Raw genomic sequence first — 70,982 nt, 5'->3', positions numbered from 1 at the left:
GGGAGTTTGTGCCAGCCCGTGCTGGCTCACACATTCTGGTCCAGCATTAAGCTGTACAAGACACCAGCAGGGTCTGCACTGCAACAAGAAAGTTGATGGGGAAATATCCACTGCTCTGTAGTGTTAAAATGGAAGCACTGTACCTTATTACCCTCTTTGCACACAGATCTTCATGCAGGCTCCGTCGCTGCCTTTCTGCATTAACAAAAAACAAACCAGGTTAGACTTGAGCAAACAACTGAGACAGTGTGTCTGTGGCACCAGGTCACTGCACAACAACCAAACTGCTCCAGTGAATCCACACACAAAATCAGCCAAAGCTGAGGGCAGCAACACCTTGGACACAAACGAGCCCTGGACTCAGAGAGCTCACAAATCCTACACAACTGAAAAGCAGCTCAGAGCCAAGGCTTGTAAAGACTCTTTCCTCTCCATCAGGAGAGATGCAGACACGTTTGAAGAGAGCCCATTCCTACCCCAGTGCAGTCTGAAGAGCTCTGGGCTAACAGAGAGTCACAGAAGAGCTGAGGCTGCAGGGGAGGGCTGGAGGCACCTGCCCCTGCCCCTGCATGGAGCAGCTCAGCCACAGCAGGTGGCCCAGGGCCTGTCCAGGCAGCCTGAGCATCTCCAGGCACAGGAACTCAGCCGTGGCTCTGGGCAGCCTCTCCAGGACCTGATCACCCTCAGCATTCAAACAGGTTTTTCTCAGGTCTGAACAGTATTTCCCGTAGTTCCCCAAAATATTATTGGGCAAAACTACAAGTGTATCCTCAAAGGGCTTCCAGCAGAAATGGAGGGGCTGGAGATGGAAAATGGAACCAGTCAGAACCTCAGCAGACACGAGCTGTGTCTTCTGCCACAGTCACTGAGCTGTGCCAGCCCCTCTGGTCAGACCACACCAGTAACACTGATTTGTTCTATTTTAGCCTGTCATGGCATTTCCAGCCAAACCAGGGGGTATGAACTGAACCTGCCAGTTCTTTCTGCTTTAACTGAGCAGTTCTACTGAAAGCCACAACACCGCTGCATTTTGAAGATGAAGCTGGTACACTGCTTTGCCAAAGCCCAGCATTTCACAAGCATCTCAGCTTGGCATTGCCCCTCAGCACACAGAAACAGTAAAAAGATTATTTCTCAGTGAGTTACTGAGACTGCACATACGGGGATCCTGTGAGGTGTCTTGTAACAGAGACATTAAATTACATCTCAAATTAAAAACCAAAGACAACGGCCACGGAAACATTTTCCTTCACTCAGCAGCAGCACTGACTTCAGCTGGAATTCCAGGAGCATTGGAAGGCAACGGCTGTCACTAAAAACAGCTCATCTGTCCCATCACTCCAGCAAGCCACATCCCGCGGGGGTCCCGCCCCTGGCCCGGCCTCTCCCCACAGCGCGGGGCGGACACGCCGCGGGCCCGTCCCTCCCTCCCTCCGTCCCCCCGCGGGTGTGCGGTGCCTCCCGTCCCCCGCACGGCCACCCCCGGCTGTCCCCGGCCCGCCCCACAGACCCGGGGCCGCGGGACCTCGTCATTCGCGCCCCGTCCCGCCGGCGATGGCCCCGCAGCCGCCGCTCCGCCCTCGCCCGTCACGGAGGCGCCGCTTCGCCCCCGCCCGGCGCCGGCACCGCCCGCACCCGCAGCAAAGATGGCGGCGGGGCGGAGCCGCCCCCGCCCACGGGCGGCCCCGGGGAGCGGCCCTTCCCTGCCCGGCCCTGGAGCCGCGCCCGGCTCGGGAAAGGCGGCGGAGCTGCTCAACGTGGGCGGAACGTTCTGTGCCAGCCCCGGGGTGGCAGCGGGGCCGGGGCAGGGACTGTCCCCTGCACTCGGCACTGGAGGGGCTGTGCAGGGCCAGGAGTGGGACTCGATGATCCTGATGGATCCCTTAAAATTCTGCACGTTCTGTGGTTCCGTGAGTTTTCCAACACCTTGACATCACTTACAGCTTGTTCCCTGCTTCATTAAATCCCCCTTCTTGTCGGGAAGGCCCGAAAGCACACAGGACCAAACACCAAGGAACGCTTTCCTAAGGAAACCTTCACACGTTCCGTGTCCCAGCGAGAGGCGGCCTGAGAGGCCGGACTACATTTCCCATGGGGCTTTGCGGGGCGCGGCCGAAAGGCGTCACCCGCGGGGCCGCGGGAAGGCGCCCCCGGCATGGCGGCGCTGCGGGCGGCGGGGCGGCGGAGGCCGGGGCTCGGCCCCGCGGGGCTCAGGGCGCTCTGGGGCGGCCGCAGGTACCCGCAGGGCACGGGCTGGGCTGGGGGCGGCTTCTCCCCTTCTCCGCATGCCGGGCCTTCGCCGGGCCGTGACCCTCTGGAGGTCACTCAGCCCGACACCTCCTGAGCGAGTCCCTCAGGATTTGTCCGGGCGGGTTTTGCGTGTCCACAGGGAAGAGACTCCACAGGTTCTCTGGGCAACCAGCGCCCCCCGAGGTGCTCTGCTGGCGGGCGGGTGCAGTGTGCAGGGCTGGGGCCTTTGGAGGGGATACTGCTTTTGTTAGGAGTGGCAAACGAGGGATTTCACGGGAATGAAAAATAATTCCTCTGTAACATTTTCCGTGGGACCGTGCATGGGTTGTTGACTAGATTGTGGCATAAAAGGAGGTAATTGTTTTAACTTAAAACTAGTAATGAGGTTTTTTCTACACTGTGGGCACTGATTTTCTTCTGTTACGGTGGTTATTTTCTGTTATGCTTTTTATTCACAGCAAATTAGAACATGGAGCTGTGACAGTAATTAATCTCTTTTAAATGCTCTTTTTCCTCAGAGCAGTGAACTAAGGTGGGTGGGCGATTGCTCTGCAGAGGCTCCAGTGGGGAGCAGCACTTGGGGAAAGCCTGTGCACTCCTGGGTACACACCTGATGGTGCACGGGATGTGGGAATGTCTGGATTGAGTCCGGCTTAAAACACCACGAGTACAAGAATGTTCTGACCCTGTCCTGAGTAGGCCAGAGGCTGAACCTGTTTGTGTTGTGGTGGCAGCAGGAAGGAGGAAAGAGAAGTGGAAGCAGAGCCAGCAGCTGCTGAGCAGGAGGAGAGGAGCGAGCCCAGCCTGATCTGCCCCCGGCCCCCCAGCCGGAGTTACCTCCCTCCCCAGGACCTGCAGAGCCGCCTCGAGTCCCACGTCAGGGAGGTCTTTGGGCCCTCTGTTCCCCAGGACTGGCAGCAGACTCCGCTGGAGGAGAAGAGGCTGAAGCACGGGCTGCTGGCCCGGCTGGCAGCAGAGCTGGGACACGCCGTGCCCAACTCCCGACTGCACCGGCTGCGCCGCGCCGGGGACGTGCTGCGTTTCTACGGCCGCGCCGTGAGCGACGGGACCGGGATCCATGAACTCGTGCCCAAAGAGCTGCCCCCGAACCTGAAAATCATCTGGCAGCAATGAGTCCCCCCATGGAGCATCCCCTGCCTGGCCTGTGCTGCAGGGCAGCAGCAGAGCCCTCTGGCTGGGAATTTCACTAATAAAGGTTTGTTGGAAAGAGGGAGACTGACTCAACCGATGTTGATCAATCAGGCTCAATTTTATTTGTTTTCTCGCTTACATTTATATTCTAAATAATTAGTTCATACATATTGCAAAAGCCAAGCTCCTGATTGGTAGTGACTACACAATAGCTTACTTCATGCTATATCAGCATATTGCAACAGTTGTATCGCCTTGTAATGTTCAGTTCCTCTTTTCTCATGATCTCAGTTTCTCTCCCTCATCCTCATGCTGGCCTTGTCCTAGCTTCTAGTTACAATATTAGTCTAAGAGCTATTGTGTCCTTTATCCTCTAACCATTCTTCAGCCATTTTCTCCACAGTTCCCCCTTTTTCTTTAATGGTTGCAAGCACTTGGGACTGATGACGAAAAAAGCAAGCAAACACCAATCTCACACATAGAATGACAATTAAAATCATTTGAAAGGCTGTGAGACACTGGCTAATGACAGACAAAAAAGCATTAGTCCTGGTTGCATTTGCCCAAGTAACCCACACATTAGCATTTTCCCATATTGGAGGCATTGCATTTACCCCTCTTTTTAGATTTATGCCCCATCCTAGCAAAACGAGCACAAAGATCATCCCAGTCATTTTCTGGAATTGCCCACCTTTTGGGGACACTTACTGTTTTACCACAGCAAGTAGCACAAATCTTTGAGCGTGCAGCAGCAAGCAAGTGTACAGCGTGATGCTTTATCTCCCAGCGTACTCTGGCTATTATTCTTTGTTCCGGAGATTCAAACAACTGGCTTGCCAAGTGGGCGGGAAGCCCTGTATCTTTTTCTAGTGCAGTAACGGGTGTCTCCCTGCGGTACCGGTCAAAGCACAAGTAACAAATTCGATCAAACAATACCACTTGGTTAACCCACACCCTACGACCACATCCAGCACAGTCCAACAACAACCAAGAGGTACACTTCCAATCTTTACAAATTAAGCAATGTTCTGTTGTAGTTGTTCTATCAAAGGTAGATGAAAGGACCCACTGCAGTTCTCCAATCCCTCCAGGGGATGTAATTTGATCTATAGCTTGGTCTACTCACTCATTTATTTGCCTTTTGAGGCTATCTAATATCGGTCTCAGCGTTATTAATATCTTCGTTTTAATTCTCTCGTAGTCCTGCGACTGCTCATTCAGAAATTTTGCCATAATATGGCCTGGCATTTCTTGCTGGGATCCACTGTGAGCCTGTGGGGGTAGAAACACACAGATAACCACGCCCCCAGAACAGCACTTTTGCTGGTTCCAGCCAAATGCCTGTTTTAGGATCTTTGTATTTAACCCATACATCAGTTTGATGTTCCTTATCAGGGCCTTTAGCATGTCTTACGGCTGCTGGCTCCTTTAAATCTCCAAACACACACAAATGATTTATTACAAATAACACAGTGGTCAATCTCTGCTGTAAATCTGTCACTGTCTCCTGTTTCTTTAAATATGCTTTAAGCATTCCATGTGTGCGCTCTACCACAGCCTGCCCAGTGGGTGAGTGAGGAATGCCTGTTTTATGTTCCACCCCCCAAGTTTGCAGGAAGGTTGTGACACGAGAGCTAGTGTATGAAGGGCCGTTATCAGTTTTTATTGTCTTCAGCACTCCCATGACTGCAAAGCAGGCAGTAAGATGTCGAAGTACATGACTGGCCCATTCTCCTGCCTGAGCTGTAGCCCATACATACTTGCTATATGTGTCCACTGTAACATGCACATATTTTAGTCTACCAAATGATGGAATATGAGTAACATCCATTTGCCATATTTCATTTGGTCCCTGTCCCCGGGGGTTGACTCCCACTCCTATACCGACCCCTCCATTCTGGTAACTACAAATAGGACAAGCTCTTACTATATCAGTAGCTTCTGTTGAGGTTATCTTAAATGCTCGCACCAACCCCTTGGCATTCTGATGGAATATAGCGTGTGACTCCCTAGCTTGGTTCTGGGTGGGCAGGGGTGGTGTTCCTGCTACTGCAGCCAGCTTATCAGCTCTATCATTTCTTTTGCCTAACCCAATGTCCCACTTATGACTGTGAATGTGAATAACTGCCTAGGGGTGTGTTCTTGTCTGAATTGCCAATCTTAATTGAATGAGAAGGTTCCCTAATCTTTTGTTATCTATTTGTCTTATTTCTGAACCCTCAATTCTCTGCACTATCCCAGCAACATATAACGAATCTGTAACAATGTTCACCGGTTCTGACAAATTTGTCATGACCCATACAACAGCTGACAATTCCAAAGTTTGTAAAGAATCCCCCTCTTCAGCAGGCAATATAACTTCTCGCCACTAATTTCCCTGCTGCCATGTAATAGCAGCTTTTTGTGACCTTTTCTCAGCATCTGTGAAAACTGTGATTGCTTCTGGGATGGGCTGTTCACTCCACAGAGGTTTGCTCAGCCACTGTTGTTCTCCCACCCATCGCAAGGGTGGGGGCCACTTTACCGTTGTCACAACTGTGGCCCCTCCTCCCAGCAGAGCAAGGCCCACCTCCTCATGATTTTCAATGTACCATTGCAGTATATCTCGAGCTATTGGCAACAGAATAGTGCCTGGTTCATTCCCCATAACCTGTCGTGCACGCTGTCTACCTTTATAGATAAGGACTGCCAACATTTCTGATTTTTGAAAAACAGTTTTACATTGTTGCATGGGTGGCTGTAACCATTCTAATATCCGAATGTTTCTCCTCTCCCCTATTTTCTCCCTTTTTCTTTAATTGCTGAACAAGGACTCCAAGGAGATGGCGTTTCTCGAGCCGTATAGCCAAATCAATAGGCAGGAGAGGGTCACAGTGAGAAGTACTGCCTTGCTGAATGATTTCAGCAAACCAAGAGCAATATTCCCATTGTGCTGTTGTCTCATTTTGCCAATGAGAAACGTAACTTTTCCACGCTTCCCTCGCACATTCTTGTTTTCCAATTAAACAAGTGCGAAATGGATTGGAAGGCATGGCAGGTGATAAACACAAATTATCCTGACCAAATTGATTAACCCAAGTGACCCACATGTTTTGCCTTTCGTCTGTTTTTGGTAGCTCTGTGAGCCCAGCGGCGACAACATATATCCCAATCAGCAGGATCCACCTAATGCATATGGTGGATGCATATGGTATCCCCACCCCATATTTGCAGGTTGTCTGCAAAATGCGAGTAGCCTTTTGTGCCAACAGGCGACACACCTCTCTTTCTATTAAAAATACCAATTCCAGCCTATCTCTTTGACTTAAATCTTGAACAAGGTTTACTGCTTCTGGCACAGTACTGCACCCTGTATAATTTTTTATGGCAGTCTGCCAATTATAACAATGCCAATAAAAGGAGCAGCGTGGGCACCATGGCTGTGCAAGCTGCTGTTGAAAAACCCACCACTGTCTGCAACAAGCCCCACAATATATTTTTACCCAAGCCCCACAGTTAGGCTTGTCGCAGTGCAGACAGTTAGAACTCTTAATTAATCGTAGTCGGGTGCTTTGTAGTTCATGCAACAATGTTAGTACATCAGTTCTATTTTCTGTTACTAGAGGATTAGGCCACTGGCTGGAGCTGAGCTATCACAGGTTGAAGGATCAGGAGCAGGCGATGCTGCTCTCATTCTGCTGGACTGCTGGGTGCTGTCATTCCCTGCTTGCGTCCAGCGGCTGGGGATCCACACAGGACCTGTGGGTGTAAGCACACACATGTGACCTCAACCAATATATTGTACTTCAGCAGGCCCAGTGTTAAGAATGCTGATCCTCCTGTAGAGCCAAAACCATAGTATCCTCTTTGTGTTTCCGAGCGATGTTCCGAGCCAAGGTTGAAAATGGTAACAATTGAGCTATCCGGGTGCCAGCTGGAGTGAGCATTGGAGGATACAGTGTCCGTGCTAAAATACAAATCTCGCCTGTAAAATCAGCATCAATAAATCCCACAGTAATGTCCAATCCTTTTTAAAAAGTAGAAGATCATCCCAAAAGTAAAGCAGGAACCAACAGTCCCTGATAGGTTACTGGTCCCTTTACTCCAGTGGGAATTGGCACAGGGCAATTGTCCTTAATAGATATGTCCACTGTGGCTGCCAAGTCCAGGCCGAGGCTTCCGGAGGTGGCCGGGGTGCAGGTCGCTGGCTGCTGTACAACTGCTATTTATGTCCTGGCACAGCGGCTGGATGGCGCGCTGGTCTTGCCGTTTCCCGATTTCCTCCGACAGGCACCTGTGTTATGGGTATCAGAGCGACACTTCTGACACCATACTCCACTTGCAGGACACTCTCGGCGAAAGTGACCTATTGCTCCACAGCGGTAGCACTGTCCTCGGTCTCCTCTGCCCTGCTTCAGCTGACTTGCTGTAACAGCAGCTTGGAGTGGGGCAAGAGCAGCAAAAATTTGAGCCTGACTACTCTCTGCCTGTTTCTGAAATGTTTCACCTAGCCCTTTAATAGCCTCGACAATAAATGCCTGAGGCCCAGAGGGTACAGATGCTGCTTTCTCTAGAGCCTCTTCTACAGACCAATTAGCTCCCAAGGTGTTAACTAGGTTTTTTGTAGCTTGATTACCATTTTGGAGTATACACTGTTTTAACATAGCTCCTTGCATATAGAGTGGTACTCTAGCCTTTTCTATTCCGTCTACTAGTCGATCTACAAATTTGCCTAATGGTTCTTCCCTACCCTGTTTTATTCCCATATATACAGGGGTTCCATGTGGATCTTTTACCTTATCCATAGCAGCTCTGGCAAGCTTCATGACCTCTCGACATTTTTCTGGTCCTAACAGAGCCTGTGCCTCTGTCCTTATCCAATTGCCTGTTCCCAGCAATTCATCTAAGGTAACCCCATGCAGAGGATCCCCAGGTTGTCTCTGTGTGGCAACTGACTCCTGCGCTAGGGCTTGCCAGTGAGCTTGAAATAACAAAAGTTGGTGGGGTGTAAACACAAGCTTAGAAATACCCCGACAATCTGCTGGCAACAGCAAATATGTACCCCAGATATAATCCAGCATTTGCCGAGCAGGCTCACTGTTTACCCCATATTGGCTAACAGTGGAGCGCAATTGGGAAAGTAATTTCCAGTCAAGGGAAGTCAATTGGGCAGTGACACCTCCTCCCGGTGCAGGATTATATATTACTGGGCGTGCTATCGAGCTCCCTGCTTCTATCATCTGTGCATCCCCTCGTTCTACTCCTTCTCTAGCTAGGGCACTCCATGTCTCCCTCCGATTCCTGGCCACTACCTCTGTCAAATCTGATTCAACTTTTGGAATAGTTCCATCGCTCACCCCAGTCCATGGTAATGGACATGAATCTGTCAGCTGACCCGCAGCGACTGGAGGCATTGGGGGAGCTGATGGTACAGAGTCTGCAGCTACTGTGTTCCCTCTAGTGTCACCCATTTGCTCTGGAGGCAGATGTACTGTTGTACATCCAGGAGGCAATGGAAAGTCTGACTCTGATGAATATGTCAGATTCTTTCCCTGGGCTGCTACTGCCTGCTGAGTTGCTCGTTTTTCTACTTGGTGTTGCAGCAGAGCATTATGTACTGCTTGCCACTGTTTCCCTAACTTCTTAGCTGTTTTATCATCATCTAAACTTGCCTCCCATATCTTATCCCCAAATTTTCGCCATTCAGAAAGCTCATGTACTGTATGGGGGTTCATAAAGCACCCCTTAGCATACCCATATGCTAGCAAGCCTGGCAACTCTTTTTTAATATCTATACCCTGGACTTGCCATTTTTCTAGTATACAGGTAAATAAATCATATGCTGCTTGCCTCTCCATGTTAGTCAGCTGTGCAGCTCCGCAAGGTCTCGGCAGCACGTATCAGCCGGCCCCACCGATGTGAGCACTGGGGCGCGGAAGCGGAATTTCTTCTTTCGCCGTCCCTCTGCTTGCAGGACCTGAACTCCTACTCCTCCAACCGTGGTGCGGTATCACATCCTGGGGTCGCCATTTGTTGGAAAGAGGGAGACTGACTCAACTGATGTTGATCAATCAGGCTCAATTTTATTTGTTTTCTTGCTTACATTTATAGTCTAAATAATTAGTTCATACATATTGCAAAAGCCAAGCTCCTGATTGGTAGTGACTACACAATAGCTTACTTCATGCTATATCAGCATATTGCAACAGTTGTATTGCCTTGTAATGTTCAGTTTCTCTTTTCTCATGATCTCAGTTTCTCTCCCTCATCCTCATGCTGGCCTTGTCCTAGCTTCTAGTTACAATATTAGTCTAAGAGCTATTGTGTCCTTTATCCTCTAACCATTCTTCAGCCATTTTCTCCACAAAGGTTCACTGAGCTGTGCTGGGGTTTGGCTCTCCGTGTTCTGCTCTTTTTTCCCTGCAGACCTTGCAATTCTTGCAGGGCGCTGGTACAGCACTGGTGGGCAGTGCCCCCTGCCCTTTCCCTGCTGCCAGGCACTGACACAATCCCGTGGGGATCCTCTGCACAGTTTCCACTCTGCACCCCTGTGCTGGTTCTGGCTGGGGTAGTTAATTTTGTTCCTCGGGGCTGTTACGGGGCTGTGGTTTTGACCTGTGCTGACTCAAGGCTGATAATACAGAGATGTTTCTGCTATTGCTAAGTAGGGCTTGCACAGAGCCGAGGCCTTTCCTGCTTTTCTTACTGCCACGCTGGTGAGGGGACTGGGGGTACGTGGGAGGGGACACGGCCAGGACAGGTGACCCAAGCTGAGCCAGGGGATATTCCAGACCAGACAGCATCAGGCTCAGTGCGTAAAATGGGGGAAGAGGAAGGAAGAGGGGACATTTGGAGTGATGGCGTTTGTCCTCCCAAGTCACTGTGACGTGTGATGGGACCCTGCTCTGCTGGAGGTGTTGAACACCAGCCCAGCCATGGGAAGCAGGGTATTAATTCCTTAATTAGCTTTGCTTGTGTGTTCAACCTTTGCTTCACCTATTAAACTGTCCTTATCCCAAGTTTTCCAGCTTTTACCCTTCTGATTCTCAGGACCATGGCAGTGTGCTCCTCACTGCTCACACTGGCTCACACAGATCTCCTGCTTTCCTTCTGTTTCACTGCTGTGAAAGCCAGTGCCCGTGTGGCCACTCCTGGGATGTGCTTGGCAAGCATTGCAACACAGATGTCAAGCTCTGGGATGCTTTTTCCAGGACTGAGGAATGGCACTGTAGCCTGTCTGCCTGGCTGGATTCCTTTGTACTGCTCCTGCCTGGCCCTGATCTGGCTGTCAAAGCTGCTGAAGGAATTGCCAACAGGAGTGGTGTGAGGATTAGTCTGGGTTACCTGTGCTAGCCTTCAGGATGCTGTGATCTTTCCATTTCCCTTTCTCAAAAGGAAAAACCAAAAGATGAAATTTCGTTCAATTGAGCTGTTTCATATCTTACTGTATGTCAACAAGAGCTCTCATGGAATGAAACACTCAATGTAGTCAAAATTTATGTTTTCCTTCCAGAGTATGAAGCTTGGTGGGTTTTATAACACATAATTCAGTTGAGTTTTACTTCTGTTTATCTAGCCTGTCTGGATGCTTAAGGAGAATGTATCTCATATGACCAAAGCTCTGGAGTGTAAAGTTGTAAAGTCTGGTGGCATGTGCCACAAATTCATGGATTATTTAGGCCACACTGTACTGCAATTATGCAGTGTTCTGATGCTTTCAAGTTAAAAAATGTTTTGCTAAGGCCTACAATATAATCACACCACTGTTTCTAGAAGCTGTACAGTGTATACAGATATAATATATTCACCACACTAATATTTTCATGGGCCATACGGGCTATTTCCATGTATACTCTTAAGTACAACATATTATATTATATTATATTATATTATATTATATTATATTATATTATATTATATTATATTATATTATATTATATTATATTATATTATATTATATTATATTATCAAGCAGATAAAATAAGTTATAAATAGCATCATGTTTGAATACTTATGATCAATAACAATATGCAAAAGCTAATACATAAATGCGAAAGCCAATATTGTATCGCCATTTTTAAGAATTAGCTTGCCAAAAAGTCTGGATTTGGGTTTAAATGGGTTGGCAACACCGGTTTATCCTTCGGAGAAGAGAGCTCGTTCCCATCCAGGCCCCGGTGTTCCCTCACAAGCCCCATGTCCCGCAGAGTCACGTGACCAGCGGGAAGGCCTCCTCCGGGGAACGGTCCTGGCAGCTGCCCCGGCACAGCAAACACCTCCCCTGCGGCAGGAAGGGGTGGAACGGGGTCACGCCGAGCCCCGAGCACAGTTTCGCTGCGTTTCTGTGCCGGTTCTCGGCTCGGTGACGGGCAGAGCGCAGCGGGACCCGGCGGAGCGCGGTTCATACACAGCTGCCAGGACCTGCCCAGGGCGCTGCTGCGCATGTGCGGCCTGCGCTCTGGCTCGTCCTCCGCCTCCTGCGCCTGGGCCTTGCGCTGATCTTCCTGCTCCTTTTCCTCTTGTTCCCGTTCCCGCTCCCCTGCCACCGCGGCCATGGGGAAGCTGAACGTGGTGATGCTGCGGTACCTGTCCCGGGAGCACTTCAGAGTGCTGACCGCGGTGAGCGGGCCGGGCCGGGCCGGGGGCGGGAGGGACCCGCCGTGGTGCTGCTGCCCCCCCGGGGCTCCGTGCAGGCCTGCTCGGGGGAGGGCCCGTGTTTCCTTTGGCCACCCGGCTGGGGGGAGTCGGGAAGGGCAGGGAGTTCTCTGGGGGTGCCAGGGAGAGTCCCTGGGGGTGCCAGGGAGGTCGCAGACCCGTCAGGGTGAGGCAGCATCCTCAGCGTCCCTGCTCTCTCTGCTGCCCTTGACTGGGACCGAAATATAATGGGCCACTCATGTCACGGCTGGCACTGAAGGTTCCCAGGGTGGTTTGTACATAACTGCCTGTACAGCTCTAGAGCTGCCAAGGAGCAGTGAAGCAAATGGAGAGGTTTGTTAAGTCTTTAAACCTGGAAAGTTAAGTCTTAAAATCTATAATCTTTAAAAATTGTCTGTTCTTTGTATTACTCTTGAGCGGGATCCGATATTTCATTGTTGAACACAGGACTGACAAATCTGGTTTTAATTACTCTTTTAGGTGGAAATGGGCATGAAGAACCATGAAATAGTTCCTGCTAGCTTAATTGCTTCCATTGCCAGCCTTAAACACGGTGGCTGTAATAAGATTTTGAGAGAGTTGGCGAAGCACAAACTTCTGGCTTATGAACGAACTAAAAGTGAGTTTCAGTTTTGTGTTGTTTTGTGTCTCCCTTTCTTATCCTGTCCCCAGTGCCTCACAGTGGTACCTGCCCAACAGATTGGGGTGTGCCCAGAGTGTTTACTTTGCTTTCTCTTGGACTCAGCCTAGGATTGTGGGTTTGTGCAGCACCAGATGCTGTGTCTGCTTGTAGTTTTAGAAGTGACAGACAGAAAAAAGATAAACGGTTAACTCTCTTTTTTTATCTCAGAATAAGGTAAAAAGAATCATCACTTGAAGCCATGTTTAAGTGCATGTAGGAATCAACCCAAATGAGTGATATCCTCACAGTTCTGGAACAGATTGCACAATCCTTGGACATTTCACTGCCCCAGGAACAGCTGCTAAAGCAGTGTTTATTATCTGCTGCATGACAAAGTTGTGCAGGCCTTTCCCCCTTCCCTTCAGCCTTTTAGTTGGAGCTGGCCGTGCAAACACAGGGGAGATGTCAATGGGAAAAACCTCTCCCTTTTCTGTCCCAGTTCTTCAGAGGATTGAGGGTTGTTCCAATCCAATTTAAACATCTTCAGCATTCAGTCAAATTGGGCTGGTAAGAGCCAAGGGGTGAAATATTATTTGTTAAGAAATGAGACTAAACTGAGATTTATTTTAAGTGTGATATATGCATAGTAAGGAGTGAAATGTATTTTATTTTTACCCAGCTGTCCAGGGTTATCGGTTAACTAATGCAGGATATGATTATCTGGCTCTGAAAACTCTCTCTTCCCGACAAGTCATCAGTTCTGTGGGAAACCAGATGGGTGTTGGAAAAGAATCAGGTAAACTAAAATAACATTTTAAATATTTTTTTAAAATCAAACACATCTGTAATATTGCAAGTATTTTGCTAGAAACTAAGGTAGTTCTCCTGTGGATAGGCAGATCAGTTAATCTGTCAAATACCAAGATGTATTTAAATATAGCATGTTCAAGTTCTCTGTGAGGCTTCTGGCTACATTTGAGTATGTTTTCACAGCAGTGTAATTGCGTTTTGCCCGTTCTGTCTGTTTCTTTGTTATTTAGAAAGGAACATTGCAGGCAGGTGCTGCTCGTGTTGTGCTTTGTGAACAGTTTCAAACCATTTAACAAAAAGATGATTTCAGCTTTTTCATCCCACTTAAAAATAAGGTAGTAAAGTAAAATGGGCTCAAAACTATCAGAACAGTACCTTGGTTCCCCTGATGTTCATGTTGTTTGACAGTGAATGTGACTTTTGTAATTGGAGAAGAGGATTAAATTAGGAGTCTGGTCCCTTGAGTTGTCTGTCTATTCATCAGGAAGGAGAAGCTCTTCCAGGGTGTAGTTAAGAGCACCAGAACACTGAAAGATACTTCAGATCCTATCATCATTTTTTCCATTGGAGTGCCATGGACTCTTTAACAGTAATTTCATCATGTTCAAACTTCTGACACACACTGTGTAATTAGCTGCTTTTGCTAAAACTCGTAGGTCAGAAAGGGCGAGGAGTGAGATAACAAACTTTCTCTGCACCTTTTCAGCTGGCTTGTTAGACATCATTAATTTCTTAGATCCGTGCTGTTACATATTTTCTAGATATTTATATTGTTGCCAATGAAGAGGAGCAACAGTTTGCACTGAAATTGCACCGGCTGGGGAGAACCTCCTTCCGAAACCTGAAAAACAAACGTGACTACCACAAGCACAGGCACAAAATGTCCTGGCTGTACTTGTCCCGGATAGCAGCAATGAAGGAGTTTGCCTACATGAAGGTAGGTGGCCGCTTACACAGTGCCAGCAAAGGTGGGACAGGCTGGAAAATGCCTCTCAGGCTGTCTTTTGTTTGTGTTTTGTTTGTAGTATTGGTAGGATCTATGCTTCATTTTTTCTCTGTCCTGATGGACTTAAAGGATACATTTCAGAAAGTTTCAATGAAACATGCTTTGTACGCTTTCCAGTGCCAAAGTTAAGCTTTGCCATTGAAATCTCATGGAACAGATTCAGGTGTCATGGGAGAATTTCAAATTGATGATGTTATTTATGGATAGATAATCTATATATCACCAGTTCTGCAGTTTTTCCTTCAAAAGTTATTGCAGAAACTAGGAAGCAGCTGTCATTTCTTAAAATTAATCTATTTTTTATTCTACCAAGCTTTCACATGTTGCTGTGCTATTGAGGGAAATGTATCAGATAAAAACTGGTGTTTTGATCTAAAAAGGCACACTTAGTTCTGCACTGTGAGAAAAGATTTCATTCCCAAGCATACTCTACTACCCTTGAATTCTGTGGGTTTTTCACCTGCTTTAAAAAACACAGATATTGTATAGTAATGAAAGATGATAGCTGAAAACTAATTATTAATAAAAACCTAGTTTTCTTTTCTCCTTTTGTGCTATTCAGTAGTAATACATACATGAAACATGATTTTCTTGTTGTTGTAAGAAAGAGCCATGATGGATTGTCTCAGTGGCCTCCACAGAGAAAGTACTAACACCATAATTTAGAACTTCTGTATTGGTCCAGGTGATCCAGCTGGTAAAGCCTTATGTGGTCAGAATTTGTAGGAATATAATTGTGGGGGTCAGTTTCCCTGAGCAGAAGGTTGGGGGAGTTTTAATTGAGTGCTGAAAAGCAGTAATACTTAAGTAACAAAAACTGTATTTATGTTGTTTTAACTTATGACTCTTAGAAAAGACTTGTAACAGCAAAGTGAGTAAAAAGATAATGAACCTATAGAAGAGTTGAGTGGATCCAGTGAATCTGTGCTAGAAAAGGAAAACAGGAAAGCTTCAAAATATTATGATCTACCTTTGGTTAATCTTAAGTACGGTATAATGCTGATTATTACTGTTTAAGAATGAACTTCTTGCGTTTACAGCAACTGAGCTTAGACTAATCAGGCAGGAATGTATTGGCAGCAGCTTAGTGTGGAGTTCTTTTCTAGTGCCAAACATCCCATTTCCAGTTACCTGCTACTGATTCCACAGGCTGATGTGCCAGATAAGGTTCTGTCATTTCTCTGGTCTCTTGTGCTTTTCTTCCAGATGCAGGTTAATTAAACTGCAGGCAGTGTGTTCAGTGTCTAAACATCAGCATTTTATTGTTTTGGCAGTGAAAGTTCCAATGGCTGTGAGGCTGTTTTACTTCTTGAGCATGTGATTTGGGCAATATATGCTGCTATCACAGTGATACATACTGCTTATCTTAGGTGTGGGTTTGTCAATATATGTAATGTTTCTTTAACTATTTATTTTTAATTTTTCAATATGTTGTCTCTTTCCAGGCTTTGCATGACAGAGAATTTCCTGTTCCAAAGCCCATAGACTACAACAGGCATGCGGTTGTTATGGAACTTGTTGATGGGTATCCTTTGTAAGTAGTGAAACTTGAATTCTCTGTCTTACAGAGACCTTTACAGCCTGAGGAAAAGTAATGGGGTTAGGGTTTTTCCTTGTTTTCTACACAGAAATTGCATCTTTCGTATGTTACTTTGTATATAGAGTATTAATACCCCTCATATTCTGAGCTTCAGTTTGTGATCCTTGCTCTGTTAATTCAGGTGAGTTTGTAACTCACTTCTGCATTGTCTATATATGTAGACTACCATGCACAATGTGGTTTGCATCTTTGAGAAAGATAACTTTGTTTGAGTTTTCCAACCTCTAAAAAGATTAAATATTATTCAGGTTTGTAGGTGAAGGGTTTGGTTTTGCATGCAAAAGACCTGTTTCTTTCATACAATAACCAAGTCTAATCCAGAGACTTTTAAGTGTCTAGTAAGAGAATAAGCCAGTCCATTCTCTTGTACAGGATTCAAGATCTTAAGTTTAAGCAAAAGAAAGGTAGTTTAAGGTTTAATCAAAATCAAAGTAAAACAGGTGAAGAATAATGTAGCAAGGATTTAATTGTATTCTGTCTTTCTACTCTCATTTGTCAAATAATTCCACATCCAGTGTGTAAACAGAACACTTCAAGTTCCTTGTGGCAGTCTGCAATGGAAGTTTACTTTTTCTTCTTTTCCTAACAATCTAGAAAATCTGATTTTGTGAAAGAAAATGCATGGGGCCATTTGAATTTCATTTTAAGAAGATTTAGTTCTTACTGACTTGATAAGATTAGCTAAAACAGAAGAAACATAGAAGTTTGCCAGTCCATTATTTACATAATGCAGTATGACAGCAGTGTTCAATGGGAGACAATCAGTGTGAGTTTAGATGAGGTTTAGCCTGGCTTTAAGAGGAGGTATTTTCTTCTCTTGAGGACAGAGAAGGTTCACTGGCTCTCTCCATTCCTGGAAGTTTTCTGTCCCAACTAGACAGAGACCTGACCACTCTGGTCTGGTCTCAGATTTGACTCAGCTTTCAGGAGGGTGCTGGACCAGAGATCTGAGGACCCTTTTAATTTGAATTACTCTGGCATTCTGTCAGATGTATTTTAATATACTTTATCTGTATTTTTCAATTAAGGGTTTCAAGGTTCAGAATATTTTATTTTGCTTTTCAGGTGCCAGGTGCACCAAATGGAAGATCCTGCTGCTGTCTACAGTGAATTAATGGACCTGATTGTAAAACTTGCCAATCACGGTCTGATCCATGGGGATTTCAATGAGTTTAATCTCATCTTGGATAATAATGACCATGCCACTTTGATTGATTTCCCTCAGATGATGTCAACATCACATGCAAATGCTGAATGGTAGGTTTAGATCTAAAGGTGTTTTCCAGGTGAATCTGACAAATGCTGATGACAGCAAACAGTCAATCATGACTCGTTTCCATAAGACTTTTCCTGAATCTTTTTCTGCCATTGTTGTGATGCAGGACAAGTGATGTTCCAAACAAAGAATGAAATGTCTCTGCAGAATAAATATGTGATTAATTGCTTCTCAGAGATAATAATACTGTTTGGTTATGAAATGTTCAGAAATTAACTGTATCCAGTTTCTCTCCCTAGCCTTTTGGCTTGGGATCACTAATAGAAATAATTTTCAAATAAAACCATGTAGGGTAAATGCTTCTCATTGCAATAGACTTCACTGATACTTTGTTTGTACAATTCTGTATTTTTTACAGGTATTTTAACAGAGATGTTAACTGTATTAAGGAGTTCTTCAAAAAACGCTTCAACTATGAGAGTGAGCTCTTCCCAACCTTCAATGACATCAGGTAGAAATGACCAGATGAATTTGAGGGCTACTTATGGCACTAGTGTTGGTTTTCTGAGAAAAGTAGATTCCTGTGGGAGTTGCCTGTGGAATAAATGAAAAAAAATAGGTCCAACGTTGTAGTCAAGATGGCCATGAACTCAAAGTACTTAAATAAAAACTTCAAAGGGCTTCAGGCATCAGCACCTTATTATTTCAAAGTCTCCTATACCTTTTCTCTGCAGCCTCTCAAGGGTAGCTCCATACAGCTCTGGCTCTTTCTCTCCTTCCTCTTTCTTCCTTCTGCAGTTCCAGCTTGCTGCTCCCTGTCCCTAGCATGGCCACCTAACTCTATCTGTCCCTCGTACAGTGGCTTCCCTTATCTGTCCCTTACATGACCTCCTGTCCTTTCCTCCTCACAGGATGGCCAGCAAACCCCAACTGACTCTCTACCAACTAATTCACTTTTTTATCACACCTATAGCTGTAAGGGCAAGGCTGTTCCCACTCTTTGGTAATTAACACAGCTGCAATATATTGGAGGCAGGATTGCCTTTAGCACTATCTCTGTCTTTCCACAGCCTGACTATGCAATTTTAAGTTATCTTTTTCTCATTTCTATTGTGTTTTCTTCAAAGTTATAAGTGGTTTTCAAGTATGCTTTAAAATCCTTTGCTACCTTCTTTGTCTTCTTGTGACCAAGGAAGAGAGGTCAGCCTGAAAGCTTGATCCAAAATGGTGAATGTCCAGGAAATTTCAACAGTGATGCAGAATCAGCCTGACAGTTCTAATATATTGAGGATCAATTTGGGTTTCCATTCTAAAAATATTTTTAAAATGCTTGTAAATAGGGTGAGTGCCTCCTCAGGCGTTACTATATTTAAACTTTTCTTCCTAAAGTGTTTTACTGCTTCTAAAAAGTAAACTAAGTTTTCACCCGTTTTAAGATCGAAACTATTGGAATGAAAATGGTTCTGTTTCATCCTGACCACTTTTCCTAAGGAGTTCCACTCTTTAATCAGCCTTTGTATGTCACCCCCTTTATTATTTTGTTTGCTTAAGCATACTTTGAGCTTAAACCCAAATGTTATTCCTGCTAAAGTAAAACAATTTCCATTTAAAAAAACTTCATAAATGCAGGTTATGGAGATGGAATCATCTTGTGGAGGAATTTTCTTTTCTTGGATTACATTTTAAGTTAGTATTTCACCTAAAACTCAGCACCATCATGTCTTTTGTGTGTTTCAACAGAGTGTTTCTTTTTTGTTAGTAGTGTGGGTAATTTTAGTCTAGTTCAGTTAGTGTTTTAAACCCGAAAGGTAGTATATTGGTAACTCGGCTTATAAAATTTAGTATATTAAAACATTCCTCTTTCACAGGAGAGAGTGTTCTCTTGATAAAGAGATTGCCGCCAGTGGCTATGCAAAGGAGATGAAGGAAGATGGTGAGCTGCTTTGCCCTACAGGTTCTGATGAGGATGATGATACAGAGGTGTTAGAACTTGCAGAGGACATTGAGAAAGAGCTCAACTTGTTCAACAGAAATGAGGAAAACAGTGAAGACTCCATGTGTGACGTGGGTGATTTCTCTGAAAGCAGAGCCTCTGACAGTGCCGTGAGCAGCAGTGAGGAAGAGGCTGATGCAGCTGAAAATACACAAAGACTGAACATGGCAGAGTTGAGTTCAGCCTTGGAAAAAGCTGAAGGGCCAGCTGTGCCTTGGAAGTCCAGTGAAGATGCAGAGAGTTCTGCAGTAACTTCTTTTAAGGGCAAAAGATTACCTGAAAATGCTGCTGAGCTGGAAGGTCAGGCAGGTCAAGGAGGATGCTCTGAGGATAAAGAGAATGAGGACGAATGCCCTGAGCTGGTCAACTCATCAGCTTTAAACGAGGATTTCGGTCATTACAGGTAAAGACTCACATTTATTGTCTAGGAGTGTGGCCCTTCCCTTGCCCCCAAAAATGTAAATATGTCAAGTAGCTCAAGAAGAACTGCTCTTCAGCTGCCCTTGTATAAACTGAAGACTAAAAATTCAATTTATTTTGAAAATATAGCAGTAAATACCCTTCCTATTGGTGTTATGGTCATCCAGCTCTGTTGAAGTATCTAATGGGAAGACAGATCTTGCACTTCAAAGACCAGCCTATTTTCTGTGGTGGATTTTTTCCCCTTTTTCTTCATTTCAGTTAATATTAGTAATGAAGTACTTCCTGATGTTAAAATATTACTTCTAAATAACATTCATGAGTATGTTTGTAATTCAGATACTGTGTCAAAGACAAGTGTTCTGCTGCTCACTCAGCTAAAGTTAACAAGAACAAGCTCCTTAGAGTGTTTCATTCAAATGTGTTGTACTGTATGTTGTTCTGGCTTTTAATTCCTTTCCTGACATGCTTAGAAATTCTTGCTTGCCTTCAGACTAACCCCTTGTGCGTAAAATTCTGTTTCTTGATGTGCCAGCCCTCCATGTATGTGGATACAGAGATCATACTCCTCCTCATTTGCTTTTACTTTTCAGTTAAATATTGTCAAAACCTTGTGCAGGATCTGAAGTGTTTTACTGCCCTGAGGTTTCTCTTCTTGTGCTTGATATTTACATGGCTGTTGTGCAATAAATTTTTCCATTCACAAAGTGCCTGTCTTGAACAACCAGTGTTAATGTTTAAAACTTCCATGTTCTGTCTCAAGTTTTCAAGTTGTAGCCCCGAAAGTGAAGACTAAAACAGGATGCTCATAAAGGCAAAAGTGTGTTTATCTTGCTAATGGAATAATACATTCATTTGTGTGTTTCAGTAATGAAGAGTGTGTTGTTCCCATTGCTGGGCACAGAACAAGGACAAAGAGCATCACATCAGTCAGAAGCGTTGGGAGCTGTTCAACCATTCCTCCGGTAAATATTATTTTGTTATGCTGTCATTTACTTTATCCTTAGACCACTTTAAACTGCACATAGCTGTTAGCACCTGTTTCTGAAATTGTTGTCTGGCATTAATCATCTTTAAAAACAGTCACCATCTATCTCTCCAGTATGCCTCTCCAGTCCCACAGAAAAATAGGACTGATACTGCTGTAATTATTTACAGGGAGTGATTTCCAGCACTCTCCTTCATATTCTGCTTTTTGGTCTCTTACTGAAACTCCATATCAACACTAACGACTCTCACTTACCCAGTAACTAATTTATATTAATATATGTTAATGCACTAACAGCATCAGTTCATCATTTCTGTTGCTAGCTGCAATTAATATTTTTTATTTTGAACGTGGATACTTGAGTCTGGATTTAATTTTGTCTCTCTCACCTCTCTTCTTAGAGATTTCTTGATATTCTTTTCCAAAAGATTTCTGTGAACTCACCTTCAACTGCGATCTCTTTTGCAATTTGAATTTGACCTTCTGAATTACATAAATCAGGACATTTTCAGCAGAATTTAATGTGCTTTTCTTCAACCCCAGAGTAGGCAGTAGGTGATACATCTACTTAGCATCAGGAATTTCAGAACACATGTAGGTTGTGATGATGGAAAGACTGAGGAATCTTTCCACCAAGTGCTGCAGTTCAGCAATAGAATTTGGTGGATTTACATTAGATTACATGTCATAATGGTATCTGCCTTGCAGAATTCATTCTAGCAGGTTTCCAGCAAGACATGATTCCACCATGATGAAATAGATGAAAATAATTCAATTTCTCTTTTTCTTCCAAGAAAAAATATGCAGGTGTGCACTTGGCATCATTGTGGCAGCTTGAGCTGGGACCATGCCACAGTATACAAAATCATGACTTCATTTTGGTTGTGGGCAGGTATTGCTATCACAATGGAGAGCAGAGCTCAGAATGAGCCACAGGTGCAAATAACAGATGACATTTCATAGGTGACAGTTCATAGAACTACTCCAGTTTGATGGAATGGGAAAACAGGAGGAGGAATTGTAAATCACTTATTCCCCATCTCTCTTAGCCACACTTGTGTTAACAGAGTTGTTGTTCTCCATTAGAATCCGTCATTTTTTTGTAATCTAAACTTCAGGATAACCAGGGTTTAAAAAAAACCAGCCCAAAACAATTAATACTGCTGGACATGGAATGTTCTGCAATATTATCAGTATTTACAATTTTGTGTAAAGGCTGTGTTCTGCACTGAGAGGTGTGGGTCCTTCAGCATCTTAGTAAGGAACACACTTGAAGTTTAATTTTAAAATTAAAAAATACTTAAAATGCTATTTAGTATAACAAAGACTCTCAGAAGACAAAAGCACAGATAACCCCATACCCCTTTAGGTGCTGAGTCCTGAGGGTGTAGCACACACACAGCACTCCATGCAGACCTTGTCCACAGCAGAGAATCTCCTTTTTCAGTCAGCTGAACTGTTTTATGATTTTCTTACAAGGAGACAACCCTGTTCATTTCTACCGTCAAGGTGAACATCATGAATCATGAATGTTTATGTTGGTCCTGAAAAAATTCCTATTGTCATATCATGTCCTACTGTTAAATGATTTAAAGAAGTTTTGATGACAAATTATGTGTTTGTAGGAGCTGGTGAAACAGAAGATAAAGCGTCAACTGACCAAGCAGCAAAAGTCTGCTCTGAAGCATCGGCTACAAAAAGGGGAGGCAAATATTTACACCAAACAACGCCGAGAAAATATGCACAACATTAAGTCAAGCTTGGATGCAGCCAATTTCTGGGGATAATTTTTTAAAGCTCCTGTGGAACATGAGGAATGTATACAGCTGAAAGGATCATAGTAATTTACCAATAATATTTTTATGTAAAGGAGCAATCTCTGCTATGCAAACCAGATATTTTTCTGGGAGTTAATAAACCTCATTCTCACTCCTGTGACTTTGGCTGGGAGGTTGTGTTTCGTGTTTCTAATCAAACCTGTTGACTGTAATTTATAACAGTAGTATTGATTAGGATTATGACAGGAATTTCCAGCAGTGTTTTGTCATAACTAAATTGTGGTGTGTTTCTGGTGCAGAGGCACAAAAGCCTTTTTCTTTTCCTCAGTTGTAGATGCACAGTTATTTGCATAGATGTAAAATGGAAATAGTTTTTGCTAAGTTAGTCAGATGTGACATTATTGTCTTTTAACTTTTCTTTGAAAACTCGGGGACTTGGTCAGATGTAACAAAACTTAGTTTCATTGGCTGAAATAAGCATTTAGTGCAGGATGTGACTTACCTGCTGGAGCTTAGAAACATAAACAGGAGAAATCATTAAAATATTTATTGGCACAAGTACATTTTTGAAGAGCTGTTCTACAAAACAATACTGATGCACAAAAAACCTTACTCATTTTATTCTGAAGGCGTAAGTAGCTTATAGTAGATGTTAATCATAAAATAATGGTAAAATACAACTGACAAAGATCTGTAAAAGTGGTATTCAGCAGTAATTAGAAATCTTTCAGTATTGTGCTTGTGAGAGTGTTCATCCCTCATATATCACTGTCATTTGCACAAAGTGCTACCTCAGCATGATTCCATTAATATTTCTGTTTTAATCATCAGTACTGGCAGAGGTGACCAACAGGAGTTTAGTCTCATTTGTGTATCCATTCTGATTAGTTTTGGAGGTATTTGATTGATGATTTGTTCGGGTTTTTTTTTTTTAATATTCAGTGTCTTCACATGACCTGGATAGTACTCAGTAGGCAGGAAATCCCAAAACATTAAAAAACCCCTAGCATACAACCCTAGAACACAGTGCTAATTCTTACACCAAAGGCCCTTCACAACCACCACAGCATTTATCTTCCTAGTCACCCTAGGCAGACACTGCTACTGTTTTACAAGAAGTAACAGGAAGTGATGTAACCTGGCAGTGTGGAGTGTTAAATGTGGAAAATTCAACTTCTCATTTTCACGGGCACTCACTGGCACTGGATATTGGCAGTGATTCCTCTCTTTTCTTCCTTTCTCAGAAGTTGCATCCTCAGGCTTGTTTGCTCCATAATCCCTCTCAAAGAGGCAGTGTTCTAGTAACCTGTTTTTTGGAGGCTCTAAATGAAAGGAAGGGAGGGTGTGAAGTTTGTAAATGATAGATAGGCATAGATGACTTATCTTTCTATACAATGGAAAGCAAAGTGCTACCAGAATTCTAAAATAGCTTTATTTATTACTGTATGATTTAATTGTAATAGATATTTAGATTAAGTATTATTAGATCAATATTAAATACATTCCTAGTACAGTTATGACAGTTCATGGCCTATTGAAGATAAAAGAAAACCATGATGTTTTTAAGGAAATACCTCCTTCACAGCACTGGTTACAAAAGCCAGTTGCGGACCTTTTTTAGATGGCTCTTTACAGGGAAGATTTTTTTGTCATTTAATCACTCCCTTAAATTATCCGCTAATATCTTATGAAGGAATCTTTCAAGTCTATTTTTCTATGGCAAAGAATAATCTCTGGCTTCAGAGGAGCAATTCCTTTCTAAAGCCATCCACCTCCCTGCTGTCACCATATGCAGCCTGTAGCCTGCATTTTCCTCTCTGCACTGCTCTCCCTCCCAAGGAATCCTGTCATACTGGGGTGAGAGACAGAGGAACCTTTTATCCTCACTGTACCTTCAGTATAAGTGTGTATTTCCTGAGTGTATCATCCCACAGCTCTGACTCTGTGGTACTCTGAATCTGATGTTTTCTTCTTAGGACTGACAGTAAGTGACCTTTTTGTGTGAGGTAAAATTTTGCCTTTCATCTGCTTCAAGTGCCTCCTCTTTGCATCTGAATTATAAAACCTAATTTATTTTTCTAGGCCTGGACAGACCAATTTTGTTTCACCCTTTGTGCCTTGTAACATAAGTGGCAGGAAGCATATAAAATAATAATACTGGTTATTTTTTGACCTTGTTTTAGTTAAACTGATGGATCATATTTTAATGTGACTTTTTAGATATCATACTATCAGAAGTATCATGTACCTAACTTAGACTCAGCAATCTGAAGCCCATAAAGTTTCCTGGCTTCTAAATATTTGTAGGATGCAATATCTACAGTAAGTTGAAAGTTTAAGGTAGGTCTCACAGCTAAACCAAAGACATGTGTAAACAATAAAAGGTAACAATGGAAGAGACACATACTTTCTAGTATAGAAATTGTATCATCATATCAGAAACTGTATCATGTTTTCTGTCTTGAAAAACAGTTGGGTTTTTTAATCCTGTCTGATTGAAAGCAGGGGATCATGATCATAAAATTAGTCCTTAGATGGTACAATTTAGAATTTAATCTTGGATTCACAAAGTGAAGAATTCCTTTCATTATTTGACTGCTGTGAGCACATATGACATGCAAACTTAGGCATGAGTGTGAAAAGATGTTCCCTCTCCATGTTAGAGTTGAGGTGTAGGATGCATCATAAGCAAAGTAAAGCTATCTTTTTATCTCCTTTAAAAAACACAGTGTGAGTGTGGCATTAAGAATAAGTGGAATGCATTGTTCTTTCTATCTAGAGAATAATTTCACTTTATATTAACATATCTTAGTTAATGAAAACTTTTGTAATGTTATTATCTTACAATATAAAGCAATACAAATGTTTTTTAAAACTACAGATCTTCACACTAGTTAAACAGAAATAACTTTCCTCTGTTTCATTTTCTGAAATAGTAACTTTTAAAGGAGTAGTTTTCCTCTGCTGTAATTGTCAGTATTTTTTTTTTTTTAATTAATGGCATTGCACTCCAAAGGTGTAATTTTATCCCTTGATAGTGTTGTGCTTTTGCAATACTCTTCTGGCTGTGTTGCCAGTCCTCTGCATGAAGTTACTCTGCTCATTGTTTAAATCAAACCTATAAGGATAAAAATTGAAATTAACTAACCCAAAGCCATAGTCACTTTGTGATTCATGTTTATTTCTAAAATACAACACAATAACAAGTAATATTTTTTCAGTCCTTTCTGTTAATATTTTGTTGGTACCTTAAAAATACAACTCAGTGATGTCTTTCATTCTGTCTCTTCTCACACTTCACACTTCCTGAATTTAAAAAAAAGACAAATATAGGAAGATGTATAGAATTGGGAGAGAAAGGGGTGGGAGTTGGGTATAAAAGAAGTAAAAGAAACTTAACATGGACACTTGTAGCAAGTCCAGTTTTATTGATATCTCATGAAACAATTTCTATTAATTTCAGGTGGATTAACTAAGGCCTCCCACAGAAAAAAGAAAAAGCTCCTGAATGCATGGATCATGATTTTTGCTTCAATATTTTATTTTTACTGATAAATGCAGGATTTAGCTATAGCTTGGTATGAAAATTTTAGAAAAAAAGCAATACAGCAGTGTCACATGGGGTCAAAAATCTCTGCAACAGTCAGTTAAAGTAAAAAGTCGAGGAGGGAGTCATACTGAACAGACAAATTGGGACTGAGGACTACTAATCTGCAAGGAAACATAAAATCTTAATATTTTTGTGTCAAACAGGTCCTGGTTGAGAAATGTTGGGTGGAGAGTTCAATTCCAACAGAAGGAGAAAAGGGTGGCAGATCTGTGAGTTGTACATAGACAGAAGCTGCACCAATGCTAGAAGGCATGACTGCACAGAGAGAAACTGTGCAAAACAAAATAAAGGGTTTGTGATGGAGCTTGGACAGGGCCAGGTGGAGATGCTACAAAAATATTTGACAAGTGAGGACTATTAGGAATTCAAGAAATAGTTTTTCTTTTGTCATATTCAAAGCCTAAGGACAAGCTAATTCTATACCAGTTTCCACCTGCTTTTAATTCTGTTAAAACAGCCTCACTGCAGTTTTAATCACTAGATCTATTTTGGAACAGCACTGAACTAGAGTGCTACAGCACTGGGATGCAACCTTTGAATCTGCAGGCAGTTTTTACAGGTGGTGGCAATCATCAGCAATGAAAAGAGAAATCACACTGAAATGCTGGGCATGCAGGAACTCAAGCAATTCAACAGGAAAGCAGGTCCTTGCAGAGAGGTATCTTCAAAAAAATTACAGTAAAGCCCAGAGAGGTCGTGCAGACTCCATTCTTGGAGGGTTCCAAGACCAGACAAACACCTAAGTGACCTGGCCTGTCCTTGTAGCTCATCCTGCTCTAATGAGAAGATGGAAACATGTGACCTTCTGAGATCAGTCCCAACCTGCATTTTCCTAAGATTCTTCCCATTGAGTTCCTATTGATAACAGAAAGAGACAGATGATGAGAATTCATCTTTTACTGTGAGCTACATATGCTTATATACCATTCTAGGAAGGCTAGTAATTTTTTACTACAATGATTGGGTTAAACATCACACAAACAAACTTACACATTTTGAACATCTCTTGCTTGCGGAAGTTGATTAAATCTTCTTTTCCTGTGGGCAGTCTTGATCCAATCTTCTTGATCCAAGCTCTGTTTGTTCTTGCCAAGACATTTTGGTTATCAAACTGGCTATGCTAATTAAATTTGTAGTGCTCTATGTCCTATGTACCCCAATAAGTTTCAATTTCCATATTTCCCTTCCCCTAACTCTTCTCCAAGGCAGAAACTGACATTACTGATATTATGCATAATCATGTCCCAGCCCAACATATAATTCCCCAAGGAATTAATTTCACAATTCAGTTTAAATTATGCATGTGGTGTGATACATCTTGAGAAAAGACTTGGAACTATTATTAGAGAACATTATAAGTGCTTACAACAAAAAATACAAATACACTGTGTACTCCAGAAAAACCCAGTGGTTGGTTTGTTTCAGTTTTTTACCCTTTTCCTTGCTGAAACAGAAATGAAAAGTCAGTAAAATTATGATAGAGGACCAGGACATACAGAATGAGAGCATGGATACAAGGAAATGTGCTCATAAGACTAAGAACTTACAGAGGAAGCCAAGACAGAGGAATGGATGAGAAGCAGGACACAATCTTCCAACTGTGAGAGAAAAAGATGAATACTAACAAAGGCATGCCTAGAACACTTAATGCAATAAAAAGGAGAAAGGATTCTAAGAGCACTGCAGAACTACACAAAATGTATTAAAAATTTAACTTACAGAATTGAAATTTCTTTTTGAGGAGCCAGCACTCTGGCTTCAGGAGAGATTTCATTCCCTTCTCCATCCCCAGATTCAACTGCTGTCTAGAAGGGCTCAAAGACAAGGGATCCACAGAAAAGGGGAGCTTGCTGTTACATCCCATTTGTTTGCTTCTTTATATGCTTCCAATTTTAATGACAGCACAAAACAGCTTTGAAAAAATGAGCACAATGTCCGTTAAATTAACACTCTAAATACAATTATTTACATTTGTGTAACCTGGAAATAACACAAATTTTCTTAAATGACAAAATTTTTTTTATTCAGTTCTATTAGGAAAAGGTCACCTCTGAACACTTACTGTTTATCAGTGAGTTTCTCTCACATCTAAGACTGACAGAAAATCCACTTTCATATTCATTTTGCCCTGCTAATAATAAAAAAATATTTGGTATTTTAGAAAAATCAACATCCTTGTGGCAGATTGGTAAAGAGAATAATCTTGTTAAATAACTTCTAAGTTTATTATGGAGGAAGATGGATCAGTTAAGGGATCTAACAAGGCTGACTGCTGGCTAAAGCTCCTGAGCATTTCCTCAATCATCTGCACTAAGTTTGGGTGAATGGACTGAGGAAAAAGGCACAGACAACATTTTATCATCAGCATCCACACACTGGTAAAATACATAAAAATTTGAAGGCAGAGTAGGTCCTGTAATTGCACTGTAATGAACAACACACACATTTTCTACAGTGACACACTGCTCCAGACCAATCCATGACCATGCATATTCCCATAAACACCTCTGATGATCATAACTCTCTCACAGTAGTGACTTTCAGCAGGTCAGAGCAAGCAACTCCCCAAGAAACACAAGATGTAAGGCTTTAATTTAGGAAACAGAAACAATCATAATCAACTGGAAACTTTTATTTAATCAAGAAGGTAAAAGTAAAACCTATTTTATCAAGCAGACTTTGTGCAGGAAGAGTCAAACAGCCAGTGAGAAAAATAGCACAATTAAGGAGCAAAAATTGTAGGAAGTAACAGCTTCTCCAAACTTTGTGTAAGTAACTGCACAACCAGCACCCAAAAAACCCCTCAGTAATATGCCAATGTCCAGTGCAAAGCCCTTTTAGCTAATAAAAGTAATTCTCCAACACTCAAAGTGCACGTTAGATATCATGCACCCCTCTCACCTACTGGTACAGAGGCTTGCACAGAAGCACCAGTACCAGCCTATATCAAAAAGAGAACAATTTAAGTATTAACACTTTAGAGGCAAAACCCATAGTCTGTGAAACTATGATCAAGGACTTCTGACACTGGTGAGGTGCTGTCCTCCGAATTCATATTTATCTCCTTCAGTTTCATGTCTCTTACCACAAGAGCTACAGCACATGCACTTAGTGGGGACTGTGATGTAAAAAATCTAGGAAAGGAAGACCCCCTTGCTTTCCAGGTTATCCACAGATGTACTGGGCCCAGAGGTGTCTACATCTTCCCCTCCTTAGTCTGACTGCCTTCACAATACTTCATAAATAGTATTTTAGAGTGAACAGTGCAGAACTCTAATTCTGCATTAGAACTCTCACCAGCACAGATGCACAAAGGTACAGCATTAAGAATGCACACATTCCCAATGTCAGAGGCATAAACAGTGTGGTCACTGTGACAGAATAAGGGTCATAAACGATCATTGATAAATACACTGCCATGAGAAAGCACAAGCAGTAGAATCCCGTTGGAATAAACATTAACTGACAGGCGCCCCTGTGGAGAAGCAGGGGGTACAGCCCATCAGCCACCCCAGGACACACAGGGCAAGCCTCCTCTGACCCCTCTCCCCTCCTGTGTTGTATTTATAGTTTTCTTTGGGGTGGGGAAATGACAAAGTTCCAGCTGATGTCACTGCATGATTACATGGAGATAGAGTGACTTTAGTTCACACATGTGAAGTGTGTACAGGTTTTATTTCATTAGCATGTGCAGGTGTAAAAAGTTTTATGTATTCTCAAGCCAATGAAACAAAATTCAGCCTTTGGTGACTGGTTAGGCCCTTCCTTGGCTTAGCTCTCACTGGCTGCCTTGCTTTAAACAGAGCATGGCCACAACTCCTCCATGCCACTCCATCCTTTGTTTCCTGCCTCTCTCAGGGCAGCACACAAAGCTCCCTCAGTGTCCCTGGGGCTACAGTTTGTTTCTGGTTGACTACTGCTGCCATGGACACTTCTCTTTGCTCAGACTTGTCTTTTAATATTTCTCCACAAGGACTGAAATGAAATGTTAGCTTATGACACCTGTAGTCTAAAGCCACAGTCAATGTATGTGAACACTGAACCATGACCAGATGACATTGTTGTGTGGGCACTGACAACAGTCAAAAAGCATCTTCTGTTTGCAGTGGTGAGAGAATACACCTCCACCAGGTGTGTACATGCAAAGTGTCTTAGCTGGAGAGTTCTGTAAGAATGCACACTATTGGACAAAAACATAATCCAAAAAAAAGAAGAGAACTAGAACAGCCTACAAGAACAGAACACAGAACAGCCTACAGGCATGCCAGGAGGCACCAAAATTTCCCATCACTTTATAAGACAACAGCCTCCATCCAGAAGAATCACATTAGCAACACACTGGAGGTCTTTAAAAACCTCTGGACACAACCCTGAGTAATGTGTTCTACAGGATTCTGCTTAAAGCAGGGAGGTTGGACTTGATGACATCCAGAGATCCCTTCCAACCTCACCCATTCTGTGATTCTGTGATGATAAATAGCAAGTCCAAATCCATTCTCACATTTCCTGTTACATTATTTTCCTGTTGGCTTTCAAACCACGTTGTTAACATTGCTCTCATGCTCACAACCAGATGACAGAGGGGGAAAGACACAGCAAAACACAAAGAGCAACTTTCTTAGGCATCTCCTCAATGTTTATTTGCATTACTTTGCATAATCTCTAGCACTTTCTGGATGTTGAGATGTTTATCCACTGTGCAAGGAATAAGCTCCTTCTGCAGGTATTTCCATGATTAAGCTATTCCCAACTATCCTAAAAAGTGTAGCAAGCTACACCTGCTACTCAGTAGGACTCACTGATTCTAAGGTCTTCAGCTGAGCAAGAAGGTCAAGGATCTCAGAGGGGTTTTTTAACAGCATTACACCTTCAGCTGCACCAGCAAATCGGAGGTTTTCCAAACGGCACAGGAAGTATTTGGCTTAAGCAGTAACCTCTTTTACAAGGTTTCTCATAATGTTTATAGAAGACCCTCTGTACCCTGAACCAAAATGGTTCCAGTGGTTCATGTAGTGGAACAGCTGATAAAGCTTCAAGCGTTTCTCAAACCCTGCAGCTCTGGGCATTTTACCGTGATAAGCAGAATAAAAAAAACTGCTGAAGCCACCAAACATCCCAGCTATTGCAAGATCATACTCTGAATGGCCATAAAAAGAAGCTGGATCGAAGATAATTGGACCAGAATCATCCTCAGCTACATTTCCTCCCCAGAGATCCCCATGCAGGAGAGAAGGAACGATTTCTACACCACAGAAAAAACTGGGCATCTTCAGCTGCAGGGGGGAAAAGCAAGACATGTAAATTACTACAACCATTCACCTTGAAATGTAGAGGTTCACCTGCATATTTTAAACTTTTTAAAAGTCAGTTAAATAAACCTGTAACTTCAAACAGCACAGGACCAAGTTAACAAAGATGCTGAGCAAATCCAGAGGATTCCTGCTTTTCATAAAAGCCAGCAGCAGAATAGTCATCCAAATCTCTTTTAGGAAGACAGTAAATAATTTAAAACTGCATTTGGGGCTGTAATATTGACCAGATTTAGTAACAACAGCCACCACCAGTGCACCATTAGAAGGCTCAGGCATCTCTCAGCAACCTCGAGGAAGTACCCAAAGAGCCAAAACTGCAGTCACTTAACCAGATGCAAACAGTAAATCAACAATGTTGAACAGAACTGCTTATGTATGTTTCTCATCATGCAAGTGTTCCAGGGAGTGAGAAATATGATCTCCATCTGTAAGAGTTCCCACACAGTAAGGCAAAGTGCTATCTAGCACTTTGGAATTCACTCTGGCATAGGGTCAGCATAGGGTGATGTGGCACAAGCCATCACATCTTAGAATAAAGGGCATTTTAATCCCCAGAAACTGGAGTCTCTTACCAACAGAGCCTGGTGCAAACCAACAAACAGGAACTTTGTTTTAAGAAAATAAAATCTAGATAACTGATACACAACTGTCACTATAATGAGAACTGAAGAATTGCTTGTACCTGAAGCTGTGCCCAAAGTTCCCTTGCTCCCCTGTCTCCTGAGCTTCTTTCAATCAGGTCCATCTGGGGCTGAATCCTTTGTCTTGCAAAGAAACTCACCCAGTCACTGCACCAGTTGTTCACCTGAAGGAACAGGACTGCAGATGTCAGTCCTACACCACAAAAAAGGCAAATTTTCTTCTTTCCCAAATAAACCTTTTGAGGAACACACAGTCTTTGTGCTGGTACCATCCAGGACATTAAGTGCTGCCATTTAATTGAATGTTATCTTAAAACATTAAATTGGGGGAATAAATAAATAATAAATTGAAGATCTATTAGAGACACACAAATCAGTGCCCAATGCAGCTATATATGTAAGTATATAGAAATAACTGCTGTCCAAAGCACTACTTTTCTTAGCAGGATAAACCATTCTTTTTCTTACTCATGGCTCCACAAAAATTCCTTCATTTACATTATGACAATTTTGACCCTTTGTGTCACCCAAGGAAAAGAGAGGTAAACTTAAAATTCTATCAGTCTGATGAAGTACAACTTACCTGTGGAAGATAACCACAGCAGGTAACTGTATGAAAGCCAAACTGATCCACAAACTGGACTTCCATTTGCCCTTGTCCTTTACCTTTCAAACCAAAGACAAAAATTCAACACCAATGACTAAATACTGACCATCCACAATGCAAATTAACCTTAATAACTATGCACAGGTACAATGCTGCTTCCAATGAGAATAAAAATATTTGCACTTTAATGTTCTTTTTGTTACAGGGCTTGCTGCTGCTGTTTTTTTTTAATTTAAAGCTCAGTGTAAAGCAGCCATATTATGCTCTTTGCTTTTGTATTTTGAGGTACTGTATCTCTTCTGATACCATGTCCTTGTAGAGACTGTGGTTCAGGCTCCCAAATGGAATACGTGTTTTGCTCACAGAGATGCAAACAGGGCAAACAAAAGCAAAAAGAACAACCTGTGTGTTTGTCTTAGTTTGAAAAGACAGGAGTCTGTAAAGGAAGGCAAAAGCCTCCTGTGAAGTGGGAAAGGTAAACCCCCTCCCTCCCTCCGAATTACCACAATTTCAAAATAAAAAAAAAAAAAACAGCTCTCAGGCAAAGGTATGGGAATGGGAATAATAGTTATTTACTAGAAAAAACTAAAATAGAAAAAAAGAACAACAAATGTAATTAGTACAAACAAAACTACTGATACAGTCAGAAAACCTGACACCCTGAGGAGTCAGGGTGTTGGTAAAAGTCCAGTTGGATGGTGGCTGTGCTTCCTGCAGTGGCAGATGAAATGCTGCTGAAGCAGAGATCCTGTAGAAGGGTATAGTTCTCTGTGAAGGTCTGATGATAGAGTAGATGGGCCTGGTCCTCCTCTGGGAATCCAGCAGGGAAGAAGCTGCTTCTCTGGGAATCCAGCGAAGATGGCTGCTCCTCTGGGAATCCAGTGAAGAAAACTGGGCCGATGGCTTAGACCAAGCTTATTTTATGCAGGTAGGAATACTTGGTTCCTCCTTCTGGGTGGAGCATCTCACAATGGGATGATGTACCTTATCAGTCATGCAGTGAGTCACTTAATGGCCCATTAGCAGGAGACATCTCCCCGGAGGGAGACATTGTTCTTGGAAGAGATAAGATAACTGCCCCCCACCTCCAACAGATGGCAAATAGAATACATTCTTATCTCACAAATCCAGGACATTATCCACCCCTTATTCTATTTCCATCTGCATCACAATGAAATCTTACACCCATTTCTCACTTAAGACTAGGTTTCCTTGTGGTACACAACGGGTTTCTCCATCTTTCTGCATTACCCACCAAGTATAACCAGGTCCTTGAGCAAAAACAATCCCACGGATGGGTTTGTCTTTGCCTGAGGTGGGATTAATCCAAACAGTTTTTCCTAAAATACCTTTCATATGTACCACAGGGACTTTATCTCCATCTACTGTGTGCACGGGTTCAGACTGGGCAGGACTAGCTCGATTGATGGACCCTCGGGTGTTGACCATCCAGGTTGCTTTTGCCAGGTTCATTTCCTAGTTTCTAAAAGTTCCACCACCAAGTGCCTTCAGGGTGGTCTTAAGGAGTCCGTTGCACCGTTCAACTTTGCCGGCAGCTGGAGCATGATAGGGAATATGATATATCCATTCGATACTATGTTCTCTGGCCTAGGTGTTGATAAGGCCGTTCTTGAAATGGGTTCCGTTGTCCGACTCTATTCTCTCAGGGGTGCCATGTCTCCACAGGACTTGCTTTTCCAGGCCTAAGATGGTGTTCCGGGCGGTGGCATGAGGCACAGGGTAGGTCTCCAGCCATCCAGTGGTGGCTTCCACCATGGTCAGCACGTAGCGCTTGCCTTGGCGTGTCTGGGGCAGTGTGATGTAGTCTATCTGCCAGGCCTCCCTATATTTGTACTTGGACCACCGTCCACCATACCATAGGGGCTTCACCCGCTTGGCCTGTTTGATGGCAGCACACGTCTCACAGTCATGGATAACCTGAGAAATGCTGTCCATGGTTAGGTCCACCCCTCGGTCTCGTGCCCACTTGTAGGTGGCATCTCTGCCCTGATGACCTGACGCATCATGGGCCCATCGAGCCAGGAACAACTCCCCCTTATGGTGCCAATCTAGGTCTATCTTTGACACCTTTATTCTTGCTGCCTGATCTACTTGCTCGTTGTTTCGGTGCTCCTCATCAGCCCGACTTTTGGGGACATGGGCATCTACATGACGGACTTTCACTGTTAGTTTCTCCACCCGAGAGGCAATGTTTTTCCATATATCAGCAGCCCAGATGGGTTTTCCTCTGCGCTGCCAGTTGGCCTTTCTCCACCTTCCCAGCCACCCCCACAGAGCATTGGCTACCATCCACGAATCGGTGTAAAGGTAGAGCCTTGGCCACTTCTCTCTTTCAGCAATGTCCAGGGCCAGCTGAACAGCCTTGAGCTCAGCGAGTTGGCTCGATCCACCTTCTCCTTTGGTAGCCTGTGCAACCTGTCGTGTGGGGCTCCATACGGCTGCTTTTCACTTTCGGTTTATCCCTACGATGCGACAAGAACCGTCAGTGAAAAGAGCGTAGCATGTTTCCTCTGCTGGTAGTTGGTTATATGGTGGTGCTTCTTCAGCTCTTGTCACTTGTTCCTGTTCCTCATCATCAGTGAGACCGAAGTTTTCACCTTCCGGCCAGTTCGTAATTATCTCCAAAATCCCAGGGCGATTCGGATTTCCAATACGGGCACGCTGGGTGATAAGGGCAATCCATTTGCTCCATGTAGCATCAGTGGCATGGTGGGTAGTGGGAACCTTTCCTTTGAACATCCAGCCCAGCACCGGGAGTCGGGGTGCCAGGAGGAGTTGTGCTTCCGTGCCAATCACCTCCGAGGCGGCTTGAACTCCTTCATAGGCAGCCAAGATTTCTTTCTCTGTTGGGGTGTAGTTGGCTTCGGACCCTCTGTAACCTCGGCTCTAGAATCCCAAGGGTCGGCCTCGAGTCTCACCAGGCACCTTCTGCCAAAGGCTCCAGGACAAGCCATTGTTCCCGGCTGCAGAGTAGAGCACGTTCTTCACCTCTGGTCCCGTCCTGACTGGGCCAAGGGCTACCGCATGAGCAATCTCCTGCTTGATCTGGGTGAAGGCTTGCTGCTGTTCAGGGCCCCAGTGGAAGTCGTTCTTCTTGCGGGTAACCAGGTAGAGAGGGCTCACAATCTGGCTATACTCGGGAATGTGCATTCTTCAAAATCCTATGGCACCCAGGAAAGCTTGTGTTTCCTTTTTTCTGGTCGGTGGAGACATCGCCGTGATCTTGTTGATGACCTCAGTGGGAATCTGGCGGCGTCCATCTTGCCATTTCACTCCAAGGAACTGGATCTCTCGGGCAGGTCCTTTGACTTTGCTCTTCTTAATGGCGAAACCAGCTTTCAGGAGAATCTGGATGATTTTTTCTCCTTTCTCAAACACCTCTGCCACTGTGCTCCCCCACACAATGATGTCATCGATGTATTGCAGGTGTTCTGGAGCCTCACCCTTTTCCAGTGCAGTCTGGATCAGTCCATGGCAGATGGTGGGGCTGTGTTTCCACCCCTGGGGCAGTCGGTTCCAGGTGTACTGCACACCTCTCCACGTGAAAGCAAACTGAGGCCTGCATTCTGCTGCCAGAGGAATGGAGAAAAACGCGTTAGCAATGTCAATAGTGGCATACCACTTTGCTGCTTTGGACTCCAGCTCGTACTGGAGTTCCAGCATGTCCGGCACGGCAGCGCTCAGCGGTGGAGTCACTTCATTCAAGCCACGGTAGTCCACAGTCAATCTCCATTCTCTGTCGGATTTGCGCACAGGCCAGATGGGGCTGTTGAAGGGTGAGTGAGTTTTGCTGACCACCCCTTGGCTCTCCAGCTCACGAATCATCCGGTGGATGGGGATCACAGCATCTCGATCTGTCCGATATTGCCGGCGGTGCACTGTCGAGGTCGCAATTGGCACACGTTGCTCTTCCACCCTCAGGAGTCCTACTGCAGACGGGTTCTCTGATAATCCAGGCAAGGTGTTCAACTGCTTAATGTTCTCTGCCTCTACAGCAGCTATTCCAAAAGCCCACTTGAGTCCCTTTGGGTCTTTGTAATAGCCGTTCCGGAGAAAGTCTATGCCTAGAATACATGGAGCGTCTGGGCCGGTCACAATAGAATGTTTCTTCCACTCCTTCTCGGTCAGGCTCACCTCGGCCTCCACCAGGGTCAGTTGCTGAGATCCCCCTGTCACACCAGCAATGGAAACAGCCTCTGCCCCCACTTGTCCCGATGGTATTAAAGTACACTGCGCACCAGTATCAACTAAAGCATCATATTTTTGTGGCTCTGATGTGCCAGGCCATCGGATCCACACTGTCCAGAAGATCCGGTTTTCCCGTGCCTCTCTCTGGCTAGAGACAGGGCACCTCTAACACTGGTTATTATTCCCTTCCTGGGCATACATACTAGAGGTTCCTTCAAGGGGATCTGACACATCATACCCGGCAGCTCGGTCATGGGAGGTCGAGGCTACCTTCACCTTGGTGGAAGTTCCTCGGTTAGAGTTTCCCTCTTTGAGCTGACGCACCCGTGCTGCCAGGACAGAAGTGGGTTTCCCATCCCACCTACCCATGTCTTCCCCATGGTCACGCAGGAAGAACCACAAATTGGCCCTTGGGGTGTACCCTCTGTCTCTAGCTGGGGAATGTTGGGCACTGAATTTGGGGCCTGTAACTCGCACAGGGGCTGCATTAACTTTCTTCATCTCCTCCCTTATCTCCCTCATCTCCTCTTTGAACTCCTTAATCACAGCTGAGATATGAGCCTGCATTGGGCCATTGATCATGCTCTCATAATTCCTCAGCTTGTTGGCAACAGAACCCACGGTCTCTCGGTTAGTATCTGCATCAATTGTTGCAATAAAAGTGGTGTATTGAGATGGCCCAAGGTTTGCTAGGCTCCACAGCATTTGCCCTGTGCACCTGACTTTGTCGGGGTCATTGTCATGCTGTCCATCCCTCCCGAAGAGTACCTCCAATATTGCTACTTTCCTCAGCTGTTGGATCCCTTCCTCAAGGGTCTTCCAGCGCATCCTATGGTGGTGCTCCTGCATTCTTTCTCTGTGGACAAACCTCTCTCTGACACTCATTAAAAGCCGCTCCCAGAGAGAAAGAGACCCTGGCTCCCTTACAAAAATCTGATTCATACCTGAGTCCTGGGTCAAGGGTCCCAAGTTCCTTGCCTCACCACCATCCAGCTGCACGCCTGTACCCATAAGATCCCAGACCCGGAGTAACCAGGTAGTATAAGCCTCACGTCCCCGTCGCACAATGTCTTTGTGCAGGTTACGGAGACTTTTGTACCTCAGGGACTCGGTGATGATTGCAACCTCTGGCTCCCCTGTGGGTTGTGAGGTTCCTCCATTCCTATCCTTATCTGGGTGCTCAGCTTTCATCTTAGACCTCCTTGTTTCTACCGGGGCAACTGCTGCTGGCTGTGACTGCCTTTGTGGTTCGGCTGGACCCTGGACAGTTGTAACACCTGTGGGTTCCACTGCTGTACTATTTGGCTGTCCCTCTTGAAGACAAAGTGAGGGTTTCTCAATAGCTGGGGAAATGCACTCCTTCAGCATTTGACTCATCTCCTTAACTAGAACCCCCACCCAATCTGGGTGGTTCATTTCTGAGACAGACTGTGGGGCAGGGTCAGGCTCTGGAACAGCAGCATCTCTAGTCTCTGGGGCAGGTGTCAGGGTAGTTCTCCATGTTAATCTTCCCTTATCTCTGAGTGCTAAATATAACAGGCATATCAACAACACCACTCATTGTATGACATCATTAGCATTCAGAGTGGATCTTAACCCTTCAAAAACTGGTGGAGCAGACCCAAAAAAATGGTTAAAAGGTTGGGAGAAAATCTCCCCTGGTGTCATTTCTTCACAATAGGTACCATTATTAAGGTAACCCCAAGAACACACAGTTAGTGTATGATAGCTCTGAATCCATGTACCTGCCTTCCAGAGGAAGTTAAAGATCCATGAATTCCTCACCTTATTAACCCATAAGCCAAACTGGATAACAGCCACAGTAGCCTTAGTTATAGGACCCATATCTAGATAAGGGCCTGCAAATGGGAGAAATACAGCCACGATCACGTGCCACCCAAACCAAGGTAAGCTAGACCACATGGTGACACTCAAAGATGTTTCTATATCAGTACACACAATTAGATTACTTAAGAACTATTATTCTCTTTTTCCTTTCAATGCCCTCGAGCCCCACGTTGGGCGCCAAGATCTGTCTTAGTTTGAAAAGACAGGAGTCTGTAAAGGAAGGCAAAAGCCTCCTGTGAAGTGGGAAAGGTAAACCCCCTCCCTCCCTCCGAATTACCACAATTTCAAAATAAAAAAAAAAAAAACAGCTCTCAGGCAAAGGTATGGGAATGGGAATAATAGTTATTTACTAGAAAAAACTAAAATAGAAAAAAAGAACAACAAATGTAATTAGTACAAACAAAACTACTGATACAGTCAGAAAACCTGACACCCTGAGGAGTCAGGGTGTTGGTAAAAGTCCAGTTGGATGGTGGCTGTGCTTCCTGCAGTGGCAGATGAAATGCTGCTGAAGCAGAGATCCTGTAGAAGGGTATAGTTCTCTGTGAAGGTCTGATGATAGAGTAGATGGGCCTGGTCCTCCTCTGGGAATCCAGCAGGGAAGAAGCTGCTTCTCTGGGAATCCAGCGAAGATGGCTGCTCCTCTGGGAATCCAGTGAAGAAAACTGGGCCGATGGCTTAGACCAAGCTTATTTTATGCAGGTAGGAATACTTGGTTCCTCCTTCTGGGTGGAGCATCTCACAATGGGATGATGTACCTTATCAGTCATGCAGTGAGTCACTTAATGGCCCATTAGCAGGAGACATCTCCCCGGAGGGAGACATTGTTCTTGGAAGAGATAAGATAACTGCCCCCCACCTCCAACAGATGGCAAATAGAATACATTCTTATCTCACAAATCCAGGACAGTGTTTCATCCCAACCTATTCCCATATTATCTTTAGTGGAAGAAAATGAACCTGTCCTGAAGTGGCAAAAGCTATTGTAATGATTTTGTAAATTATTATTCATTAGGTTAAATTTGCAAACAGCTGTGTACTGTACCAACTGTGCTCCCTTCTTTCTTCATCTTCCCTCTAAGCTGCTGGTTATGAAGGTGAAGATCAGCCAGCTGAGTTCCAAGCAGTGCTGAGTGCCTAAGAAACAAAAATAATGTTGGCAACTCTGACACATGAACAAATCCAGACCTTGATATTCCAGGAGTTACTTGAAAATGTTTATCAAGCAAATAGAAGTTCTCAATCTCTAACAAAATAACTTCCCAAAGTGTTCCAGTATTCCAGTATTATAAAGTATTCCAGTATTATATCAAGACTGCATACTAATATAGACAAAATGTACTTAGTTGGTTGTTTCTGACACCACTACTGAAAGTGAAATTATAAGTTTACCAAGAACGAGAAACTATTAATTTTAATTCCTGTGTCACTTCCTGATATCACTTCCATAAGCATTTTCAGTAAGGTATGTGTAAAAAAGCACACCCATAATGTATAACATCTTATGCCTTTTTTTTTTCCCCCTCTGGCAAACTGTCTTTGGAAAGTAGAACCAAACAAGGCTGACCCTCTTCTTTCTGTCATTGTCTCTGGCTGCTCTTCTCTAAAAGATCTCAAAGGTGGGTGTCAGGCAGGCCTAGATTAATATCTATTTTTAATAAAAGCTGATCCTCTACAAAGTTCAGAAAAGTCTTGTAGTAATTGTAAACAACACTTACAGCCCCCAACTTAAAAAAAATTATCTTCCTTTTCCTTTTTTTGACCTTTCTCAACTCTCTCTATTGTAAAGGCACAGTCATTTAAAGCAAATTTAGTTCTTCACTTTGTTCCTGCTAACACAGATCGTAGCTATCCCCCAGAATTTGCCCACCAAAGGTACCATTTGAAATCCAAACCAGAAAGATCTCTGCCCTTTCCCTTGGGACTCACTGAGAACTCTTCATGAATCAGAAACCCTGGCAATGAGCAGGACGAGGGACAAGACTTTAAACTGGCTACAGAAGTTCTGAAAGTGAGATAAGAAATTGGTTATGATCACCTCCCCAGTGGAACCAGATGGGATTCATCATATTAAGTGCCAGTCACAGAGAAGGGTCAAAAGTTGGAAACTATCAAAATGAAGGTTAAGAGCTGCAAAAATATTGAAATCAAGATTAATTCACTTGGGAAAGTGTCTCTGCATATTCATGGCAAACATTTGAGCACTGTCTTACATCAAAGGCAAGTACACAGAACACATAATCAGGTTGGTCATTTTTCTTACCCTAAAAAGTAACACCTTATTGTAAAAACCACTCATTACCTAAACAAACCAACAGTAACCAAAACCCAGACAACATTTCTTGATGTATTATCAGTTTGCTAAGTGAGGCATTATGAAGTATTTTATACAGTTCTCTGCTGTGTAACTTCCCATATGTCCCTTGACTTGCTTTATAAAAAATTTAAACAAGTTTCTCCTATGAAAACAAGTGATTTAGTTGTCATAATAGCCAAAATTTCTGGTCAAAGGAGGCAAAAGTAACTGTCTTACCTGTTTAAGCTCTTCATTTCCAAATGTTCCATCACCAGCACAGTATTGTCCCCAGGCAGTTCTACAACCTTGATGGGTTTAGGCACTCTTGTCTGTGTTTTCAGGATGGCTTCCAAACTTGCCGTTTCTCCCAGAAACATTCTTCTGGCCTGCCAGATATTAAAGAAAAACATGAGTCTCTATAAGCATCAGTTGGAGAGAAGAGGAGATGAAATGTGAAGTTTGGAGCAAATATTTGTTGAAGCCTAATACAAACAGAACTGCACCATCAGGCTTGACGATAATTTGACAGTTGCAGAAAATTCATTTTGTAAAACAAAGTGAAAAGCAACTTAGGTTCTAGCATTCTCTATAACTTAGAAACTCTGCTTACAACTGAAAGTGCAAACTGCAAGCACACCAAATGCATGCAATACTCTATTAATAGGGCAAATGTCTAGAAAGCCATGGACAACACACACCATCAGCGGGAGGCTGGAAGAATGGCTCTGACACTCACAGACACCATGACTTTCCAGACCGAGTCATAGAGTCAAGCTTCAAAACCAGCTCTCTTTGCAGCCACGGAATCACAGAACCACACAACTGTTAAGGTTGAAAAGCCCTCTAAGATCCCTGAGCCCAACCACTGACCCAGCACCGCCCCGGGCACCCTGTGCCAGTATCTGACCACCAGTGCTTCACCACCTGTGTGGGAAGAAATTTTCTCCAACATCCAACCTAAACCTCTCCTGACACCACCTGAAGTCGCTTCTTCTCACTCGTTCCCTGGGAGCAGAGCCCGACCCTTCCCCTTCTTGTCAGGGGCTGTGCAGAGCCTCAGGGTCCCTCCTGAACTCCCTTTTCTCCAGCTGAACCCCTTTCCCGGCTCCCTCAGCCCCTCCTGGAGCTCCAGCCCCTTCCCCAGCCCCGTTCCCTTCTCTCGGCGTTCTCCAGCCCCTTCCCCAGCCCCGTTCCCTTCTCTCGGCCTTCTCCAGCCCCTCAAAGCCTTTCGTGTCCTGAGATGCCCAAAGCGCCCCAGGCTCCGAGGTGCGGCCACAGCGGTGCCCGGCACAGGGACAGTCACCGCCCCGCTCCCGCCGCCACAACCCGGGCCCGGCACGATCCCGGGATGGTCTCCCCGCCCCGGCACTATCCCGGCACTATCCCGGCCCCGCCCTGCCCCAGCTCCCCCTCGCAGCTGCTCTTGATGAAGACCCGGCCGAGCTCGGTGTCGCAGCTCCGGCCCTGGCTGAGGCAGCCGCCGCCCGAGGGCCCGGGGCCCGCCTCAGCGCCTCCTCCATGGCGCCCCGGCAGGGGAGGGAAGGGAAGGGCGGGAAAGGAATTAAAGGCACGGGGAAAGGCGGGGCGAGAAGGGGCGGGAAAAGAATTAAAGGCACGGGGAAAGGCGGGGCGGGAAGGGGCGTTTGAGGGGACACGGGGTGGCTGGAGGGGGCGAAGGGCGGCTGAGGCGGCAAAAGGGCGGCAGGAGCGGCTGAAGGGGCCGCGCTGAGGACCCGGGGGCTGCGGCCAAAGGGCTCTCGCTCCTCATGTGCCCGTTTGCCCTCGTGTTCGTGACAGCAACAATTACAAAATGGCAGAACTTTCTGAGCTGGAAGGGGCCCACGAGATCCGTCGAGTCCAACTCCTGCCCTGCACAGGAGGACACTCCAGCAATGACACCTGTGCCAAGAGCCTCGTCCAAATGTGCCCCTGGAGCGCCTGGAGCTCTGTCAGGGGGTGCTTCCCCTCTGGGGGAAGAAACTTTACCTAATATCCGACCTAAACCTGCCCTGACACAATTCAGGGCCCCTTGGGTGCTGTCACTGGGCATCACAGAGCAGAGATCAGTGTCTGTCCCCTCTCTTCCCTCACAAAGTTGAGCACAGCCATGAGGTCTCTCCTCAGACTAATTGGGAAAGAGCTCTGGGATCATCAAGTCCAGCCTGTGACCAGACACCGCCTTGTTAACCAGACCATGCCACTGATGTGCCACATTCCTTAAACACCTCCAGGGACAGTGGCTCCAGCACCTCCCTGGGCAGCCCCTTCCAGTGCCTCTTCACCCTTTCTGTGAAGAAATTCCTCCCAATGTCCAACCTAAACCTCTGCTGGTGCAGCTTAAGACTGTGTCCTCTCATCCTCGTGTCCCTCGTTCCCTGGGAGCAGAACCTGATCCCCACCTGGCTGCACCCTCCTGTCAGGGAGAGCCAGAAGGTCCCCCTGAGCCTCATTTTCTCCAGGTTGAGCCCCCCCCGCTCCCTCAGCTGCTCCTCATCAAACTTGTGCTCCAGCCCTCCACCCATCAGTTGAGTTGATGGGTTTCTTGGGTTGGTGACCACGAGCTGGTGATCACAATTTCCCCTGCCACAATTCCACTTTACCCAGTTTGATGAGTTGGCCTGATTTTGTTCCTCATAATCTGGCCTTGTCTTTGCTGTTTGGCCAAGTGCCCTTGATTTGAAGACATCAGCATCATCAGCATTTTGTTATGTCGGGTTTTAGTTGTTTTATTACATCAATTTACTTGCTTTTATTATTTTTCTGTAGCTTCTGCAATTGCTGAGACATGTTAAACATGATTTATCTATCTGGAAGCCTGATGGTTCATCACTATCAAGTCCTTGATTTCTGCCTTGAGATTTAGTTTAATTAGTCTGATCCCAAGGATGGAGCTCCTCTGCTATGGAGACAGGCAGTGAGAGCTGTGGGGGCTCAGCCTGGAAAAGGGAAGTCTCTGGGCAGGTGCTTTGAGCCCCTTCCAGAGCCTAGAGGGACTCCAAGAGAGCTGCAAAGAGACTTTGGACAAAGTCTGGAGTGTCTGGACAAGGGATGATGTCTTCCAAGGCTGAAAGAGGACAGGGTTAAATTGGATATTGGGGAGAAATTCTTCCCTGTGAGGGTGGTGAGGCCCTGGCACAGGGTGCCCAGAGAAGCTGTGGTGCCTCTGGGCACCCTGGAAGTGTCCAAGGCCAGGTTGGACAGACCTTGAAGCCTTGGGACAGTGGAAGCTGTTCCTGCCCATGGCAGAGGGATGGAACGATGTGATGTTTAATCCCCTTTAAACCCAAATTATTCACGGATTTGGTGAAAGCAAAGGTCCACAGAGAGCTCTGCCTGCCACTACCATTCCTTGTGTCTCCTTTGAAAGCTTTCAGGAGTTAAAAATTTTTTCCTTTTGAGAAACAAATCCAACTTCCTTCTTCTGCTGCTGTTGGTGAGGATAGAGGAGCAAGAATGGGAAAAAGTGATGGGAGCAGTAATTTGCAATAATGATGTGTACCTGAGAAAAGAAAGAAATGAAAGTTTTTTAAAAGTGCTATGATTCATGGTCTATGCAAATGAATAACCTTCTGTTTATACTCATTTACCTCCCATTTTATTTTTCACAGTATTGCTGAAACTGGCAGAAGTTTTAGATTTTCAAAGTTTATGCTTTCAAAACACAACATAAGATATTCAAAGCCTATTTTGATTTTTCAGACAAGTGATGCAGTTAAGCTGTATCCCATCAGTGACCAGAACTGCATGCCAGAAAGACCAAAGCCAGGTTTCCTTCTGATCATGTGGAATGTCTTGAGTAGGGTCAGTTATCTGCACTGGCTTGATGGTGGAGAGAAAAGAGCAGATAGATGCCGTTTGATCACTGCTGAGTACCAGCCTGAGGATTTACAGCAACCAGGATCAAGGATTAGTAAAATCCCATATAGAGCTCACCTGTCTACAGCACCTGCAGCATCAAAGTGTTGATGGAGTGGAATCCTCCAGGAATGGCACTGGATTTCCAGCACCTTCTAAAGGAGCACACTCAAATGGGCCAGAACAAATCCCCTCCTGTTCACCAGCACATCTTTCCTGTTTCTCTAGCTGCACATGACAGCAGCAATCTTGCTCACTTTGTCACCCGCCCCAGCCAGGCTGTCACCACAGGCAATGTTTGTGTGTCTGTGTGAGGAGGTCAGGTCTACAGGGCAGGCAGTAACACCATCACCAGCCCTGCTCCAGTGGGCTCCCAGCATTTGCTGAACAGCAACATCCACTCCAGGTACACAAGAGAGATGCAGATGCACAGTGCTGTTTTGCAGCATACAGGCTGTTGTGGACACTCACAAGGCTTCAGAAATGCTCAGTGCAAGTGGAGCAAAACCTTCCATGAAAGCCCTGTCAGGTCCTGATGATGAACTGCAGTGCTGGACTTCTGCAGCAGCACTGACCTCCAGCTGCAGTGTGGGCACAGCCTGTAACCCAGAGGGTGCAGGTGAGAACAGGTCAGTGCTGTGATAGGGGCTGAGGAAAATAATCCATCAGCTGTGCTGGGTCTCAGTGACCAGGGACAGGGCTGTGAATGGTCACACACATTGAGGCAGCTGTGGCAGCACGCTGTGTCCTAAAGCAGCTCATGTCAGACCCAGGCGCGTGGCTTAGATGTGGGGCACAGACCTGCCAGAATGGGTCCCAGTACAGAGAGCTCCACAGCACTTCAAGCTGAGCAGCCACAGTGTTTATCAGGGGGCAGCTCCCCAGTCCAGAGTGCTGCAGCAGGACCCCAGTGGGTTCAACAGCCACTGTGTAACCCCTGGGCACTTGGGCATGGGTGTGCCCAGGACACAGGGCAGGCACACCCAGGGGAATGCAGCTCTGCATATGGGAGGTATTCTCTTCTTTTGTCGCTGAAAACAACTGCATTAACCCAAGGCACCCAGAGCCGACCAGGTCTCAAGTAGGAAACACAAATGTCCCATCCATGCAATAGAAAGGGATGCACCTTGCCTGCCTTTACACTTTGAGGAATGCAGTGCCTTTGAACTCAAAAATTAGGGAAAAAAATCACACTGATCCTAGTTATTGAATGCCTGTTTTCTGGAAGGGAAACGTTTTCTGGTTCACAGTGACACACAACAGGGTGATTTGATGCTGGAAATGAAGCCTGCTAGCCATACTATGAAAGTCTTGTCAAAAGCACCAAAATCAGATTTGAAAACATAATGCTTCCCTTTTCACTTGGCAGCATTTGAAATGACAAATGCAGTGAGACACTCAAAGATTTGGCTCTGTTTTGACCAAATAATCTGTGCTTTCACAGGATAAAGTAAGCAACCATTTACATTGAAATAAACCAAAAAGCTGCATAAAATGAAAGTTTCTGCTATTAGGTAATCTCAGTAGTTTATCATTATAGACATGTCATCTTTGCTATATTTCTGGCACCCAGGTTAAAAATCTTTTCAAAAATATTTCATGTAAACAGTACCTTCTTTGCCTCTCTCTTAAAAAAAACAAAACAAACAAAAAAACCAAAACAAACTTGATAATAGCATATAAATAGACACTAATATGTTTAAGTTATAATCTTGCCCAAAACTGAAATATGTTTCATTTTTCTGAAACATTAATTTCCCCAATATTATTAAGGCTGAGGAACTCTTAGATTCCTAAATCCTCTTATCTTTCACAATGGAAGTAGCATTTTATAGGAAAAACCTACAGCTACAAGCAAATACTTTTAGCTGTCACTGCCATGGGGGCTGAAGTTGCAAGGGTGGGCTTCTGCCTCTTTAACCCTCCAAAACAAGGTGATTTCTTGTTCTTTTTGTGCAAATTTCTAGTCCTTCTATCACCTAAGGCAAAGAGTTAGCATTAACAAGAAAAAGAGAAAACAACCTTGGACTTAACCTAAAATATTTCAATTTCCTACAATATTTTTCTTAAAATGTACACAACTTCACAGAACTATTGGGTCTCCAGTGTCTACAGATAAACTTATTTCACAAATTATGCACAAAAACTAAGCCTTGAAAAAGGAAAAGACCAGACAAAAGCAGCTACAAATATGGTATAACCAATAACAAAAAGGTAGTCACAATGCTGAAACTTTAATACAAAAGTTTGACACTAATTTACATAATCTTAAATAATTAAGTTACCATTCAATAATGGCATACATAGTCTTACAGATATTAATCCTAAATTTTAAGTAAATAAACTACTCTTGATAAACTGGCTGGCTGAAGCAGACGACTGGTGCCAGGACTCCACTTCTGATTGTCCAGCTCCTGTATTAATCTCTTAATGTGGACAGCTTGTTATGGAGACACCATTCTATTCTTCATGTCTGAGTAGCTGTGGCTAAAGTATGAAGGAGAGATAAATTTAGGGCATGCAAACATTTCTGCAGTGTTTAGAATTTCATGTTCTTTGCTTTAAAGTAGCCTTGAGCATGACTCAGAGTTTACCCCTTCCCAGAGACTCTTTTGTCTTCTGATACTCTAAGACTTTTCTAAGGGCAAAACCCCCTATGAAGTCAATACAAGGAACATTTCCACACTACCAGAAAAAGTAAACTTATGTGAAACACTAAAAATACACTCAATTTCACACAAGGAATTTTCTTCTCTGTGAGCCCCCACTCTCCTGCTTTGCAAAAACAAATCTCAGCCCCCTGTATCACCAAGATCTGCAGTTGAATCTGTCAATAGGCAATAAAAACAGGTCATGCTCAAAGACTCTTTGGGATGTATCTTGTGCTGCTATGCATCCATAGACAGCTCAATCAGGTGAAATCTGAGGGCTGAACAATTTTTTTTTTTTCTCCATTTTGCAAATACCAGAGGCAGTCCATGCAGCATCTGAGGTTACATGCCAATTCCATAAGGTTTCCCTGCGTCTGCTGGAGGCAAACCTTGGACTCTGCCTTGCACAGCTGCAAAACTGAGAATGTGGCTGTGGCACAGGGCTGGCAATGCAAATAAAACAAAAAAAAAGTATTGTATGGAGATCCAGTTCTAAAGTTGGGAAGAATGGTCTGATGGCGTATTCCAAGTGGAATTGCTACTCAGGAACACCCACCACTTCAGAGTGCTCAGAGACTGTGAGATCAGCAGAGTTCTTTGCAGAATTTTCTCTTTTCTGCTTTGAATTAACTGATCTTGAAATTAAGGTTTATGTCAAAAATTGAGACCCCAGAATCATGTGGATCCTTGGCTGATCAAAGGCTCCAGGCCTCTGCATCGCTTCTCTTGCCTGCTGCTTGTGTTACATGTGTGGCACATTTACCTACACAGTGCTCACTAAGGAGCTGACATGGTGTCTTAGTTCGAAAAGACAGGAGTCTGTAAAGGAAGGCAAAAGCCTCCTGTGAAGTGGGAAAGGTAAACCCTCTCCCTCCCTCTGAATTACCACAATTTCAAAATAAAAAAAACAGCTCTCAGGCAAAGGTATGGGAATGGGAATAATAGTTATTTACTAGAAAAAACTAAAATAGAAAAAAAGAACAACAAATGTAATTAGTACAAACAAAACTACTGATACAGTCAGAAAACCTGACACCCTGATGAGTCAGGGTGTTGGTAAAAAGTCCAGTTGGATGGTGGCTGTGCCTCCTGCAGTGGCAGATGAAATGCTGCTGAAGCAGAGATCCTGTAGAAGGGTATAGTTCTCTGTGAAGGTCTGGTGATAGGGTAGATGGGCCTGGTCCTCCTCTGGGAATCCAGCAGGGAAGAAGCTGCTTCTCTGGGAATCTAGCGAAGATGGCTGCTCCTCTGGGAATCCAGTGAAGAAAAACTGGGCCGATGGCTTAGACCAAGCTTATTTTATGCAGGTAGGAATGCTTGGTTCCTCCTTCTGGGTGGAGCATCTCACAATGGGATGATGTACCTTATCAGTCATGCAGTGAGTCACTTAATGGCCCATTAGCAGGAGACATCTCCCCGGAGGGAGACATTGTTCTTGGAAGAGATAAGATAACTGCCCCCCACCTCCAACAGATGGCAAATAGAATACATTCTTATCTTACAAATCCAGGACATTATCCACCCCTTATTCTATTTCCATCTGCATCACAATGAAATCTTACACCCATTTCTCACTTAAGACTAGGTTTCCTTGTGGTACACAACGGGTTTCTCCATCTTTCTGCATTACCCACCAAGTATAACCAGGTCCTTGAGCAAAAACAATCCCACGGATGGGTTTGTCTTTGCCTGAGGTGGGATTAATCCAAACATTTTTTCCTAAAATACCTTTCATATGTACCACAGGGACTTTATCTCCATCTACTGTGTGCACGGGTTCAGACTGGGCAGGACCAGCTCGATTGATGGACCCTCGGGTGTTGACCATCCAGGTTGCTTTTGCCAGGTTCATTTCCCAGTTTTTAAAAGTTCCACCACCAAGTGCTTTCAGGGTGGTCTTAAGGAGTCCGTTGCACTGTTCAACTTTGCCGGCAGCTGGAGCATGATAGGGAATATGATATATCCATTCGATACCATGTTCTCTGGCCTAGGTGTTGATAAGGCCGTTCTTGAAATGGGTTCCGTTGTCCGACTCTATTTTCTCAGGGGTGCCATGTCTCCACAGGACTTGCTTTTCCAGGCCTAAGATGGTGTTCCGGGCGGTGGCATGAGGCACAGGGTAGGTCTCCAGCCATTCAGTGGTGGCTTCCACCATGGTCAGCACGTAGCGCTTGCCTTGGCGTGTCTGGGGCAGTGTGATGTAGTCTATCTGCCAGGCTTCCTCATATTTGTACTTGGACCACCGTCCACCATACCATAGGGGCTTCACCCGCTTGGCCTGTTTGATGGCAGCACACGTCTCACAGTCATGGATAACCTGAGAAATGCTGTTCATGGTTAGGTCCACCCCTCGGTCTCGTGCCTACTTGTAGGTGGCATTTCTGCCCTGATGACCTGACGCATCATGGGCCCATCGAGCCAGGAACAACTCCTCCTTATGGTGCCAATCTAGGTCTATCTTTGACACCTTTATTCTTGCTGCTTGATCTACTTGCTTGTTGTTTCGGTGCTCCTCATTAGCCCGACTTTTGGGGACATGGGCATCTACATGACGGACTTTCACTGTTAGTTTCTCCACCCGAGAGGCAATGTCTTTCCATATATCAGCAGCCCAGATGGGTTTTCCTCTGCGCTGCCAGTTGGCCTTTCTCCACCTTCCCAGCCACCCCCACAGAGCATTGGCTACCATCCACGAATCGGTGTAAAGGTAGAGCTTTGGCCACTTTTCCTTTTCAGCAATGTCCAGGGCCAGCTGAACAGCCTTGAGCTCAGCGAGTTGGCTCGATCCACCTTCTCCTTCGGTAGCCTGTGCAACCTGTCGTGCGGTGCCGCCGTGCGCTTGCCCTGTGAGGCTAGCCCGGAGCGCACGTAGCAGTACTCCAACAGCTTGTGGTTCTCCACCTAGGCCAACCACCTGAGCTGCAGCCACGAGACCGGTGAAAGAAGAGAAGGACTCTCCGGGAGCTTAGGGTCAGAGAAGTTTATTCCTGCCCGGGCACTCCAAGGAGAGCCCCGAGCAAACAAATGCACCGGCTTATATACAACATAAAGTGGGTGTGGGGAAAGCGTACAACAACCAATGAACAGGAACCAGGGAGTGGCAATGGTGAGGGGTGATCCAACCAGGAGTGACTAGGGAAAAGGCGGGAAGGGACCCAGCCAATCCCCAGGCTCAGGCCTCAGGGAGATTGGCATGGGGGGGTAAGGGTGATGGACAGGGCCTGTGGCGGGAAGGACGGGCCAATCAGGGACTGTCTCCGGGGAGGGTAGGCAGAGGGTTATATAACTTAACTGGTAAACAACAAAATGGAGTCAGGGGGACAGGGCCCAGGGAAGCCATTTTGGGAACATAAAACTGGGGTACATAGAACTGAAATGTACATAAGACATGAACAAAAGTACATAAAACATTCCAGACCCCAACATCTCCCCCTTTTACTTTAATTAAAAGAAGAGCAAAAGCTCTTTACAGTCTTTTAGAGCACTGTTTCTTCATCTAACGGCGCTTGACGGAACTCGTTGAGCTGGCGAAGGGCGTCTTCCAGCTCTTGGAGCTCTATCTCCACTTGAGGGCTTTCTTCGAGATGGCTAATGGCGGGGGAGGTGTTATCTGAAACAAGCCTTAACAGCATCCGCTTGATGACTGCGAAAGCAATCGAGACAACAACTAAAACGAACACAATGGTTAAACATGTTTGGATTACGGACCCAGACCAAGAGGATGAAGGAACCCCCCATTTGTCCAACAAGTTTCCCAGCCAGCCTCCAGTTTCCCTTTTTATGTCCCCGACCATATCTCTTATTTTCACGATGGACTTGTGAATGTCCTCCGCCTTGCTCGAGAGGTTGAAACAACACAACCCCTCGAACTCCTCACAGGTGTGCTGATGGAGCAGCAGGAGATAATCGATGGCCGCCCTATTTTGTAGGGTGGCCTGCCTCGTTATTTTCTCCTCTGTAAGGAGGTCCGAAAGCGCGTTAGACGTTAAATTTGCTTGTTTCGCCACCCAGCACTCCAATTCGGCTAATTCTCCCATGTTTTTGGCAATTGAAACCCAGGGCAGGAAAATAGTCACGGCCGTAGCCTTTGCCCTGGACCAATGCAGAATCTCGGATTCGCAATCGGGGTGGAGGTTCGCCAGGCCTCTCTTTTGGATTGGTGCGTGCAGGGTAGAATTTTTCTTTATCCAATGAATAATTTGGGTTTTGTTGGGTGTGAACAGCCCTAACCGCCCGAGTGTACATGGGCCTCCGTACACAAGAGAGGGGATGCCGCTGTAAGCCCGATCTCCGCAAATCAGGAATGTCTTCAGGGGAAGTGCAAGGGGTTGGGTACTGGAAATTGTGGCAACATGGGCCAGGGCAGAGCACCACCGGCTGGCCCAATAATTATCAGATACTTGCTTGATTTCTTTATAATGTTTACGGACATTGGCCGCTGGCTGGAAGGAGAAATGGATACAAAAGGTTGCGGGGGAGGACCCCAGGAGATCCAGCTCCTGGGGTTCCTGGGTGACAACAGGGAGGTGGGAGGTCCACTCCTTCCAGAGCGCCAGGGGATTTTTGATCAGGTGGGAATCGTGATTTATCTCTTTCCAGTGATTCATTTGAACGGGCTTACGGTTAAAACTTGCTCTAAACCGTATGAGTTGAGGGGGGAACTCACTCTCTACGGACGGGATCCCCACGAGGCATGATGACAGGGGATCTCCTGCTGAGGCGGAGGACAGACAGATATGGTCTTGTTTCAGGGACTTGGCTAGGGTCCGCCACACGTTCGCCTTAGGTTGTGGGACCATCCAGGTGGTTGCGGGTCCCACGAGGCTGGCTAGGAGCACCATCCAGATGGCGGCGATGATGCTTGGGGGCCATCCTCTAGCGATGGGTTGAGTGGTCTGGTCCGCGGCTTCCCTGGGGGGAAAACTAAGAGCACATATTTAAATCAACCAAAAAGCCACTCCAGGGTTCCTGTTTCGGGCTCATTAACAGCAACTGAAAAAGGAAAAGAGTCTTCCTCTTTTTTCTTAGGGGGAAACATCCAATGGGGCAAGGTGAACACAGGTGTAATGTCCGCCCCCTCTGCCGGGTCGCTTCTTTGCTCACTGCCCTCCGCACCGGACCTCTTCCTCCTCCTCCAGGAGGCGACTGTTACCTGAGCCGGTTTGGAACCCTCCTTGGAAACCTTGGGGACATAAGGTCTCACACTGCGGGACGGGACCCACCGAAGTCCGGTGTCAGTGGAGACGCAGGCGTACCCGCGTCCCCAGGTAATTAAATCATGAGGTCCCGATGTCCTCAAGGTTTCTGGATCCCTGACGAGGACCTTCGGCCTTTCGTGGGGCGCTAACTGTGCACTCCCACGAAAGTGCCTCGTCACTGGCGGGTTCATGGTCTCGAAGGAGCAGTTCAAGAAATTGATGGTGAAAAGGGCCCGGGACAGTCTGACGGATGGTGGTTCATTCCGTAGGATGCTGGACTGCTGGCTGAGGACCCTCTTGATGTTCTGATGGGTCCTCTCCACAATTGCTTGGCCCGTTGGGGAATAAGGGATGCCTGTCTTATGATTTATTCCCCACTGCTGCAGGAAGTTACAGAACTCCCTGGACGTGTACGCTGGGCCGTTATCAGTCTTTAGAGACTTGGGGATGCCCATAAAGGAGAAAGCGTGTATCAGATGCCAGATGGCATCTGCCGATTTCTCCCCTGTGTGGGCAGAGGCGTACACGGCTCCCGAAAAGGTGTCCACCGTGATGTGCACAAACTTCTGCCTCCCGAAGGGGGCATAGTGAGTGACGTCACTTTGCCACACCTCACAACTCGACAACCCTCGGGGGTTAACCCCCGTGGCCATCGAGGGGACTGAATTTCGATGGCAAGTGGGACAAGAGGCCACAATCGCCTTGGCCTGGTCGCGGGTAAGGTGGAACTCCCGGACCAAACCTGGGGCGTTCTGATGATGGAGTTGGTGGCTGAGCTTCGCCTGCTCGAAAGTGTTGGGCAATGGAATCACCTCCACAGGGGCAGCAAGGGCATCAGCCCTCCTGTTTCCCTCGGCGATGACTCCCGGCAGGTCCGTGTGTGACCTGATGTGCATCACATAGAATGGCTGCTTTCGGTGGGAGATCAGTTTTACAAGTTTCGAAAGCAGCTCGAACAAGGCAAGGTTGTCCACCTCCTGCAAAATGGAGTTCTCCGCTCTGGACACTACCCCAGCTACATAAGCCAAATCTGTTACAATGTTAATAGGTTCAGAGAACCTCTCGAACGCCCTGACGACTGCGGCCAACTCAGCAACTTGAGGCGATCCCTTCACCTCCGCAACATCTGACTCCCACTGCTGAGTCTCTGGATTCCTCCAAGTCATGACTGACTTGTGAGTCCTCCCGGACGCGTCAGTAAAAATTGTCAAGGCAACGAGGGGCTTTTTACTCTGAATCGACTTTAGCTCCAATTGAAATGTGGGGTCCGAATTAAAAATTTTGTGGGCAGGCCGAGTTATAGAAATTTGCCCAGAGTAACTATCCAAAGCGAATTGGAGTGACTCATTCTCCATGAGAAGGTGTTCCAACATTGCCTTTGTAATTTGGCCCGATGACAACCTAATTGGCATGTGAATGCACTCGAAATCACAGCCGGCTAGGTCCCGAATTCGGAGCCTAGCCTTCCGGATAAGGTCAGCCATCAATTCCTGTGGCCTTGTCATCCGCTTGGACCTGTGATGGCTCAGGAAGACCCACTCGATGACGAGGAGTGGGTCACTGCCATCACGGTCCCTCTTAGGGAGCCGCTGGATGACATTGTCCCATTGAAATATCAGCCCCTGGAGGTGAGGCAGCCTTCCGAAGATTACGAATCGGAAGGGCAGGTCAGGTCTGCACCTGTGGGCCTGCCTGGTGGACATTGCCTCCTGAACCTTTTCCAGAGCTTTTTCCGCCTCTGGGGTGAGAGACCTAGGGGAACTGAGCCCCTCTTCTCCCCCTTTTAGTAAACTAAAAAGGGGGGCCAGGTCCTCGGTAGAGAGACCCAGCCAAGGCCTCACCCAATTTAACGTCCCACACAGCTGTTGGACGTCCGCCAATGTCTCAATTTTAGTTCGTATCTCCAATTGTTGCGGAACAATGGTCCGCTGACTGATGACGAGTCCCAGGTACTTCCAGGGCGGCATCTTTTGAATTTTGTTTTCCTGTAGCTCGAACCCTGCAGCAGCCAGTGAAGCCACTGTAAGGTCAAGCACGTGGGCCAGCAGGTCGTCGGTGGGAGCGCACACCAAGACGTCATCCATGTAGTGATGGATGACGGCTTGGTGCGTGGCTGCACGCACAGGAGCGAGCAAGGAAGAGACGTACCACTGGCAAATAACTGGAGAGTTCTTCATCCCTTGGGGTAAAACCCGCCAGTGATACCTCTTCCTTGGGGCTTCTCGGTTGGTGGTAGGAACCGAGAAGGCAAAGCGTGGGGCATCGTCCGGATGCAGCGGAATTTGAAAAAAGCAATCCTTTATGTCTATAACAGCCAATCTCCAATTTTGGGGGAGCATGGTCGGGGAAGGCATCCCTGGTTGTAGAGACCCCATATCTTCAATAACCTCGTTAATTTTTCTGAGGTCGTGGAGGAGCCGCCATCGGGTCTTGTCCGATTTTTGAATGACAAAGACCGGGGAGTTCCACGGAGACGTGGACTCCACTATGTGGCCTTTGGCCAGCTGCTCCGCCACGAGCTCGTTGAGTGCCTGTAATTTTTGTTTCGACAGTGGCCATTGCTCTACCCAGACTGGTTCATTAGATAGCCAATTCAGTTTCAAGGTAGGGCGCTCGTCGATGGCCACTGTGTTAACTTTGGGGGGGTCTGGAAAGCCAATTGTGACCCCCCACTGTTGCATCAGGTCTCTACCCCACAGGGGTGTCTCGTAGTTCAAAACAAACGGGCGCAGCGAAGCCAATTGCCCGTTTGGCCCCTCAATTTGGACCATGTCCTTTGATTGTTTTGCCAATTGAAGCCCGCCTACACCCGAGACGTGCTTACCCACGGATTGCAATTCCCAATGTGACGGCCACAAACTCTCCGGTATGACCGTCACATCCGCCCCCGTGTCCCAGACCCCTTTGATGTTCTTACTGTCCCCACCCACACTGATCCTACACGTGTCAGTTGGTTTGGACCGTGTGATCTTTCTTACCGAAAGGATGCTGACATCTTCGTCTTCGGTGCAGCTCATCCCCGTTGTCTCATTTTCGCCCCCTTCTTCCTGACAGGCTGCCAGGAGGGGTTCTGGGATGAGCTGCGCAACGATCTGGCCTCTCGGTAGGAATGTGGGTGGGTGGTCTGTGTGCAGCCAAAGTTCAAACCTCCTGGGGTCGGTGGTGATGACCCCAGGGGCTATGTGTATATTGGGTGGTGTGTGTTTACAATCTCCCACCACGGCAAACCTGCATCCTATCTCGTCCCAGGAGCCCCTGTCCTTCGAGACCACGACTGTGTGCCAATCGCGATCCCGCAAGTGAAGAGGCTGTGCCAACTTGAGCCTAAAGGGCTCATACCTCGAGTCAGTCGTCAGGGTTCCCTCGGGTTCCCGGACGTAGATCTTTCCTTCCGGCTCGGCGTCCTGGAGGAGAGGCGTTTTGGTCTTGTCCAATGAAAGTGTCATGTCCGGTTCAAAAGTCTTGTCAGGTGTTTTAGTCATGCTGGGCATGACCTTGTCTCTGTTGAGGGCAGAAGCAGAAGCCTTGTTATTTTCATAAACATTCCCCTTCCCGGCAGTATCGCCCTCCTTGTTGGTGTCTGCACGCCGGGGGGCGCCGCGCTCCTCATCTAGTTTTTTGATGAGGGATGTTCCCCCTTCCCACCTCCCCCCTTTTTCAGGAATGTCTGAAACTGCGCCCTTTGAGGGCATTGGCTGGACCAATGACCTCGCTGTCCACACAGAAAACATGGACGATTATCCGGCGGCTTCTTGACTGGTCTCGGCGTCTTTGGTGTTCTTGGTGCCTCGTTCTGTGAGAGTGCAGCAACCTTGGGACCGGTCAGCCTTCTTTGCAGGGTCCGTGGCTTTCCGGTGGCGACTCTGGCGCTGACGGCCTTGAGCATTTCGTCTAGGGTGGGTTGCTCCCCAGGCGGTTTTGGGATCCTGAGGATAGCTTCTCGACACTCCTCATTAGCATTCTTAAATGCCATTTCCTCGAGGAGGTCATCCCTCGCACCCACCCTAGAGACCTGTTGCTCGATGGCCGCCGTCAGCCGCTCAACAAAAGCCACGAATGATTCCGTTGGACCCTGCAAAATTTCTGAATACGATGTTAAAGGCCCCGCGGGCCGCATCTCGCAGAAGGCTTGGACTGCCTTCTCCCTTACAACCGTCAGCACCCCCTCTGGTATATTTTCCGCTTGATCGGAAGCGGACTTCCAATCACCCTCCCCCATCAGGTGTTCTAGAGTGATGGGGTCCCCACCGTTGTCTGTGGCAGTTACCGGATCTTTTAACAGACTAGGGAGTGCTCGTCCCAGCAGGTCTTTCCAGGTGCCTTGCCACAGTTTGTATTCCGTTTTATTATTGAGGCACCGGAAGAGCTGCTTCAAGTCCCAAGGGACGACCACATGCCCCGCCAACGTTGACTCTAACATGCCCTGGAAGTACGGACTCTCCCGTCCGTACTCCTTCAGGGTTTTCATTAGATCCTTGATAGCTGCTTGAGGGAACGGTCGCCAAGTGGCTGCCCCCCCCCGGCCGCGATAGGTGACAGGGGCGACCATGGGAGGACCACTTGGCTCGGGGCTTCCGGTTTCCAGGCCCTCCCCTTCCGGACTCCAACCGTGGGAACCGGAAGGGTAGGCGTGGGAACCGGAAGAGGGGCGTGACCAGTCCGTGGGTGGTGCTGAGGGAAGGGGCGTGTTTTCTGTGGGAGGATGGGCGGAGTAGGAGGGTGGAGAGATGGGTGGGGAAAGGGGAGGAAACTCTTTATGGGAAAGGGGAGGGGTGTCCAAAAAGGGGTTGGTACCTTTCAATGACGTCCGCAGGGCGGGGGAACGGGAGTGGGAGGGGAAAAAGGAGGAGAGGGAGGAGGAGCGGGTAAGACGCCCTCCATCTTGGGTAAAAGGGTTCTGGGCGCCATTTTGGGTACCAGGGGAGTCTGGCTCGGCAAAAGAAAATCTGACCCTGGGTCGACAACTAGGGGACATCTGGGGAAGGGAAGATCTCGTTGCCGGCAGGGTACACCGGCTCCGAGAGTCCTGAGCCGTCTGGCCGGGACAGTTCAGGCGGGGGGATTTGCCGTCCCTCAAGGGGCCGGGGCTAGAAGACCCCTTGAGGATCCCTGGCCGGGGAGAGGGAGGACGGGCAGGAGGGTTAGGACGAGAAGAACACAAACTCGAAAGGGAGCCGCGTGAACTCCCTTTTTGCACTCCTTCTAAGCTCATAGTTGCAGCCCGTAGCTGCCGGACCCAATACAAAAATTTTAAAGCATTTTTATCGCCCGTTTTGGCCAAATTTGCGAATTTCACAAACACCGCTGCCCAAAAAACCGCGGTGTCAACGGATCGGGCAACCGTTTTTGGGAAGTGCAAAAAGAGAAACCGCGTGAACTTATTTAAATCTCCCTTGGAAAACCGAAAATTTGTAACAACCAACAAACTTTTAACTTTGCAACGAACTTCTCTTTGTGGCGCGCTCAGCCGTGCACCCATGGCTGTCCGATATTATCTGCGCCCACCCCACAACCAGCAAGCCTTAGAACACAAAACAACGCAAAAAGCAACACCGTCCGCACTAAAAACCGGCAAGGCCACAAACCTCTGAACCGGGGCGGGTTCAACAAAAGACAAAAGCCACCAAGGCACAACGCAAACAACCAAAAACACAAAATCAAACCGAAAAGCGAAGAAACCTTGGAAACCGAACCCGAGAAGGACCAGGACAGGGACCCAAAACCAGTGGGCACCCTCCCCACTCTCCCCGGGGGCCGCGCAGCCTAGGAGTCTCAGGTTTCACCCCGAGACCCCCTCCCCGTTTGGAAAGGACCACCTCCCCCCTGGGTGGCGGTATCCCCTTTCCTTCCCACGGGCAAGCTCCCTCCTGAAACCTCCTCCCCCCTGGGAGCGAAGGGCTTTCGGGGATACTTACCCGTCCAAGGATCTTCGGAAAAAGAAGCTCGCGGTTGGACCGGTCTCGAAGAAGACTCCCGGGTGCAGGGAGCTGCCTTCTTCGCCCTTTCGGAGCGCCCAGCCGAAGCTGCTGCTCGACGAAAGGCTCGCAGACTGCGAAACAGTCTGTAACTGTAATCCGCAATGAGCTCGATAGCTCACTCGTCGCGTCCTGCGCCGCTGCAGGAATCAGGCGTTGACGCTGAGGGGCCCCACGTTGGGCGCCACCCCTGCCGCCGTGCGCTTGCCCTGTGAGGCTAGCCCGGAGCGCACGTAGCAGTACTCCAACAGCTTGTGGTTCTCCACCTAGGCCAACCACCTGAGCTGCAGCCACGAGACCGGTGAAAGAAGAGAAGGACTCTCCGGGAGCTTAGGGTCAGAGAAGTTTATTCCTGCCCGGGCACTCCAAGGAGAGCCCCGAGCAAACAAATGCACCGGCTTATATACAACATAAAGTGGGTGTGGGGAAAGCGTACAACAACCAATGAACAGGAACCAGGGAGTGGCAATGGTGAGGGGTGATCCAACCAGGAGTGACTAGGGAAAAGGCGGGAAGGGACCCAGCCAATCCCCAGGCTCAGGCCTCAGGGAGATTGGCATGGGGGGGTAAGGGTGATGGACAGGGCCTGTGGCGGGAAGGACGGGCCAATCAGGGACTGTCTCCGGGGAGGGTAGGCAGAGGGTTATATAACTTAACTGGTAAACAACAAAATGGAGTCAGGGGGACAGGGCCCAGGGAAGCCATTTTGGGAACATAAAACTGGGGTACATAGAACTGAAATGTACATAAGACATAAACAAAAGTACATAAAACATTCCAGACCCCAACAGTGCGGGGCTCTATACGGCTGCTTTCCACTTTCGGTTTATCCCTACGATGCGACAAGAACCGTCAGTGAAAAGAGCGTAGTATGTTTCCTCTGCTGGTAGTTGGTTATATGGTGGCGCTTCTTCAGCCCTTGTCACTTGTTCTTGTTCTTCATCATCAGTGAGACCGATGTTTTCACCTTCCGGCTAGTTCGTAGTTATCTCCAAAATCCCAGGGCGATTCGGATTTTCAATACGGGCACGCTGGGTGATAAGGGCAATCCATTTGCTCCATGTAGCATCAGTGGCATGGTGGGTAGTGGGAACCTTTCCTTTGAACATCCAGCCCAGCACCGGGAGTCGGGGTGCCAGGAGGAGTTGTGCTTCCGTGCCAATCACTTCCGAGGCGGCTTGAACTCTTTCATAGGCAGCCAAGATTTCTTTCTCTGTTGGGGTGTAGTTGGCTTCGGACCCTCTGTAACTTCGGCTCCAGAATCCCAAGGGTCGGCCTCGAGTCTCACTAGGCACCTTCTGCCAAAGGCTCCAGGACAAGCCATTGTTCCCGGCTGCAGAGTAGAGCACGTTCTTCACCTCTGGTCCCGTCCTGACTGGGCCAAGGGCTACCGCATGAGCAATCTCCTGCTTGATCTGGGTGAAGGCTTGCTGCTGTTCAGGGCCCCAGTGGAAATCGTTCTTCTTGCGGGTAACCAGGTAGAGAGGGCTCACAATCTGGCTATACTCGGGAATGTGCATTCTCCAAAATCCTATGGCACCCAGGAAAGCTTGTGTTTCCTTTTTGCTGGTCGGTGGAGACATCGCCGTGATCTTGTTGATGACCTCAGTGGGAATCTGGCGGCGTCCATCTTGCCATTTCACTCCAAGGAACTGGATCTCTCGGGCAGGTCCTTTGACTTTGCTCTTCTTAATGGCGAAACCGGCTTTCAGGAGAATCTGGATGATTTTTTCTCCTTTCTCAAACACCTCTGCCACTATGCTCCCCCACACAATGATGTCATCGATGTATTGCAGGTGTTCTGGAGCCTCACCCTTTTCCAGTGCAGTCTGGATCAGTCTATGGCAGATGGTGGGGCTGTGTTTCCACCCCTGGGGCAGTCGGTTCTAGGTGTACTGCACACCTCTCCACGTGAAAGCAAACTGAGGCCTGCATTCTGCTGCCAGAGGAATGGAGAAAAACGCGTTAGCAATGTCAATAGTGGCATACCACTTTGCTGCTTTGGACTCCAGCTCGTACTGGAGTTCTAGCATGTCCGGCACGGCAGCGCTCAGCGGTGGAGTCACTTCATTCAAGCCACGGTAGTCCACAGTCAATCTCTATTCTCTGTCGGATTTGCGCACAGGCCAGATGGGGCTGTTGAAGGGTGAGTGAGTTTTGCTGACCACTCCTTGGCTCTCCAGCTCACGAATCATCCGGTGGATGGGGATCACAGCATCTCGATCTGTCCGATATTGCCGGCGGTGCACTGTCGAGGTCGCAATTGGCACACGTTGCTCTTCCACCCTCAGGAGTCCTACTGCAGACGGGTTCTCTGATAATCCAGGCAAGGTGTTCAACTGCTTAATGTTCTCTGCCTCTACAGCAGCTATTCCAAAAGCCCACCTGAGTCCCTTTGGGTCTTTGTAATAGTCGTTTCGGAGAAAGTCTATGCCTAGAATACATGGAGCGTCTGGGCCGGTCACAATAGAATGTTTCTTCCACTCCTTCCCGGTCAGGCTCACCTCGGCCTCCACCAGGGTCAGTTGCTGAGATCCCCCTGTCACACCAGCAATGGAAACAGCCTCTGCCCCCACTTGTCCCGATGGTATTAAAGTACACTGCGCACCAGTATCAACTAAAGCATCATATTTTTGTGGCTCTGATGTGCCAGGCCATCGGATCCACACTGTCCAGAAGATCCGGTTTTCCCGTGCCTCTCCCTGGCTAGAGACAGGGCACTTCTAACACTGGTTATTATTCCCTTCCTGGGCATACATACTAGAGGTTCCTTCAAGGGGATCTGACACATCATACCCGGCAGCTCGGTCATGGGAGGTCGAGGCTACCTTCACCTTGGTGGAAGTTTCTCGGTTAGAGTTTCCCTCTTTGAGCTGACGCACCCGTGCTGCCAGGACAGAAGTGGGTTTCCCATCCCACCTACTCATGTCTTCCCCATGGTCACGCAGGAAGAACCACAAATTGGCCCTTGGGGTGTACCCTCTGTCTCTAGCTGGGGAATGTTGGGCACTGAATTTGGGGCCTGTAACTCGCACAGGGGCTGCATTAACTTTCTTCATCTCCTCCCTCATCTCCCTCATCTCCTCTTTGAACTCTTTAATCACAGCTGAGATATGAGCCTGCATTGGGCCATTGATCATGCTCTCATAATTCCTCAGCTTGTTGGCAACAGAACCCACGGTCTCTCGGTTAGTATCTGCATCAATTGTTGCAATAAAAGTGGTGTATTGAGATGGCCCAAGGTTTGCTAGGCTCCACAGCATTTGCCCTGTGCACCTGACTTTGTCGGGGTCATTGTCATGCTGTCCATCCCTCCCGAAGAGTACCTCCAATATTGCTACTTCCCTCAGCTGTTGGATCCCTTCCTCAAGGGTCTTCCAGCGCATCCTATGGTGGTGCTCCTGCATTCTTTCCCTGTGGACAAACCTCTCTCTGACACTCATTAAAAGCCGCTCCCAGAGAGAAAGAGACCCTGGCTCCCTTACAAAAATCTGATTCATAACTGAGTCCTGGGTCAAGGGTCCCAAGTTCCTTGCCTCACCACCATCCAGCTGCACGCCTGTACCCATAAGATCCCAGACCCGGAGTAACCAGGTAGTATAAGCCTCACGTCCCCGTCGCACAATGTCTTTGTGCAGGTTACGGAGACTTTCGTACCTCAGGGACTCGGTGATGATTGCAACCTCTGGCTCCCCTGTGGGTTGTGAGGTTCCTCCATTCCTATCCTTATCTGGGTGCTCAGCTTTCATCTTAGACCTCCTTGTTTCTACCGGGGCAACTGCTGCTGGCTGTGACTGCCTTTGTGGTTCGGCTGGACCCTGGACAGTTGTAACACCTGTGGGTTCCACTGCTGTACTATTTGGCTGTCCCTCTTGAAGGCAAAGTGAGGGTTTCTCAATAGCTGGGGAAATGCACTCCTTCAGCATCTGACTCATCTCACGTATCTCCTTAACCAGAACCCCCACCCAATCTGGGTGGTTCATTTCTGAGACAGACTGTGGGGCAGGGTCAGGCTCTGGAACAGCAGCATCTCTAGTCTCTGGGGCAGGTGTCAGGGTAGTTCTCCATGTTAATCTTCCCTTATCTCTGAGTGCTAAATATAACAGGCATATCAACAACACCACCCATTGTATGACATCATTAGCATTCAGAGTGGATCTTAACCCTTCAAAAACTGGTGGAGCAGACCCAAAAAGATGGTTAAAAGGTTGGGAGAAAATCTCCCCTGGTGTCATTTCTTCACAATAGGTACCATTATTACGGTAACCCCAAAAACACACAGTTAGTGTATGATAGCTCTGAATCCTTGTACCTGCCTTCCAGAGGAAGTTAAAGATCCATGAATTCCTCACCTTATTAACCCATAAGCCAAACTGGATAACAGCCACAGTAGCCTTAGTTATAGGACCCATATCTAGATAAGGGCCTGCAAATGGGAGAAATACAGCCACAATCACGTGCCACCCAAACCAAGGTAAGCTAGACCACATGGTGACACTCAAAGATGTTTCTATATCAGTACACACAATTAGATTACTTAAGAACTATTATTCCCTTTTTCCTTTCAATGCCCTCGAGCCCCACGTTGGGCGCCAAGATCTGTCTTAGTTCGAAAAGACAGGAGTCTGTAAAGGAAGGCAAAAGCCTCCTGTGAAGTGGGAAAGGTAAACCCCCTCCCTCCCTCCGAATTACCACAATTTCAAAATAAAAAAAACAGCTCTCAGGCAAAGGTATGGGAATGGGAATAATAGTTATTTACTAGAAAAAACTAAAATAGAAAAAAAGAACAACAAATGTAATTAGTACAAACAAAACTACTGATACAGTCAGAAAACCTGACACCCTGAGGAGTCAGGGTGTTGGTAAAAAGTCCAGTTGGATGGTGGCTGTGCCTCCTGCAGTGGCAGATGAAATGCTGCTGAAGCAGAGATCCTGTAGAAGGGTATAGTTCTCTGTGAAGGTCTGGTGATAGAGTAGATGGGCCTGGTCCTCCTCTGGGAATCCAGCAGGGAAGAAGCTGCTTCTCTGGGAATCCAGCAAAGATGGCTGCTCCTCTGGGAATCCAGTGAAGAAAAACTGGGCCGATGGCTTAGACCAAGCTTATTTTATGCAGGTAGGAATGCTTGGTTCCTCCTTCTGGGTGGAGCATCTCACAATGGGATGATGTACCTTATCAGTCATGCAGTGAGTCACTTAATGGCCCATTAGCAGGAGACATCTCCCCGGAGGGAGACATTGTTCTTGGAAGAGATAAGATAACTGCCCCCCACCTCCAACAGATGGCAAATAGAATACATTCTTATCTTACAAATCCAGGACACATGGCTATGTGCTATGTGCTAACATATGTCAGTTATGTCCTTGCTGTGAACCAAAAGATATGGGTAATTATATTTTTTTTTCTTTATAGACTAATCTAAAAGAAGGGAAAAATATTCTATTTAAACCTTTAAAAAAATCTCTTTTGGAGAATTATTAATATCTAGAAACATTTTTCCTCATTTTTTTCACAGTCTGCACTGTGTCTCACACTTGTGTTTAGTACACCAATAAGCACAGTTTGATATTTGTTCATCATCTTTTATAAAGTGACCAAATGCCATCCTTGCATTTCAGCATGAACAGGAGTCCCATCACCAGGACAGGCAAGAAGTACCTTCTATTTCTAGTTCTGCTGAAGAAAGACCAGACCATGGCTGAGCATTTTGAGAGAGGATAATAAAGAAGGTTCTGATGGCTAAACCTGTAAGTGCTCAGCTGGCCTTGGTGCCACTGGCATCCCTGGAAAATGCAATTCTATAACCACAGAAGAGAAAGACAAACCCAGCTGGCAGCAATCTCTAAATGTTCTTGGCCAACATAAAGCAGGTTTGACATCAAAGTTAGATCCCGCTTCAAAGTTATTCCATGTGGCACAGGGTCCTGTTTCAGGGAAGTACTAAATAAATCCATGTCTGGAGCTCCAGTGAAAAGATTGTACCTCTGCTGGATTAAAACCAGCAGCTTTGGAGAGATGGGAAACAAATGTCTGTCAGTGCCAGACACTGTTTAGATTGTGGAGAGAAATCTTAAGTCACATGGAAAAATGGAAATGTCCTGAAACTATTTGTAGTGCTGATTCTATCCATAATATTTGCTCTGTGCTGGTGTCATGTTTGTGGAGGGAAGTATGCAGCACATGAAATGCAATGAGTGTAAATGCCATAGTGCCAAGGAAGGAAGGAAGGAAGGAAGGAAGGAAGGAAGGAAGGAAGGAAGGAAGGAAGGAAGGAAGGAAGGAAGGAAGGATTTTATTAACAAGAAACAAGAATATATATTTGCAGTTTCAACTGTGACTCATTGGATGACCCAGTGCTGATTTACTTACTCATGTTACCATGGGTGTTAACCCATCTACATCTGTCTTAGTACAGTTTGCTGTATGAAATCTCAAAATTACATGAAAAAAAGATGATGAAAGAGATCATCTGAGATCTTTGTGTTTACTGACATGAAGAATAATGCTGTAAGTTCCAGATAAATTTCCTAATGACAAAAAGTGAATAGATAATTAAGCTTCATGCATAATCTGAAAATGACTCAAGCTCTCAAAGTCTGTAAGGGTTTTGTCATTGTAGCATATGAGCATTCCTGTACAAGAGTCCAGAAATGAGTGAAACATGCTACAAATCTCAAATCTGCTATAGTATTCTGCATTTCCTAAGAGGTTTGATATTGTAGAGCTACAGAAAAATAATACTGGGCAACTTTCCAGGTCCTTCATTTAATCTAACAGGCTATGTTTGATTTTCTGCATGTTCAGAGCTGAATGTTCAGTACTCATTATTTAGTGCTTAATATCTTTGTGCTCTTATAGTGTTGTTATTTCAATTTTTTTCTTCCTGTTTCAGGAGATAGATTCTATTATTAAGAATTACCAAAACAGAATTTAAATTAAATAAACATAACTAGGTAGAAACTGTCTAATGCAAACGTAAGAGTATTTTCCAACTCAGTTCTTGCATTCAGTGTCTTTTATTGCCTTCACGTTGCTTTTCCTCAGAAGGCATCTTTCTGGCTTTTTAGCACATCCAAGTTACACCTGTACATGTTGCCATAAGGCCTCTGTTAGCAGTAGTTAGGCTAAGGAGTTGGTCCCTGTGCAGGCCCATGGGAACGAAACCTGAGAAATGAGGCCTGAGAATCTGCTGATGTAAGGAACAACGTTTAAAGGACTTAGTAGAGCATGTAGTACATAGGTATACAAATTACTTGTGAAATATGATTACATGGTTACCAATAAAATGTTTCTATGGTGGGAGTTAAGCTTAGAGAATCAACCTTTTTTTTAGCTAGAGCAAGCGTGCAAAATTTATAGCCTTTAGAAAGGTTACCTGTAAGATGAATGTGAATGTTTAAAGTAAAATACGTAGAAGGCTGCACGTAGGCTGATGAAGTAAGACTTGTAACAAAGGTATAAAAGATGAGCATCTTTTGTAACCAACTCGGGACCCTGACTTTGAGACGCGAGTCCTCAAGGTCCTCGGGGCCCCTAATAAAGCACCGCATAAACTGACACTCTGTTGGTTTGTGTTTTCTCTGGGGATCGGGCAGCAGTTTTCTGGCGACCGCGGCAGGACCTCCGGAGGTGGCTGGGGCGGTTCGCGAGCTGATCAACTCCACGCCGGCACCAGGTGATTTCTGGGGAGTCATCGACCCGCGCCCGACCCCGCGCCTGACGGACGACTGTGAGAAGGTAAGCCCGAAAGGTGCTTTATTTTTTTTAAGGTTTGGGTGCCTGCCTAATAAGACGGGACGGCGATTCCCGCAGGGTTGGGCTAAAGACGTCTATGGTCTGGGAAGCCTAGGCGCCGACCGTCAGACGAGGCGAAAGCCTCGCAGGCTCGGCACTTGCCCCTCGCGGCGACGAGAAGCGGCAAGTTTGGTATTGGTATTGGTATTGGTACTGGTATTGGTATTGGTATTAGTATTAGTATTGGTGTGTGTGTGTGTGTGAGCAACTTAAAGTGTAAAAAAAAAAAAAAAAAAAAAAAAAAAAAGAGATGATGCCGTTTAAAACCTTTAAGACTTTGGTACAATCTAATGATAAGGTCCCAGGGAATTCCCCCTTGGGATGTTTACTGGGAAGGTGGAAAAAGGAAGGATTCCACCAAGAGTTACATAAAAGTAAAATGATTGATTATTGTAATCATCGATGGCCGCTATATGAAACTGGTGGCCCAGAGTGGCCTTTGAATGGATCTGTTAACTCTGATGTTATAACCCCTTTGATGTGCTTCTTACAGAATAATGAGAAATGGGATGAAATACCTTATCTTGATTTGTTTTATGCTCTCAAAAACAAACCAGAGTGGCAAAAGGAGTGTGGAATTATGATCTTGCAAAAGACAGAGAATGGAGATGGTTGTTTAGGATGTAAAAATAGAAGTAAATGTGATGAGTGCATTAGTAAGTTAATGAGTACAGAGGAAGACATTTCGTTGCTTGTATCCCCTAGTGCCCCCCCTCTAGAATCCTCTGAAGAAGAGGATGGAGCAGAATGTGGGGGGGGGGAGAAAATGGTTTCCTGGGACTCGGGGAAAAGTGATACTCAAGAGACACCTGCGAGAAAGGTGAAGGAGAAGCCGAGAACTCCCTTAGCTGAAAGAACTAGAAAAGGGAAAAAGGGTCGGGAGGACCCTCAATTAATGGCCCCATTGAGGGAAGCGATGGGGGCGCAAGGAGAGAAAGTAGTGATTAAAGTCCCATTTTCCCCAGGCGATTTGATGATATGGAAGCAGTCAGCCGGGTCGTATCGGGAGGACCCAGAAAGAGTGGCTCGTGTGGTTAAAATGGTGATAAAAACTCAGAATCCGGATTGGAATGATTTACAAGTTCTACTAGATACATTAATGGACTCCACTGAAAAGGAGATGGTATTACGAGTCATGACGGAGAAAGCTAGGGAAATGGTGCGGTTGCAGCTGGCTGAGGGAACTTTGAATGATCTGGTGCCAAGAGAGGATCCTGGGTGGGACCCGAACACAAACAGGGGTTGGAAAAGGCTTAGGGACTACCAAGAGTTGCTGATTGAAGGAGTTAGGACTGGAATACCTAAAACCTTAAATTGGTCTAAATTATATTCTGTAAGACAAGATAAAAATGAATCTCCTTCTGCATTTTTAGAACGGCTGAAAGAGACAGCCAGGAAATATACTAATTTGGAAGTGGAAGGAGAATCAGGAAAATTACAATTGGCTTTGATTTTCATGGGGCAGTCGCAGGAAGACATTAGAAAGAAGTTACAGAAATTAGAAGGGGAGGACACGAGGAATTTAGAGAAGATGTTGGAAGTTGCTTGGAAAGTGTATAATAATAGGGAAAAGGAAACAGTGAAAAGGCAACAGTCTAGCATGTTAGCAGTACTACAGCAGGCGGTGGGGGGTGATAATAGAAGGGGGCGGGGAAGAGGGAGAGGAGGTATCAGTCACGGGAGACTTCTGCAAAGTCAGGGAAGAGGGGGAGCTGGGAATATGTTGGGGGTCCAGAGAAGGTTGGATATTAATCAATGTGCCTTTTGTAAGCAGATGGGGCATTGGAAAAACGAATGTCCAGTGAGATTGGGAATGGGGAACGGAGCAACTACTATGGGAAATATGGGAACTTTCGCTTCAGGGACAGCAGATGTTGCTCAAGCATATGTTTTAGGAAACTATCAGAGTCAGAGCTGACTAGATCAGGATCTCAAAGTAACCTTAGAAATTGGAGGACAGGAACATGAATTAAGAGTGGACACTGGAGCAACACATTCAGCATTAAACACAAAATTAGGACCATTAAGTGATACTAAAATTCAAGTTGTGGGGGCTATGGGAAAAATGGAAGAAAGGGCTTTCTTACAGCCCCTAGATATTAAATTTGGAGGGAAGGCGTTTGATCATCAGTTTTTATATTTACCTAACTGTCCAGAGTCTCTTCTTGGAAGGGACCTATTGTCACAATTAAATGCAAAAATAATATTTGAAAAAGGAAGAGTTAAACTGGAAATACCAGATGAACAATTGTCCAAATTATTTGTATTTAAAGAAGTTGAACCTACCCCCGTCCCAGAAGAAATAGAGCAGGCAGTAGTACCTTGGGTTTGGGAAACAGGAGTCCCAGGAAAATCCAAAGCAGCCCAGCCGGTGGTAATTGAATTAAAGGAGGGAGCACAACCTGTTAGGGTGAAACAGTACCCTATAAAGTTGGAAGCCCGGGAAGGGGTAGCCCCTTTAATCGCTCAGTTTATTACGCTAGGAATATTACAGGAATGTGAATCTGAATTCAATACCCCTATTTTTCCTGTAAGGAAGTCAAATGGTAAGTATAGACTAGTACAGGATTTAAGGGCAATAAATAACATTGTCAAAGACATTCACCCGGTGGTGGCCAACCCGTATACTTTGTTAACATCTGTGTCAGAGAAATTCCAATGGTTTACAGTTATTGATTTAAAAGATGCCTTCTTCTGCATCCCACTGGCATTAGAAAGTAGGAAATATTTTGCCTTCGAATGGGAAAATCCGGATACCGGACGAAAAAGGCAGCTCACTTGGACACGACTTCCCCAAGGATTTAAGAATTCTCCTACAATTTTTGGAAATCAATTAGCCAAAGAGCTGGAGGAATGGAAGACGACTCAGGTAAGAGAATCACCCTTCTCTTACGTTCTCCTCCAGTATGTGGACGACATCTTTCTGGCTACAGAACAACGGGAGGTCTGTTTAACCCTAACTATAGAACTGTTGAATATGCTGGGACAAGGAGGATATCGGGTTTCAAAGGAAAAGGCCCAATTAGTCCAAGAGAGTGTGATATACCTAGGCTGTGAAATCTCAAAGGGGGTAAGGAAATTGGGAATCAATAGAGTTGAAGCTATCTGTGCAATACCCACACCCCGAAACCACCAAGAACTAAGATCCTTTTTAGGAATGGTGGGTTGGTGTAGACTCTGGATACCAAACTTTGGGCTAATGGCTAAACCCCTTTATGAGGCTTTAAAGGAGTCTCAACTGCAGTGGAACAAACCACAGGAGAAGGCCTTCCTAGATCTGAAACGGGCCTTGAAAGAGGCACCTGCACTCGGCCTACCAGATTTAAATAAAGACTTTCAGCTATATGTCAATGAGAGGCAGCGACTAGCCCTGGGCGTACTAACCCAAACCCTCGGATCGTGGAAGAGGCCTGTTGGGTATTTTTCTAAACAACTGGACACTGTGAGCGCAGGATGGCCGGCATGCTTGCGGGCAGTGTCAGCCACAGTGATACTGATCCAGGAGGCCCGGAAATTGACTCTGGGGAGAAAGATGGAGGTGTTTGTGCCCCATATGGTACTGGCAGTTTTGGAACAAAAAGGGGGGCATTGGATGTCCTCTAGCAGATTGTTACAATACCATGCATTGCTCAGAGAACAGGATGATGTTGAGCTCAAAGTGACTAATTGCATCAATCCAGCAGAGTTCCTCCGCAGTAAGCAGAATGAGGGCGAATTAACACATGACTGTGTGGAAACCATCGAACAGGTGTACGCTAGCCGACCGGACCTGAGAGATGTGCCCCTGGAGGTGCCAGACTGGGAACTGTATACCGATGGATCCAGCTTCGTAGAGAATGGAACCAGGTATGCCGGGTATGCAGTGGTGACCCTCACGCAGGTGGTGGAAGCTAAGGCCCTCACCCCAGGAACATCTGCACAGAAGGCTGAAATTATAGCATTAACCAGAGCCCTGGTCCTGAGCAGTGGGAAAAAGGTAAATATATGGACAGATTCAAAATATGCATTTGGAGTTCTGCACGTACATGGGGCTTTATGGAAAGAGAGAGGACTGTTAAGTTCACAGGGGACATCCATTCGACATCGGAATGAGATCCTGCTGCTACTGGAAGCTGTGTATAAGCCAGTGGAAGTGGCTGTGATGCATGTAAAAGGACACCAGAAAGATGAGGGAAAGATTTTTCGAGGGAATCGGCTGGCTGATTTAATCGCACGAAAAGCTGCTAGAAAGGTCTGGACTGAAATGGCGCTGATTCCAACGAAGGTAGGACCAGTACAACCTTATATGGGACAAAAACCCAGTTATTCCGCTGAGGATGAGAAATTGGCACAGCTGGTCCAGGCCCAGAAGAATGCAATGGGATGGTATGTGACTGGGACTGGCCAAGTAGTGGTCCCTACCAAATTGATGAAGGTGATTTTAGAAACTGAGCATAATAAATGCCACTGGGGAGCAGAGGTATTGGTAAAATTTCTGAAGAGGGAAATTATCTCTAACCAGATGTTAACAATGGCTAAA

The 70,982-nt window shown here is 45.9% G+C and overlaps 4 protein-coding genes across 5 annotated transcripts in view; 3 read left to right on the top strand and 1 right to left on the bottom strand.

Annotated features, from left to right (window-relative positions):
• LOC310922601 (E3 ubiquitin-protein ligase BRE1A-like) overlaps positions 1–1,540 on the bottom strand; it is a 16,374-nt gene extending 14,834 nt beyond the window's left edge. For both annotated transcript variants that reach the window (XM_083883261.1, XM_083883262.1), the window contains exons 1-2: positions 1,511–1,540; positions 144–195 (exon numbers count right to left, since the gene is read on the bottom strand). The gene's annotated coding sequence lies outside the window, so the exon portion shown is untranslated. The remainder of the gene's footprint in view (positions 1–143; positions 196–1,510) is intronic.
• LOC310922602 (large ribosomal subunit protein mL50-like) overlaps positions 1–3,607 on the top strand; it is a 66,575-nt gene extending 62,968 nt beyond the window's left edge. The window contains exon 3 of the transcript XR_014592450.1: positions 3,467–3,607. The gene's annotated coding sequence lies outside the window, so the exon portion shown is untranslated. The remainder of the gene's footprint in view (positions 1–3,466) is intronic.
• LOC310922603 (large ribosomal subunit protein mL50-like) lies at positions 2,156–3,444 on the top strand (the record flags this gene model as incomplete). The annotated part of the gene is made up of 2 exons (XM_083883265.1): positions 2,156–2,235; positions 2,985–3,444. The coding sequence occupies 2 exons, from the start codon at positions 2,156–2,158 to the stop codon at positions 3,382–3,384; spliced, it is 480 nt and encodes a 159-aa protein (XP_083739391.1). The 3' UTR covers positions 3,385–3,444.
• An 8,230-nt stretch (positions 3,608–11,837) lies between the features above and the next one.
• Positions 11,838–23,019, top strand: RIOK2 (RIO kinase 2). The gene is made up of 10 exons (XM_083883018.1): positions 11,838–12,000; positions 12,517–12,655; positions 13,338–13,454; positions 14,230–14,405; positions 15,920–16,008; positions 17,140–17,331; positions 17,709–17,801; positions 19,159–19,686; positions 20,572–20,668; positions 22,317–23,019. Exons 1-10 carry the CDS (start codon positions 11,935–11,937, stop codon positions 22,476–22,478), a joined length of 1,659 nt encoding a protein of 552 aa, XP_083739144.1. The 5' UTR covers positions 11,838–11,934; the 3' UTR covers positions 22,479–23,019.
• The last annotated feature ends 47,963 nt before the right edge of the window (positions 23,020–70,982 follow it).

This window comes from Zosterops lateralis, assembly GCF_965231275.1.
Source record: "Zosterops lateralis genome assembly, chromosome: Z".
Taxonomy (NCBI): domain Eukaryota; kingdom Metazoa; phylum Chordata; class Aves; order Passeriformes; family Zosteropidae; genus Zosterops; species Zosterops lateralis.
Note: the sequence above shows the minus strand (reverse complement) of the source record. Positions and strands in the feature narration are given on the sequence as shown.

What these genes read in the sequence shown, in the direction of transcription:
- RIOK2 (XM_083883018.1), top strand. Translation starts at nt 11,935, where the DNA reads ATGGGGAAGCTGAACGTGGTGATGCTGCGGTACCTGTCCCGGGAGCAC. An exon ending in GGGTGTTGGAAAAGAATCAG is followed by an intron (nt 13,455 to 14,229) that starts GTAAACTAAAAT and finishes CATATTTTCTAG; the next exon opens with ATATTTATATTGTTGCCAAT. An exon ending in GAGGATTTCGGTCATTACAG is followed by an intron (nt 19,687 to 20,571) that starts GTAAAGACTCAC and finishes TGTGTGTTTCAG; the next exon opens with TAATGAAGAGTGTGTTGTTC.